This window comes from Vombatus ursinus, unplaced genomic scaffold (genome assembly GCF_900497805.2).
Source record: "Vombatus ursinus unplaced genomic scaffold, bare-nosed wombat genome assembly UNPS02014812.1, whole genome shotgun sequence".
Taxonomy (NCBI): domain Eukaryota; kingdom Metazoa; phylum Chordata; class Mammalia; order Diprotodontia; family Vombatidae; genus Vombatus; species Vombatus ursinus.
In genome coordinates, this window is record NW_020954590.1 from 1,106,679 (window position 1) to 1,178,767 (window position 72,089).

The 72,089-nt window shown below is 37.4% G+C and overlaps 2 protein-coding genes and 1 non-coding gene across 3 annotated transcripts in view; all 3 read right to left on the reverse strand.

Annotated features, from left to right (window-relative positions):
• Positions 1-37,278: 37,278 nt before the first annotated feature.
• On the reverse strand, positions 37,279-38,778 carry LOC114054051 (40S ribosomal protein S20). The gene is made up of 4 exons (XM_027877116.1): positions 38,648-38,778; positions 38,254-38,353; positions 37,845-37,918; positions 37,279-37,500 (listed from the first exon to the last, which is right to left on the reverse strand). The coding sequence occupies exons 1-4, from the start codon at positions 38,648-38,650 to the stop codon at positions 37,318-37,320; spliced, it is 360 nt and encodes a 119-aa protein (XP_027732917.1). The 5' UTR covers positions 38,651-38,778; the 3' UTR covers positions 37,279-37,317.
• Positions 38,009-38,076, reverse strand: LOC114054346. The gene has a single exon (XR_003570468.1). It is a non-coding gene; the product is annotated as a small nucleolar RNA U54 (small nucleolar RNA).
• Positions 38,779-71,174: 32,396 nt separating the features above from the next.
• Positions 71,175-72,089, reverse strand: part of LOC114053773 (proto-oncogene serine/threonine-protein kinase mos-like) — a 1,059-nt gene continuing 144 nt past the window's right edge. Inside the window, exon 1 of the mRNA XM_027876900.1 lies at positions 71,175-72,089. This exon is cut by the window's right edge and continues 144 nt beyond it. Within this exon, the coding sequence (XP_027732701.1) occupies positions 71,175-72,089 (915 nt within the window).

The following is a 72,089-nucleotide window of genomic DNA, read 5'->3' on the forward strand; positions in this document are numbered from 1 at the left end:
AAAAATGTATTAGTGCTTAATGAAAGGTTTACTTAAATGATATTTTTGTAAATCACTTTATACACAAAGAAAAAAAGCCTATTCTTTAAAGAAGTCTTTTAAAGCATCCTTCCAAGAGAATGCAACCCTCCTTGTTTAACTTTTGTGTAAATTCATTTTTGCAAATTAATGTGAAGTATAAGGGAAGGTAGAAGGGAATGATGAAGAAATAGAGATCACAGACATGAATTTATATGAAAGGCAAGGTGAGCAGAAAAGGACCAGAACATGAAAAGCAGAATACTATAATCAAAGCAGAAGGTTGAAAAGGGCGTCTTGATTAGGTATTGTAGAAGCTACACAATAGTAGAGCCACAAAGGATCTCATCAAATCCCCTTGACAGATGAGCAAACTGTGGCCTAAGGAATGATGAGCCCAAGGTCATATGACTAGTAAGTACAAAGCTGATATTAAAGTCTAGAGGTCTGACTTCTATTCCTGAGTTTTTTTGTTTGCTTGTTTTTAATTGGATTCTTTGACAAGAAGGGGGTGCTGAGTTAAGGTAGTGAGGAAATGGGAGCTAAGATGTGAGCTAGTAGATTTCAAAGGAAGAAATCCAAGCTAACAACAAAGTGAAAAAATGTTCCAAATCACTAATGATTACAGAAATGTACATTAAAACAGCACTAAGTTTCTATCTCACATACCTCAAATTGGCAAAGTTGATTATAAAAAAGGCAAGAAATGCTGGAGGGGCTGTGGGAAAACAGATACATTAATGCATTGTTGGTGAAACTTTGAACTGATTCGGACATTCTGCAAAGCAATTTAAAACTATGCCCCCGAAGCTATAGAACTATGCAAACCCTTTGACCCAGGATATTGCTACTAGGTTGGTACCTCAAAGAGTTCAAATAAAGAGGGAAAAGACTCAAATGGACTAAAATATTTATAGCAGCTCTTTTTGTTGTTAAAAAAAAAAAAAGACCTGAAAACCAAGGGAGTAGCCATCAGTCGGGGAACAGCTAAACAAATTAAGGAATATGAATGTAATACAGCACTATTGGGTCATTAGAAATAATGAAAGGATGACTTAGGTAAACTTGGGAAGATATTTATGAAGTGATGCAGAATGAAGTGAGCAGAACTAGAACAATTTATACAATTGACAACAACATTGTAAAGTCAAGTAACTTTGAAAGACTTTAGAACTCTGATCAATGGGCTACCCACCTGTAGACAAAAAGGTCATGGATTCAAGATACAGAATGAGATATACATTTTTGTACATGGATAAAATGTAAGTATTTGTTTTGCTTGACTGTGTTTTGTTTTGTTTTTGGGGGGAGGAGTGGCTCAGAATAGCCAGATTTAGGATTCTGCTGATTTTGTAAGCAGGGTCACACTATACCATTGACTGGATGAGATTTTGGAGATAAGTAAATTTTGGAAACCTGAGTTGTGCTTTTAAAATAATGAGATTAAAAACAATTCATTAAATAAATACTTATTATTCAGTATCTATTGTGCTGGGTGTTGCAGAGAAAAAGAAGTCTCTATTCTCCTCACAGATCTATCTAGAAAAGGAGGTAAAATGTGTAAGTAATGCCTAATAAGAGTTTTAAGGTTAAAATAGAGGCAATATGGTGGTGGATAGATAGAATGTCAGGGTTAGAGCCAGAAAAACTTGGATTCAAATCCTCCCCCTGACTTATTAGCTGTATCAAAACCCTGGGCATATCCTTTAAGTCTCATGTTTCAAGCAGCTTTAAATATTAACTCAAAAAAAGAGTTCCCCAACCAGGACTTCCAGGCTGATTGTTTGCATATTTGTATGCCATGAATAACATGAAAATGCAAATTTAAAAAAAGATAGGTAGAAAGCTAGACTGAGGATGGCCTTAGAAATAAATGATAAAAGAATCTGAATTTTATTCAGTAGATAATGGGGAGCCACTCAAGGAGTTATTTTGGGGGGAAGGGGATTGACGATTTATTTAACTGTGCTTTATTAGTGTGTAAAATGAATTGGAGTAGGGAGAGATTGAAGGCTGCTTTAATAGTGTAGGTGAGAGGTAATGATGCTCTGAACTACAATATGTCAGTAGAAATGGAAAAACGAAAACCGATCCAAGAGGCACCACTGAGGTAGGAATGATAGGATTTAATTAAATATATGGGAGGAGGGGATAAAAAGGAAATCGAGGAATCAAAGATTCCTACAATGGGTTGGGAGTGGGTAGGGGGAGTGTGTAGTCCAAGAAGGGAAGTCTTGTTTTAAGAGGCAACTATGTGGCACAGTAGATAGAGTTCTTGAACTTGGAGTAAGAAAAACCTGAGTCCAAATTCTGCCTCAAAGTTAATTCATATCTCTCAGCCTCAGTTCCCTGATAGGTAAAATTGGGTTAATAATAGCACCAACCTTAAATGGTCATTGTCAGAATCAAATACAAACATATGTAAAGTGCTTTACAAACCTTATAGCCCTATATTAAGTGGTAGTGATGGTGGTAGTAGTTAGTAGTTAGTAATAATAATAGCATTGGTCATTCTTTGGATATTCTAATTCTCATTGAATAAGACCCTGAAAGAGCAAGGCAAAATTCTTAAGTGCATTTCAGGGCCAGACAATGGCAGCAAAGCTTACTGAAGATTATTTATTTCTGGCAGTAAGAAGCAAGCCTTTTTGAATGCAGTTAGCTACTGAAGCTCTTGGGGAATTAAAGAAAATTTTATAAGGCGATTAATATAGCTTTCTTCCCAGAGCATGTTGAGGCATTGAATTCAGGCCTCTCTTAGACACTCAAGGACCATAATAGCAAAGTAATCTTTTAGGCCACTTAACTTCCTCTTACTCAACAATTTCACCCTCATGCCAATGCTGCCAAGAAATAACAATTTTAACTAATTTGGATTTTTCTTCTCTCAGCACACATAATGGTTGTAATAATGAGCAAGCAGAAGGATATGAAGATAGCTAAGTGATCCACAAATTGAATAATTAGTCTCTGCATAGTTAAGAGAGGACTATAATTGGGAAGAATATTTCCTTTGGATTCTGTACATTTTCTGCATTAACACACACACACTTCCAAGTAGTTTGATAGAATTTCTATAATAGAAACTATCTAGTACTGCTACTTGGCTATGACAATATTAACTTAAGAAACCACAACACAGGGGTGAGGAACCTCACCTCAAGGCCACATGTGGCTCTCTAAATCATCAGGTGAGAGGCCCTTTGACTGAATCCAGACTTCACAGAACAAATCCCCTTAATAAAAGGATTTGTCCTGTAAAACTTGGACTCAGTTAAAAAGGCTGCACCCAAGGCCCTAGACGGCCACAAGTGGCCTTGAGGTCTCAGGTTCCCCACCCTTACCGTAGCACTTTGAGAAAAAGAAGATGAAAACTTAAAAGGCAGCATTTCCTTTTGTTACTCTAGTTTAGGTAAAGGAAATGTTGTAATAAAATGTTGTAAGAAATGCCTAATAAGAGTTTTAAGATTAAAATTCAAAACTCAAAAATTAACTTTAAAGATTTTGTTGTTCTTTGTCAGTTATGCCTTGAGTGTTCACAGCACACCCAGCTGGTGCACAGAGCACATTACTGTTCTGGTACCATAGGAGATAAAACAGATTCCTGGACTAGTCTTGGTCTGTGAGATGGGAGAAATGCGTTTCTCTACTTGGCAAATAAAAAAAAAATTCAAAAACAGTATGCTGGACTTTTCTTTAGGTCTTAAAATAGAAATATATGTATTCAAAGGACTTTATTGAGAAGCAGTATGGAAGGTAGGTGGAGAGACGGCTTCAAAGTCCTACCATCTCTGACACATCCTGGCTGAGTTCCCCTAGGAAAGTCCCTTGACCTCTCAGTGTCCCAAGTCACTCTCTAAGTATATAAAGAAAAGAACATTGCCCAGATTGGCAATGGCAGAGACAATTTCCTCATTATTGCTGAAATCAGAGATATGAACCAAAACAAAAGCATATATATATATATATATTGACTTACTAAACACTTTGAAAAAAAATCAACTTTCACAATTTTGAGAAAAGATACATCTAAAAAAGAAACAATTCTTTTAGGATCAGTGATGATTGGTGTCTATAGCCCTTTTAGATTTAGGACAAGCATATATGTGGTCACACTATCTTCTCATTTATTTAGAATACTTTTTGATGAGGAACTAGCAGAAGGATAGAATTAGCTTTTAAAATGTTTATTAAATTAAGTGAGATGGGCATTTTTAAAGGAAAACCTTAACCTAATTAAAGAGCTGCCACTTGGTATAGCTGACAGAAGGGTTGATGGATTTGGAGTCAGGCTTGGGTTCAGCTGTCCCCTACAACCTATATAACTTTAGTTGTCACTTAACCTCCCCATGCCTCAGTTTCTTTTTCAGTAAAATGAGAGGGTGAGGCTAAATGTCCTCTATGGGACTATGGAACACTAAGCCTGGGGTCTGATGAGCTATGCCAATGTATACCACCCCCAAACAGACACAACAAGGTCAGGCTAAGATGAACAGGAACCAAGTCGCTATTCTGAAAATCTCACTCAGAATTCTTGTTCTGCTTTAGTGCCACAAAACACTTGCCAAGAATAAAAACAGAGTTATTAATGTTCCCAGATTCTTCTAGTTGGTCTCCAAAGGATTGTGTTTTATTACAACATTCTGATCCAGCCAAGTCACAGAGAGTCTGCATGAAATAATTCCAAAACCAAAAAAAAAAACCCAACCTATTGTAAAATTGAAAAATAGTTGGGCCTTATACAGGGTCTAAAAAATTGTTCATTCATGGCATTCCCAGAGCATATGCAGAGCAGATAGTAGAACTGCTATAAGGTTAATAATGTCAGAATTCAGTTTTATTTATAGTGCCTTTAGGGATCATATAGCAAGGAGTCAGGAGTTTGTAGCAGGCAGGCCAATAACATCACAAAAGTGTGGCCTAGCCTTCAATGGAGAAAGGGTGTGGCCACAAAACAACCACTAACCTCCTGGTCAAACCTTTTGACTCGCACAGAAAATCCTACTTCAGTGATAGGAATGGTTAACAGAAGATATATTGGTGTTTATAGAGTTTCCCTAGTATATATCTCCCCTCCTCAACAAAACCTTACATCAGGATACTCCTGATCTGCCCCAGATCCCAAATCCATAATTACTTCTAAGTAATGATAGCTGACAGTTATATAGAGCTTTCCTGTATGCAAAATACTTTACATGGATTATCTCCTTTGAGCTGTCCAATGACCCTTTGAAGTAGGTACTAAAGCTATTGTTAGCCCCATTTTCCTTATGTGTAAAGTGATGTGCCTAATCACACAACAATTAAGTTTCAGAGGTTGGATTCAGACTCACACTAACCTGACTCAGCATAGTACTCCATCCATGACTGTTCTATTGATTAGAGGAAGGGAAGGGCAGGGAAGGGCAGGGAAGGGTAGGGGAGAGGAGGAGAGGGGAGGGTAAGGGAAGGGAAAGAAAGGGAAGGGAAAGGGAGGGAAGGGGATATTCAGAAATAAAGGTGATGTTAAAAAAATGATATCAATATTTTTAAAAACATTTTAAAATACTATATAAATTTTAGTTTTTACAGCTTAGTATAGGAAAAATCTCACAGAGGTTTTCCTAGGCTATTATGCAGGCATTTTTCATTCAGCTCAGTCTCTTTCTATATCTATAGTACTTCATAATAAGAATTAGTTTTTGTAATGACAACTCTGAAATCAGTGCAAATTCTGAATCATAGAAAGATTAAAAGGTAAGCATTGTACTTTCAACTAAGGTCATTGGACTAAAATTTAACCTTCAGTTAATTCCTCCTCCCCCTTCCAAAAAACAAAAAACAAACAAACAAACAAACAAAAACTCCATTAATTAGGTCATTCCATTCTCCAAAAATTCCAGTTAATTAAAGTATTGCTGGAGGAGTCTTAATAACATTCATACCATTTCCAAACCATGCTTATTTTTGTTAAAAAGTTTTGCTAATTTTTTCATAAATGTTGCTGGTTTTCTTCTGCTCTCATTCAGATAAGCTGGGTTTTCTCTTTGGGCCAGGAATATGCCCCCTGTTCTCCAAGTTGCCCTGGGAAAGGTACTGGAGAGCAAACCTTGGTTGAGATCGCTGCTCAGCTCCTATCACAACTAGAGTCTCTGTTCTCCCCACCACCAGGATGGTGAAAAAGGCACCGTAGCATTTTTCATTTACAGTTGGGTGTCTTGATCAGGCTTACCACTGTACCGAAACTATTATAACAAAGATATTACAAACAGGCTCAAATCTATTTCTTTTACATCTATATTTTCAGTGAAGATTCAGATAGGACTACATCCCTTGACTCTCTAAGCCGAAAGTATACAAATCTCTGAGAATTTCTGCCAAATTAAAGATATTTTTAAGGGATAATGATAGCCTAAACAGATCTCTATCTGGTTTGCACTATAGACCTTATGGGGCAGAATCTACCAAGAACATCATTGACATTGTTGTTCGGTGGTTTCAGTCACGCCCTACTCTTTGTGACCCAATTTGGGGTTTTCTTGGCAAAGATATTGGAGTGTTTTGCCATTTCCTTGTCCAGCTCACTTTACAGATGAGGAAGCTGAGGCAAACAGGATGAAGTGACTTGCCCAGGACCACACAGCTAGTAAGTTTTTGAGGCCAGATTTGAACTCAGCAAGATGAGTCTTCCTGATTCCGGGCCCAGCACTCTAGCCACTGCATCACCTAGCTGCTCCATCACTGGCAATACTGTTTCAGAATTTACATTTTTATATCCATGAAAACTTGAATTTAGGAGCATAAATGTGCCAAAGGTTTGGCATGCAAAACATCTCATTAGTGAGGGAAAATATCTAAAGACTTTTCCTCCTGCCTATGAAGTTCTCATCAGATGATCAGTCAAAATGGTGGCAATTTCATGAGATTAATTCTTATAAAATTATGTAAGTATATTAGTGGTACTAAATAAATATGGACACCTAGAAATGGTAATATGTAAAGGCAAAAAAAAATCTATTCTTTTTTTATATAACACTAAGGAAATCCCAAACTTAGAAAAAAATTCTACTAAATTGTCAGAATCAGGGTAGCTGAGTGGTGCAGTAGATAGAGCACTGGCCCAGAGTCAAATCCAGCCTCAGACACTTACTAGCTGTGTGACCCTGGGCAGGTCACTTAACCCCAATTGCCTCCAAAAAAGAATTTAAAAAAAGTCAGAATCCTGAATTCAGTTTTTTCAACACTACTTTAGAGTAGACAGCCAATTTCCTTTCAAGCAGTCAATTAGTTGCCCGAGACACAGATAAAGATGACATTTAAACAGAGTAATATAAATAAAATGTGCACTAAGAATTTATTCAAGAGGGAAAAAAAACTTTACTCTGAAACTTTAAGGCTACTTGTCTTATCATCCTCATCCTCACTTAATCTCAAGAACCTGATAAAAATTCTGTTGTGGTTTCTGGAAAGGAAACAAGTTAATTTGCAGAAAACAAACACATAACTCACATTCAATTGTGTATAATACATATATAAATAATACACACACATATTGATGTGTTTATATACATATACACACAAGTACACATACATCTTTGTGTGTATGTGAGTTGAGCTTACTTGGTCCTTCTCAAGTAATTATTCTTTCAGAACCTAAACGTTAAAAGACAACATTAGGGAATATCCTGAAAAACAGATCCAATTACTCAATAGCATTGCAGGGATAAAGTTTTGAGTCAACTAGGATAACATATGTAGCTATTCCCATTTAAATAGGAAAAGCAGACCTTTGATTTGGTTGATGATTTTAGACTTCTTGTTTCCTATTTTTAGGATTTTGGAAGTTTCTCCCATGCTAGTAACAGAGATCCACTTTAAATCTACAAAAAACAATAGAACACTATCCTCAATAGAGCTTCATTTGTATGTGAAAATTTCACTTTACACAAAACATCTCAAGAGTGTTTCTTTATGTGTACCTTTAATATAACAGTTTCCTACTTGGTCCTCAGATGTCCTTAAAACCTTATTATTTTCATTTTTTTGAATGTGTGATAAAGGTAATGCATCTAGGAAGCCATTCACACTCTCATTCTGAGTTTCATCGGAAAGGAAATCCACTCTGAAAATGCCACTCTCTGAACCTGATGCTTTTCCTATTAGTATCTAGTCCCAAGAAAATAAAAAAAAGTTGCTAATTAGAAGTCAGCTAAGCTCAGGTTTTATAGAGTTAAAAAGTCAATGCCAGGGTAGACTTCTGAAAGTTCACATGATTTAACATATCCCTAAAAAGATACAGTTAGTCAAATATCTAATTTGGTTGAATAACAACTAAAATCAATTAACTGATACCTTCAGCTGGTACGGCCAAGAGCCACATCTTGGCAGTAAAGAAGGAGGCTCGATGAAACAAATACAAAACATCTGTTTCCTCACAGCCTCAGAATTTCTCAAAATATTTCAGCAAGAAGTTGAAGACATTAATAACTCTACCCACTTAAGACACAGCAACAGAGCAAGCTTAAGTATCTCAAAGAATGATGAACGTTATCGTAAGGATGTTTTTAAGAGTGAGCTCTCCAGAGACCACAATTTCCTAAAAAAAGACAATTCAAACTAATTTCTAGAATATAACTATTTTCTCTTTAAATAAAAGTATTTTTTTCACGCAATTTATTTTTAGAGTTTTGGGGGAGGTTCTTATAATTATATTTTATTTTTTTCAATCAGCAAGAATTCACATTCTCTTCCACCAGTCCAACTCCTCCTCCTCCCTCCACCCCAGTCAGGAATGAAAGAAGAACAAAGCATTTGTTATAAACATGTATGGTCAATCAAAACAAATTTCCACATTTGTCATATCTATATAGCTCTTACATATATATACACACACACATATTTATACATATACATATACTATACATCTATCTATTATCTATATAAATTCTAAACTGACTCCTTCACCTCTCTATGAGGAGGTGGGTAGCATGATTCATTATTAGTCCTCCAGAATTGTGGTTGACCATTATCCTGAAGAGATCCCCCTAATTATTTCAAAGTTGTTTGACTTTATCATATTGTTGTCATTATATAAATTGCTCTCCTGGTTCTTTTCACTTTAATCTGCATGTGTTCATACAAATCTTCCCAGGTTTTTCTGAAGCCATCCCCTTTTATCACATTTTACAACACAATTACATTTTCTATGACATTTATATATCATAAATTGTTCAGCCATTCCCCAATTTATGGGCAGCTCTGTGGATTCCCATTTTTTTGCCACCTTAAAAAGAGCTATAAATATTTTTGTACATTCTTAGAATACATTTTGCCCATTCTTAGGACTCATCTTTCTCTCCTGTTTCCTGTTGAGTGAAATATATTTCTGCACCCAACTCTGTGTATGTGTCTTCCTCCTTCCTTTAACTAGTTCAAATGAGAAAAAGGTTTAAGTTGTCAGCCTCTTCCTATACTCCCTCCTCACTTGTATAGATGCCTACTTGCAAACTCAATTATGTGAGATAATGTTCCCTAACTTTCCTTTCCTTCCCCCCACCCACCCAGGATATTCCTCTACTCCTCCCTGTTCTTCTGTTGAGATCATCTGAACACAACAGAAACATCCCTAAGCTTTGTCTAAGTAGGCTCCCTCTATGACCATTCATACCTCATGCCCAAGCTATAATTTTCTTTGGGACTTTGCTTGTAAATGTTTTGGAGTCATTCATTCATTTTGCATTTGGGTTTTGAGTGTCCCTGTCACCATAACAGCTTTTTAGGGTTTCTTTTTTGCTTATTTACTCATTCTTGCAGGCTTCTTCCCAACTCCACACTTAATGTTAAGTGTAGGCTCTGCATTCTGAAGAGAAGGTCTAGGCTGGTCCTGTCGCTGCTTTCTTAGAATACTGCGTTGTCTTATTCCATGATCTCAGGGACAGCTCAGGCTAGGCAACTGCAACCTTTCAGTGCTCCCAAAGTGAACTGATCCAGGACAAAGTCTGATTGCTATCCTCCTGGTCTGAGCTCTGCCAGTTTTTGGCCTGGATCTAGGTATGAACAATAGCAGATGCTGCGGGCCCCTTACAGCCAGCTGGGAAACTGCTGGTTCTGAGGTACAGAACTGCAGGCTCTCCCTCTGTCTGAGATTTGTGCCCCAATCATTCCTCTGCAGGCTTCATTCTGAGCTAGAAGCTGGAACTGAGACCATGCTCTGTTCTTCAGGGGTCTGCTACATAATTCCTAACTCTTCTTTGCGTACCCAGCTGAGGGTCAATGGCTGCTCCCTACTCCAGAATGCCACCTCTGGATACAGGTATTCTGCTCAGTCTGCCCTGGATTTGTGACCCATAACTGGGTAGCAGATACCATCCTAGTGCTCTGGTGTGGGTGTGGCATCTCCCTTTGCCCCAGTACATAGCTTTGCCCTTGTGCTACATTGTTCAACATGGTGGGCTCCTGGCCTAGCCCATTCCCTCACGTCTACAGACCTTTCTATTTTCTTATGCCAATCATGGTGGGAAAAAACGACTCATGAATTTTCTTGAATTTCCTGGTCAGTATTCAGTCTGACGTGCTTTCCAGATCTGTTAGAAAGTAGGTTTCTGGGGGAAAGGAGCTCACTGTGCTTGCTGCTGCTCACTTTTTATATGATTTAACTACGTCAGATATAACCTCCATGAAAGTTGTACAATTGTTTGTCAGTTTTATATTTAAACATATAGCCAAGTATTGAACAATAAGTTTCAATAGCAAAGCACTTTCCAAAAATGTGATTTACCTGATTGGTCAAAAGTGGAAGAGTTTAATTCACCCTTGACTGGATGTTATTCCATTTTCTTAAAATATAGAAGCATGTAGGCCTGTGTAACTCATTAAAGTCAAGCATAAATTGCAAAAGCACTCAAGTTTGCTAATGTCATATATCTAATTGTGTTGCCAATAATATAAAGTTGCTTTTGTTATTCTGGTCTTTTGATTTCATTGGTAAGGGTAATTCCAGGTGTAAAAACACCCTTTGCCAATGCAGACCAACAGCTTGTCTTAGAGTTACCTGGGTCCAGGGTGTTCTGAAGTCAGTTTCTACCCACATTTCAATATAAGTATTTTTGCCTCAGCAATCAGCAAACTCTACAAATCAGAGTTTGATTTGTTTTGTTGGTTTTCTATGCTTAAGAAAGTGATGGAGAAAGTGTAATTAATATAGACTAAACTTAAAAGTGTGTCAGTGTAATCAAGTTGTTTAATGTTTACAAGCAATGTTTACAAGCACATCCTTGTCTTAGGCACTGGAAGTTAAATGACTAAGCTATGATCACAACAGTAATGTATGTCAGAGGTAACGGTTGATACCAAGGTTGGCCCACTATCCAATTCCCAAAAGAGAATTAAAAGGTTACTTTGATGAGAATAACCAGCATATGGGAATTTTGCTTTGGATTTTTTAAGTCCATAAAAAATTTGAAATAATCAGTCATTTAAGGGAAAAATACATTACAATGGCCTTATTCAAAACTTTATAATTCTCTCAATATTTCTTGGCTTCTTACAAAAGCCAACACACTCTTTTGCTATCATCAACCAAGGGCAAACCCATAGTTCTGTTGCTCAGGTCAAAAAGGGCAATCCTTAGACTTCCTCCTGAATCAGACTGCTCTGGACACACAGGTAGGGAAAGTTTTCAGGACCCCACCCTGATGTGCCTTCTGAAATCCTAGAATAACATAGAATTCATTAACTTTCACTTGCCCAATTCTAATTTTTAAGGAATTGTTTTCTTCAGTTAGCTTTTGTGCCTTATTTTCCATTTAACCAATTCCACTTTTTAAGGATTTGTTTTCTTCAATGGATTTCTTTTCCATTCAGTCAATTGTTTTCTTGCTTTCTTTCCTTTTCCAAGATGTCGACTTTCTCCTGCATATCTTTCATTTCTTTTCCCAATTTTTCTTCTACCTCTCTTATTTGACTTTTAAAATCCTTCTTGAGGTCTTCCAAGAAGGTTTTTTGGGCTTGAGACCAATTCATATTCCCCTTTGAGGTTTCAGATGTAGGTATATTGACAATCTTGTCCTCTTCTGAGTTTGTGTTTTGATCTTCCCTGTCCCCGTAGAAACTATGGTCAGTGTTCATTTTTTACTTTTTGCTCATGATGTTTGCCTATTTCCTGGCTTTTAAAGTTGAGCTCTGCTTCTGGGACACAGGGGGTACTGTCCCAAGCTTCCTGTGCTGAGGGCTAGGGGCCTGGTCACTGGCTTTGTGTGCTGGAGCCTGTAGGGATTTGGCAGCTTAGCTGGTGCTGAGCTGGGTTGCTAGTGGTGGTGTCTGGCATGCGATGAGGTGCAGTAGGGTTTTTCTGCATTTCCCTGAGGCTACACTGAAACACGTGGAGGTCCAGCAGGATGCCTGCCCACCTGGGACTGCACCAGAGAACAAAGAGGTCTGGCATAGCACTCAATACCCTGAGAAAACAACAGCAGGACCCAAGAGGACACAGAACAAGACCAAGAACAGCCTGGCCATTCTCTCCAGAAATGCAGAGGGTAAAACCAGGAAGGCTGGAAGAATAAACAAGCAAAAAAAGAATACCAACATGAAATGCTATTATGGTAACAAGGACTATCAAGACACATACCCCAAAGAAGAAATTAACTCCCAAACATTTACAATGAGAGCCCCAAAGGAAAACACAGCATGGAAACAAGTTCAACTAGGATTCTGGGGAGAGACAAAACAAGAATTTTAAAGATAAATGAAAAATAATTTTATAAATGAAATAATAACACTAGAAGAAATAATTGTAAAAGAAGAGAGAGTGCTGGGGCTGGGGAGGGGGGGATGGAAATTAAATGATAGCTATGGAAGAAAGAATTAAAAAGAGAATTAACATCTTAGTGCAAGAGGTACAGAAACTTACCCAAACAACAGATTCCTTGAAAATTAGAATGCACCAAACAGAAATTAATGACTCTATGAGACAAGAAGAAAAATTAAGGCAAAAACAAAAGACTGAAAAAGATTGAAGAAAGTATAAAGTATCTCAACAAAAATAACTGACTTGGAAATTGGATCAAGGAGAGATAATCTAAGGATTATTGAACTACCTGAAAACCATTACCAAAAAAAAGAGGCTAAACTATATTCATATTAAAGAAATCACAAAAGAAAATATTTATGCTGCTTAGAATCAGAGGACAACATGGAAATAGAAAAAATCTGACAATCACCTCCTGAAAGAAATTTCAAAATGAAAACTCCCAGGAACATTATAGCCAAAATCCAGAGTTTCCAGGAAAAGTAAAGATAATGTAAGGAGTAATGTAAATTCAATTATTAAAAAGCCAAAGTCAAAATCAGGCAAGATTTAGCAATCTCACTATAAAGGAGCAAATATCTCACCATAAGGGAACAAAGAACTTGAGATATGATATGACAGAAGGCAAAAACTGTAATCTTATAACAAAAAAAACTAACAAAAGTTAGTAAAGTCATACAAGGGAAAAACAGACTTAGAATGAAATAGAGGATTTCCAAGTACTCCTGATGAAAGACCAGAGCTAAACAGAAATCTTGAAATATGAACACTAGTCAAAAGAATCACAAAAAAGTAAATAAGAGTGAGCAATAACAATGGACTAATCAAGAATGAATTGTTATATTCCAATATGAGGAGATGACACATGTAACTCCTTAGAAGCCTATCATCATCAGGGGTCCCAGGAGTCAAATAAGGCAGAGGGCCTGGTATTGTGGTTTTTTTTTTTTTAAGTTTTGATGATCTTTTGAAAAGAACGCAAGGGAAGGAAGAAATGAATACACTGAGGAGAGAGAAAGGAAAAGGAAGTTTGGGGGAAAATTGTCTTATGTAATTTGGGTTCAAACAAAGAGGGGGAGTAGGCAACCCTTGAACCTCACTTCTATCAACTGGTTAAATGAGGCCAGAACACACACATAGAGTTGGGTGCAGCAATGCATTTTGTTCAGCAAGAAGCAGGAGGGAAAGGTGAGAAGGGAATAAGAGGAATTAAGAGATGGATTAGTCCTAAACAAAACAAACTCTAAGGATTTATGAAAATATTTATAGCTCTTTTTTTTTCAGGTGGCAAAGAATGGAAATATGAGGGAATGGTCATTAATTGAGGACTGGCTGAACAGTATTCTGTTATATGGTTGTAATGGAGCATCATGTATCACAAGAAATGACAAAAAAAGATGGTTTCAGGGAAACCTGGGAAGGATCTATGAAGTGATGCATAGTGAAAGTGAGCAGAACCAGGAGAACGGCTTGTACAATAACGACACTGTAAAGACAAAAAACTTCGAAAGACTTAAGAACTCTAATCAATATGATAAGCAACCAGTATTCCAGAAGACCAGTAAAAAAGCTACTTACTTCCTGACAGAGAGATAATGGACTCAGGATGCAGAATGAAGACATACATTTTTCTATCACCGTGGGAATTTGCTTTGCTTGATTATGCACATTTCTTTTTTTATGTTCATTTATTTATTTTTAACACTCATTTTTAAAAATTTGAAGTTCCAAATTCTCTCTCCCCTCTCCCACCCATTGAGAAAGCAGGCAATATGAAATCAATTATGCATGTGAAGTCATGAAAAACATGACTATATTAGCCATGTTGAAAAAATAAGGCAAGAAAAGTAAAGTGAAAAAAGTATGATTCAATTTGCATCCAAAGTTCATCAGTTCTCCCACTGGGGGTGGACAGCATTTTTCATCACAGGTCTTTTAGAACTGTGTTGAATCTTTCTATTGAGTAGTTAAGTCTTCCATAGTTGATCGTTACAATATTACTGTTACTGTGTGCAATGTTCTCCTGGTTCTATAACTTCACTTTATATCAGTTCCTATATGTCTTCCCAGATTTGATTATGTTTCTTATAAGGACTTTATTTTGTTTTGTTTTTCACCCACTGGGGAAGGAAAGAAGTGAGGAGTGAAAATAAATGTTCCTTAATTAAAAAAAGAAAAATATTTTTAAAGAGAAAAAAAAGAATAAATTCTGGTAAGATTCCTTATTATCTTATTCCTCCCTTCCCCTTCTCAGTTATCATTCTTGTTTCTTGTTAAGTGAAATGTATTTCTACACTCATCTCTCTCTCTCTCTGTGTATTCTTCCTTCATTTAACTAGTTGATGAAAGTGAGGTTTAAGTGTTACCTGCTCAATGCTCTTGTTTGATAACCATCATCTCTGATGCTTACTAGCTATGTGACCACAGGCAAGTTACTTAACCTCATAGTGTCCTTAAGTGTCTCAGACTATAAGGTATAGAAAAGTTGCCAATATGTATTGGTGGAAAGAGTTTCCATACTGGGAATTCCCCACAGCAATGAGATGATGGGTATACTCCTACCCTCAAGAAAAAAATGTACAAAACACTATGATGATTGGTGCTGGACATCGAAGGTGAAATGAATTAATGAAGGGGAAAGAGAGGGGAAGATGAGAAATATATACAAATGATTATGATAAAAAGTAGAAGGAGCTACCTCTGTTAAGTGGAAAGGATAAGTCCAGACAAAGCCCTATGAAAATTTTGAAATAAAAATGCTGAATATGAACAATGTTGGCTTTTTAGAGGTGGAACTAAATTGGATCTTAAAATTAAGGAAGGATTTTTCACTATTGGGGATGGGGGCAGAAAGAACTTTTTTCATAACAATTGCGAGGAGTCATAAAGAGGGGAAGGTTGTGCTGGAGTGTGAATTTTTCTGGAACATAAAATATGTGCACAGAACTCTGACCAATGAGGTGATGAATCATGAGTTCAGAAATCTGATAAAGTTGACACATTTTGCCTTTTGATGTATCTTGCAACAAATGCATCTAATCCCTTTTCTCTACTCTCAGATAGCCAGGGGTGTCTTTGTTCTGTTAAGTTTGGGTTCAGTCAAAGGGCCACACGAGGATCTAGAGGGCCACACGGGGCCTTGAGGCCGCAGGTTCCCCACCCCTGGTTTAGACCCTCATTACCTCTTATCTCTAACAATGGCTTCCTAGTCTTTCCCCACTCCAGTCCATCCCTCACAAGCTATCAAAGTGATTTTCTTTAAGCACAGATCTGACCATGTCATTTCTTTATTCTAGCAGCTCTCAAAGTGTGATCTGGGAATCCCTGAGGGTCCCATGTCTTTTTCAGGGGGTCCACAAGGTAAAAAATATTCACAATAATACTAAGACATTTTAATTTCTAACACACTAAAAATCAGTAGATATAACCTACATTTTAAAAAAGCTCTTTGTGCAGTGGAGTGGGGAGGGGAGGGTCTGTGATTATATTTTAAGAGTATTAAAGGGGTCCTGAGACCACATGGTTTCAGATTCACTACTATAGTCAAATTCCGGTTGCTGCCTATTACTTCTAGGAATAAAATATAAACTCCTGTTTGGCTTTTAAAACCCTTCACAACCTGATTCCACCCTATCTTTCAGGCTTCCTACGTTACTAGCCCTTCTTAGCCCTACAAGTCCAACCAAAGGGGTTTGTGTCCTTTTTATACTCTTTCTTGTTTTTGTATCTGTATCTTTATTACTAAGTACAGTACTTGGCATAGAATAGATGGCTTGATAAATGTTTTTCATTAACTCACCTCTCTATGCATTTTTAATTTTAATTTTATTTTGAATTTAAACACTCAAATGTATTCCCACACAAAAAACAGAACACAAAGAAGATTCTGTATGAAACTTTTAATCTCATTTCATATTGCTGCTTTTAAATATATATTTAAAAGCAAAATTTGAAACATAGAATGCATATTATATAATTCAAATAATTATTATTATTATTAAATATAACTAATATAATAAGATGGTCATCTACCTGAAAGCCAGTATGGCTTCAGAAAGGGCTGAGGAATGGTTGATATGGTGTTTGTTGCCCAACAACTCTAGGAGAAATGTGAGGAGCAGAATGGAGGTCTGTATGCAACATTTGTAGATCTGACGAAGGCCTTTGATACTGTCAGTCGCGAGGGCTTATGGAAAATTATGTCAAAAGTTGTTGTCTAGAGAAGTTCGTCAGCATTGTACATCAATTTCATGTCAGCATGCTTGCCTGGTTTCTGGATAATGGACAACGCTCTAGTGCTTTCTCAGTCACCAATGGAGTGAAACAAAGCTATGTGCGTGCTCTCCTGCTTTTTAGCATAATGTTTTCAGCCCTGTTGTCAAATGCTTTCAATGAGGATGGCATCAAGATCTGCTACCATACTGATGGCAAATTATTCAACTTGAAAAGACTGTAAGCCAAAGCCAAAGTGGAGAGGGTGTTGGTGTACGGTTTTCTGTTTGCTGATGATTGTGCGTGCAAAGAAGCCTCTGAAGCTGAGATGCAACAAAGTATGGATCAATTCTCTGCTGTTTGTGCTAATTTTGGCCTAACAATTAACACCAAGAAAACACAGGTGCTCCATTAGCCACCACCACACCATCTATACGTAGAACCATCGGTTACAGCAGATGGAGACGTTTTGGATGCTGTGGATAAGTTCGCTTACCTTGGTAATGTACTTTCCAGGGATGTACACATTGATAACGAGGTTGATGCACTCATTGCCAAAGCTAGCTCAGTGTTTGGGAGGCTCCAAAGGAGCCTCCAAAAGGAAAGACGAGGTTTGAGACTGACTACCAAACTGAAGGTCTACAGAGCAGTTGTGCTGACCTCATTATTGTATGCCTGTGAAAACTGGACCATGTGCCATGCCAGGAAACTGAATCGCTTTCATTTGAATTGTCAAGATTCTGAAGATCACCTGGCAGGATAAGATACCAGATATCGAGGTCCTCTCTTGAACTAAATTGCCAAGCATTCAAATTCTGCTTCAGAGAGCACAACTCTGATGGGTTGGCTGCGTTGTTCAAATGCAAAACATATGTTTGCCAAAAAGACTATTTTTATGGAGAACTCACACAAGGCAAGAGTTCACATGGTGGTCAGAAGAAGTGATATGAGGACACTCTCAAGGTCTCTCTTAAGAACTTTGGAATTGATTGTGTACCATGAGAGAGACTGGCACAGGGCCACTCAGCATGGCATGCCCACATCAAAAAAGGTGCTGTGCTCCATGAGCAAAGCAGAATTGAAGTAGCTCAAAAGAAACGCAAGATAAGCAAACTTGGAGAATCCATCCCAAAGGTTCACAAGGACTATTTGTGCCCAACCTGTGATAGAACATTCTGAGCTCATATTGGTCTGATCAGCCACAGTCAAACACACTAAAACTTGACCCTAGCATAGGGATGTCATTTTGGTCCTCTTCGAAAAGGAAGGACAACAACCAACCAATATAGTAATTATATAATAAATTATAATGTATTCTATATATAGTAAATTCTACATTTTACTTTCAAAACTGTCCTGCTTATATGCACCTCCTTCTGAGCTTTCTTCTGTTCTATTCTGTGTATTTAAAAGGATGTTTCAATAGTTCTCTCTCATATATATAATATATATTATATATGTATATATGTGTGTGTATACATGTGTATATATACGTGTGTATATATATATACATATATATACACATATATATAAATATATAAACTATTGCTAACCTCAATCCTTCATTAAAAATTGAAAGGTAAACAAAATCCTTATAATAAATAAGCAAGATCAAACAAAGAAGATCCAAAATGAATCTACATAGTAACTACATCCAAAGAGACATCCATCTTTCTGTGCCTTGTGTCCATCACCCCTTTCAGGAGGTAGGTAACATGCTTCATCACAGTTCCTCTGGACCCATGATTGGTCATTGTGTTGATCAAAGTTTTCAAATCTTTCAAACTTGTTTTTCTTTTTTTTTAAAATGTTGCTATTCTTTAATAAATTGTTCCCTTGGTTCTACTCACATCACTCTATGTCAGCTCATACTATCCACAATTTTCTGAACTCTTTTTCTTTAGAGTATAATAATATTTCATTATATTCATGTACTACAATTTGTTCAGTCATTTCTTAATTGGTTGATCCCATCTAAGGCACTCCCTTGTATAAAAACAATCTATTATCATTATTAACAATAATAATAATCTTTGTTTTCTCTTTCCCTGCTCCCCTTCTCCCCTTTAGAATAAAGTAGTTTGTTTTGCTTGTTTCCTCTTTAATCTTATTCTCTCTCTTAATTCCATGCTCTCTATTCCTACTGTTTCACATGCTGAGTTTAGTGTATTTCTACACCAACCTGAGTGTGTATGTAGTGTTCAACCCCACTTTGTGACAGGTAAGAATGAGGTTCATATGATGCCCACTCCACCTCTCTTCCCTCATGCTTGTATATACTTCTCATACACTGTAATTATGAGAAATAGAAAGTTCTACCCCTCCTTTCCTTCTTTTGACCTAGTATATTCTTTTTGTGCATCATTTTCTTGTCCGTCTTCAAATCCTCAAAATAGAACCAACCTATCTCTTAGATATGTTTTTCTTATTAAACTTCCTCAAAATACTTTGAAGACAATAAGGTTTTAAAGAAATACTTTTTCTGCTTCCCTTATTAGAATGCTAGCACTACTTCATCAGTTGCTCAGGGAAATTTATCTTTCTAGGTTTCTCTAAACTCGTGTTCTTATTTCAAGGTTCCTATTCAACTCTGCTCCTTTCATCTGGAATAGTTGAAAATTCTTTATTCCATTAAAGATCTATTTTTACCCATAATACTCAGATCTATAGAGGCAGTTATTTTTGTTTGTAAACCTCTCTCTTTTGGTTTTAAAAAATACAATATTCTAAGATCTCTTATTTATGGTTGAAGCTGCCAGGTCTTGAGCGATCCTTGACTATGCTCCTTGGCACTAAAGCTGCTTCTATTTGGATGCTTGCAGCATTTTTCCTTTGATATGGGAACTCTAGATTTTGGCTATGACATTCCTTGGACTTCTTTTCTTTAAAGAGTTTTTTTTTTTTTCCAGGAAGAGATCAATGGAGTTTCTATCTTTACTTTGCCTCCTGTTCTAATAGATTTGTGCAGTTTTTCTTGAAACACAGGGTCCATGTACCAAACTCCCAAAAGAAGTTTATAGAGCTAGAAAAAAAATATCAAAATTCACATGAGGAACAAACAGTCAATAATATCAAGGTAATAATGAAAAAAAAGTGGAAAGAAGGTCTATCAGTACCAGATCTCAAACTATATTAGAAAGCAGTGATCATTAAAATTATTTATTACCAATTCAAAAGAGACAAAGAGTGACAGAGACAGACAGAGACAAAGGCAGAAAGGTCTTTCTGGAAGTGGAACATATTAGGTACACAATCTGGAGAAGAAGCAAACAAACACAACAACATATTATTAAAAAACAAAACAAAAACAAAGTTACTAGTCAACAGGATAAGAACTCACTATTTGACAAAAAATGCTGGGAAAAGTGACTGCAATCTGGTATAAATTGTGTTTCGAACAATCACTTCACACAATACACCAAGATAAGTTCCAAATGATTTATGACCTAGATATAAAAGATCATATCATAAACAATTAGAGGAACAAGGAAGAAATTGCCTATAGGATCTATGGATAGGGGAAGAGTTCATGGTTAAATCAATAGGATCACACAAGATAAAACAGACAATTTTGATTATACGGTTTCAAAAACTGGAAGTGAAACAGGTAACTGGAAATACATTTTTGCAACAAGTTTCTCTGATAAAAGTTTCATTTCCAAGATATGTAAGAAAGTGATTCAAATTCACAGGCTTGAGAGCCACTCCAATTGAAAAGCAGTTAAAGGATATGAACAGACAGTTTTTAAAGGAAGAAAGCTAAGCTATCAACAATCATATGAAACATGCTCTAAATCACCAATTAGAAATGCAAAGTAAATTAACTTTGAAACTCCACCTCACATATATCAGACTGGCAAAGATGACAAAAGAAGTACCTGAGGAATGTTGGAAGGGCTACAAACACAATAGTGCACTAGTGTTGATGAACTGTGAAATGGTCCGACTCTAGCCATTCTAAAAAGCAATTTGGAGCTATGCCCAGAAAGTTGCCAAACTGTGTATATCCTTTGACCCAACTATACCACGACTAGGCTCATACTGCCAACAAAATCAAAGAAAGAAGAAAAGAATCTAGACATATAAAAGTATTCATAGCAGCCCTTTTTATAGTGGCAAAGCATTGAAAACTACGGGGATGCTCTTCTATTCAGGAATGGCAAAACAAATTGTGGTATATGAATTAATGGAATATCATTGTGCCACAAAAATTATGAAATGGACTATTTCAGAGGAAACTGAGAAGACTTTTATGAACTGATGCAGACTGAAGTGAGCAGAACTAGGAGAGCTATTCACTCAGTAACATTATAGAGAAACACATTTGAGAGTTTATAACTCAGATCAATGACAAAATGACAAAACAGAAGCCAAAAGAATAATTATGAAACACACAATACCTCTGACAGTAATGAACTTAAAGTGCAAAAAGAGACATATTTTTAGATACAACCAATGTGGGAATTTGTTTTTTCTGACTTTATAGCTATATATATGGTGGGGCAAATGCAGGAAAATATCTCACAGCTTTTTTGGAAATACAAGACTATAAGTTTGAAGGAGGTTGGGGGAAGAGCTACAGATTTGGGAGCTTTCTGTATATAGGAAATTACCAGATACCCAAATAGATTATTTTTGTTGAGTTAGTAAGTGACGATAAATTGAGTGAGATTGTTAACACCTTAGAAAAAAGGTAGAAAAACCGTATAGAATGAAGTTCAATGTAGTTAAGTATAAGACTGAAAAAGGAATAGAGTGACAAGACAAGGAAGGAAGATGAAGCACAAACACAAAATTAAAAATAACTAGGGACAGGCTATAATAGGCTACCATGTAAAAAGTTAATGTCATTGAGAATACTACACAAAAGATGGAGGTAATAAACTTCTGCAGTTTGCAGTTGGCCAATCCCAATTTTCTCCTTGACATTTCAAAGGGAACATGGAAAATCTGAAGGGTATGTAGGAAAAATTGTTCTAAAACTAGAAAAAAGAAAAGAAATAGAAAACAAAAGGAATCATGGTTGTTTAGTCTAGAAAACCAAAAGCCAGAAAGTGACTTAACTGTCTTCAAGCCTAAGGATGGTTATTAAAAGAAAGCTGCTAACTAGTAATTTTCTATTTCTATAGAGGGTAGAGCATAAGGAAGAATTACTTGGCAATACTGGTGGTTTATTATTAGAAGTGACTAACTAAAAAAAAAAAAAGGTTGTAGATTATCCATTTCAGGATAAAAATCAAGCCTAAATAACTACTTGTTTGACTCATTCAGATGTTACCTTGCTGAGAGGGAAATGATGACAACAACAAAAACCTAAATAATTTGAGGTCCAATTTCAACATATTACATTAGAAATCTAAAATTTTGCCATATGATCTATTTATACTTATAGAGGTGATATGGGATATTCCTGGAATGTAATAATTATCCAAGAATCTTTAAGTAGTCATGAGCCAGAACAATAAGAACTATAAGCATAGTCTAAAATAGAGACTATCCTAAGATAATCTGGCTGCTTACTTTATAAAAAATTTATTTCCACAAATGTTTTTTTTCCCAGACTCTATTCCTCTAAATAGGGACCTCACCTCCTACTTTGAGGATGGAAGTCATCAATCATAAGCTCCCTATTCACCCCTACTCCACACATCAAAACCCCTTGGCATCTTCATCACTTGTTCTAATCTGTTTTAGTCTATAAGGAAGTAGTCCCATTCCTTGCCAAGAAAAATTCGCCATTTGGGCTCTTGATTCCTTCTTGTCTCCTCCCACAACAACGATCAATCATTTTTTCTTCTTTCCCTCATCTTCAGTCTTTTTCAAACTACTGTCTCCTTCCTGGACACTAACAATTGTAAAAAGGAGTCATCCATCCTTAAACATCTTCACTTGATCCTGGCATCCTCTCAAATTATCTATCTTTCTATAAATATGTGTGATGTGATAATAATAATAATAATAATAATATAATTTTTATATGCTGCCTACTATGAGCTATGAACGAGCAATGTGATTTTCAAATATCTCATTTGATACAACAATTCAGGAGGGTAGATACTATTGTCATCTTCATTTTACTGAGCAGGAAACTGAGGTAGACTGGAGTTAAGTGACTTGTGCAGGGTCACACAGCTCGTAAGTGTCTGAGACCACATTCAAACTCAGGTTCAGCACTCTACATATCTATCTCTTATCCTTTTTAAAGTTAAACTGCCAGAAAGAGTAATGCTCCCTCATTACCTCCATTCCTTCCATTCATGGCTCAATACTTTGAAAATTGGGTTTCCAGCCTCATAATTTGAGGGCAATTAACTAGACTCTTGGAGATTAGCAATGATTATAAATACAAAGGACTTTTCTCAGTCTTTATTCTACTTGATCTCTCTCAAACTTTTAATACTGTCAATCAACTCTGTTCCCAGTACAATACTGAAAAATTTCTCTGAGCAACCAAATTTTGACATAATTTTCCATAAGCTCTCATGACTGACAGTATCAAAGGACATGTTCAGATCTACAAACGTTGTATACAGACCTCTGTTCTGCTCCTGGAATTTCTTCTGGAGTTGTCGGACAGCAAACACCCTATTGACCATTCCTTGGCCCTTTCTGAAGCCACACTTGCTCTCAGGTAGATGACCATCTTCCAGGTGAAGGATCAACATATTAAGGAGGACTCGGACAAGAATCTTGGCAGCAATGACCCTGAGGGGCAGCTAGGTGGCGAAGTAGATAGAGCTCCAGCCTTGGAGTCAGGAGGACCTGAGTTCAAATATGACCTCAGACACATAACACTTACTAGCTGTGTGACCCTGGGCAAGTCACTTAACCCCATTGCCTGTCACATGATTGTCACAGGACAATCTATTTCCTTTACCTTCATAGAGATGGACAATGGAGGCATCCTTGAACTCCTGGGGGATAACCTCCTCTTGCCATATAACTTGGAAAATTTCATTCAGCTTTTGTATGAGCAATAGACACCCTACCTTGTAAATCTCAGCTGGAATAGAATCAGCACCAGGTGCTTTGCCACACGAAAGGGGCCTAATGGCATTCAAAATCTTTTCTTCAGTTGGAACTTCAGCTACTTTTTTTTTTTAAGGTAATTGGGGTTAAGTTACTTGCCTACGGTCACACAGCTAGTAAGTGTCAAGTCTTTGTTCTGAGGCTGGATTTGAACTCAGCTCCTCCTGACTTCAGGGTCAGCGTTCTACCCATTGCGCCACTTAGCTGCCCCTTCAGCTACTTTCTAGGGATGCACACACATTGATAATGAGGTTGATGCACACATTTCCAGAGCTAACTCAGTGTTTGGGAGGCTCCAAAGGAAAGTATGGGACAGAAAAGGTATTAGACTGATTACCAAATTGAAGGTCTACAGAGCTGTTGTGCTGATCTCATTATTGTATGCCTGTGAAACCTGGACAGTATACCAAGTGCCATGCCAGGAAACTGAATCACTTCCATTTGAATCGTCTTAGGAAGATTCTGAAGATCACTTGGCAGGATAAGATACCAGACATTGAGGTCCTTTCTCAAGCTAAACTGCCAAGTATTCAAATTCTACTACAGACAGTGCAACTCCAATGGGCTACATTGTTCAAATGCAAAATGTACACTTGCCAAAAAGACTATTTTATGGAGAACTCACACAGGGCAAGTGTTCACATGGTGGTCAGAAGAAGTGATACAAGGACAAGGTCTCTCTTAAGAACTTGGGAATTGATTGTGTGACATGGGAGACACTGGCACAGGACTGCTCAGCATGGCTTGCCCTCATCAGAGAAGGTTCTGTGCTCTATGAGCAAAGCAGAATTGAGGTAGCTCAAGAGAAATGCAAGCTAAGCAAACTTAGAGAATGCATCCCAAAGGTTCACAAGGACTGTTTGTCCATGACCTGTGGTAGAACATTCCAAGCTCATATTGGTCTGAACAGCCACAGACACCCTGAAACTTGACTCTGGCATGGTGATGTCATTTTGGTCGCTTTGAGGAACAACAACTCCTTCCCCGATATTTGTCTCCTCCCACCTAGCTGATCCTTCTTCCTCAACCTCTTTCAGTGAATCATTATCTATATCCCTCTTGCAGACTAAATCTGGGTATTTCCCAAGACATCAGACTGCTCTTTTTTCATCTCACCAGTTCCATGGGTTCAATTATTATCTCCATAGAATTGCTTCCCAAATTTAGAGAGCCCTGAGCTCTCTTCTGGACTCCAGTTAGTGAAAAGTATTTATTCAGTACTCACCAAATGCAGACACTGTGCTCAGTTGTTGGGGATATGAATAAAAAAAAAAAAGTCCCTTCACTCAAAGAGCACATCTAATGGAGGAGACATCATATAAGTAACTAGATACAAACAGGATGTAAACAGGGTAAATGGAAGGTGTCGACAGGTAATCACAACTTCATGAAATTTATGTGAAAAATTAGGTTTATTAATTTTTTTAGGCAATCAGAGTTAAGTGACTTGCCCAGGATCACACAGCCAGTAAAGTGTCTGAGGCTGGATTTTAACTCAGGTAGTCCTGATTACAGGGACAGTGTTCTATCCACTGCACCATCTAGCTGCTCCCCAAAACTAGGTTTATTATAAGAGAAATGATCATGCATGTGGAACCCTAAGCAAGTGCAAAGAGTTCACAATCCCAACAGAAGCTTGCATATTTATGAAATTGCAACAAAGAGAGGAAGAGAAACAGAAATATTCACCTAGATGGGAGTGGCAGGGGAGGAGAAATCATAAATAATAAAGATGGCAAAAGCCTCATTTTTTTCCCTTGGGAACTGCTAGACTATGAAGATATAATAGTCCATTTCTCTACAAGGGTCCCAGCAGCACAAGCAATTTCTCAGCCTAGTGCAGACTGGCTGGCCCCTGTCTTGACTTCCAAAGAGACACAGGGAGTCCATCTTGGAGTACAAACAACAAATTATGTCAGCTTGGAGGTGGGGGGCAGGGGTTGTCTTTGACATGTTCAAGGCCTTCTGCATACTCCAGATCTAGTATTTCTGGAAAATATAACAACTCAAAAAGACAAGTTCGGGGAACTGCTTAACATTCCTTAACATTGGCAATCTGAAAGGGGAAAGCATTATCAGGTTGGAGGACCGGAAAAGGTGTTCTATAGAAGGTGGGACTTAAACTGAGTCCTGAGTAAAACAGTAAAAGGCAGAGTAAAACTGAGTAAAAGGCAGAGGTGTGTGAGCAGAACATTCCAGTCATGGGAGACAGATCATGAAAAGGTTTGGAGATGGAGAGTGTCCTGCTTGAGAAACTGCAAGTACACCAGCCTAGCTGAGTCCTGTAGTGCATATAGTAAAGTATAATGTGAGAAGACTGAAAGGTAGTCAATGGCCAGCTTATGAAGAACTTTAAATACCAAACAGAGGAGTTTGTATTTGATCCCAGAAGTCACAGGAAGACAGTGGTGCCACCACTGATGTGGTCTGACCTATGCTTTAGAAAAATCATCATTTGGCAGCTGAGTAGAGAGAGAATAGAGCGGAGTGAAGACAGCCTTAGACCAGAAGATCAGTTAAAAGTCAATAGTCCAAGAGTGAAGGGATAAGAGCCCGTACTAGGGTTGTGGCTATGGTACTTGAGAGAAGGAGATGCAAAGATAGAGAATGACAAGATTTGGCAATGGGTTGTATGTGTGGGGTGAGAGAGAGACAGGCATGTCAAGAACAACAGGAAGTGAACCTATATGACCGGAAGGATAGTAGTATCCATGACAATGATTGTTTTATTGTTTTTCAGTCATGTCCTATTCTTCATGAACCCATTTGGGGTTTTCCAGGCAAAAATATTGAAGTGATTTGCCATCTCCTTCTCCAACTCATTTTACAGGTGAGGAAACTGAGCCAAACAGGGTTAAGTGACTTTCCTAGGGTCACATAGCTAGTAAGTGTCTGAGGCTAGATTTGAACTCAGGAAGATGAGTCTTCTTGACTCTAGACCTAGTTCTTTATCCACTGTGCCACCTAGCTGCCCCTTGATGATGAAAGGGAAGTTCAAAAGAGAGTAGTGTTGGGAAGGATAGTAAATTCTATTTTAAAGATGTTGAGTTGGAGATACTTAGGAGATATCTAATTTGTTGTCCAAAAGACAGGTAAAAGATAGGTAAAATCCATCCCTAAATTCCTTATCATCTTCCCACTTACCCAGGTTTGATTCTTCCATTTCCTGCCACATCCAATCAATTGCCAAGTCTTGGCATTTCCACATACACAAAATCTCTCACATCCATACTACTATCCCCACTCATATAGATATTACTTGATTTGGGTTTTTATGACTTATTTTTCAACTGGTTTATCACCAACAGCTTCCTAACTGGTCTCCTTGTTTCTAGTCACTTCTCTCTCCAAAGTATTCTTCACACAGGTGCCAGATTGATGTTACTAAAGCAAAGGAACTCCTCAAGCATGTCATTCATCTACTGAAAAACCTTCAGTGGCTCGCTATTGCTTATAGGATAAAGTACAAACTCAGCCTGTATCTAAAGCCTTCCACAATCTGGCTCCTACCTGCCTTTCTATGTTAGTCCCCTTTCAGCACTCTATTTTCCAGCTAAATTGGCCTATTTGCTGCCCCCAAACTGAAAGTACCATCATCTGTGTCTGTGACAACCTGTCCTCTGCCCATTAAAAAATGAGACTTCATTGAAATCTGTGGCTTTTGTGTTTTAAGCCCAACACCCAGTCCATGCTCTAACTATGCCTAGGATGTTTTCTTAACTCCTTAGGAATGGAATTAATAATTTTAATATTAATCACAAAATTTACTAAACTTTGTGGCTTTCCTTTTTTAATTTCTAAAACAAAGCTAACCTACCTGGAAGAAAGTGAAGTATTTATTCTCTTTCACTGCTCTTCAATGCAGAAAATTCTCTGAGTTGCAGCAGACTTACAGTCACTGAATACTATTATAATTACACAGCACTAACAGAAATATGAGAAATGTCTCTTTACATACCATAAAACAAACATGAATTAAGCATCTACTGTATACAGAGCACCATGCTGACACTAATGGAGATAGGAAATTTAGGAAAGGTACCAATCTCTAGTATGGTAAGTCATAAGTGGGAAAATACTCAAAGTACCAACTCCTCCTCTACATGTTGGTTTCTTCTTGGAGTCTCTCTCCCTCCAGGGGCCTTTTCCTGAAGAAAGAGCCTAGAACTGGGTATGTTCTCATTCCAATAGAGGAAGACAGAAAAAAAAAGCTCTCCTTTTTCCAAGTTCTAACCCCCCCATATCCCTCCCATCCCCCAACATACAAGCATGAAAGAATGAGCAATCATTTTCTCCAGGCACAAGGATAGTCATTTGCAATTGCCTAGGCTTCAGCCCCAGATTACAATACTATTACCAACAGACTATCATAATTTTATGATGCAACTCAGTAAAATTATCAGAAATAGTTTGCCATTATACAGAATTACTTAGTCACTCAATTTTGGAGATTCCTACTCTCTATTTCCCTAAGACTGTCACTATTATAATCAAATAAACCCAGGATTCAAAGAACGTACTAACAAATATTTTTAATGGGCCAATAATATAGGAAAATTGAACGATAATTGATGGGCAAACTATGTGTTCCCTTGGTATCCATATGATACCACCAAACATGAGAAAGGTTATACCATGTTGAATGGACCCTTTGGAATGGATTTATGAGAGAACATGGATAAAAGCTGCCCAAGCTGGACAGATGTGGAGAGAACGCAAACTACATTTTTTTTTAAGGCAATTGGGGTTAAGTGACTTGCCCAGGGTCACACAGCTAGTAAGTGTCAAGTGTTTGGTCTGAGGCCGAACTTGAACTCAGGTCCTCCTGACTTTAGGGCCGGTGCTCTATCCACTGTGCCACCTAGCTGCCCCTGCAAACTACATTATTGAAAGAAGATCCTTACTCAGTGAGATCACATCCACTTGAGTATTACTCAAAATTACCCCCCTTCATTCTTTCCTAGCATTTTCCCTATTCAGTTTTGTATTTGCTTATGGTTACAGAGCTTATCAAGATCTGGGAGCCAAGGGTTAAATAGATGAGAGAGAGAGGGAAAAGTGGGAAATTAAGAGTTAACAGTCATAGGACTGCAATAAGAAATTTATATGAGAATGGGCTATACAAACATGATATTGGTATTCATACACAAATATGTTTATTCTAATTTTTTACATACTGCAGGAATTTCAGCGGAGGCCAGCACTCTGATTCTTGAAGATAATAAAATTCTCATGCTATGTTGGTTCTGCCAAGCTTTCAGTGCCCAGGAGTATGTACTGAAACGATGGAGACAACTAAGTAATTCTTGAATCAGTTCTCCAGGCCCTCCCTGGTGTGAATAGTGCTGGATCCCAAAGGATTAAAGTCAAGAAAACAAATAAGTTTTAAATTCAATTGTAAAGCTCTCCCCAAAAGAAACTTTCTGTATAGGAGAGAAACTATTTGGAAGCTGCCAAAAACTAACTTGGGACTTATTATATTCCAGCTCTGTCTAGGAAAAGGGCTCTATTCTTAAGTAGACTTTCATTGGTTTAAGAGCCTGTACAATCTGAAAAAGGTAGAAAGTCAACATTTAACATGAAGTTATAAGAGGCAGTAGATATTTACATATGATGTACATATGTTTTGAAATTTCCTCTTTTGTTATAAAGATATAGGGGAAATAATAGTAGCTAACATTTATAAAGGGCTTTGAAGTTTTACAAAGAGATCTATATACATTACCTCATTTGATGCTCGTAACAATTATCAAAGCTATAGTAAATATTATCCCCACTTTACAGATCAGAAAATAGATGCAAAGAGGTTTGGTCACTTGCTTGGTGTAACAGAGCAGGAGGTAGAGTTTGAAACTAGATCCTCCTAATTCCAATTGCAGTACACCTCCTACTAAGCACATTCAGGAAATCTGTATAACTTACATATCATAGCAAACAAAGCAAGATGGCAGAAACACATAATAAGCATTCCAGCAGTGACTTACGATTGCTACCTGTCTAGTATTCACCTGAGTGTCCTGAAAGATGATATCTCTGTCTAGCAAGTACTTGATTTGGGAGTATAAGCTACTACTTTAAAGTCTCTCTTTAGAACTAGAAAAGTCTATTAGCGATCATCTGGTCCAACAACCTCATTTTGCAGATGAGAAAATGAAGGTCCAGGGAGACTAAGTGATTTTAGGTCACAGATGAAGAATGGCAGAGACAGAACTGTTTATAAACCTTTACATCCGAATATAGGGCTCTTTCTTTTTGTTTTGTTTTTTTCTCTCACATTTATTTTATTTTTAATTTATGGAATAAAACAAATATTTCCATAACATAGTAAAATAAAAAAAGATTGCATATGAAACTGTAAGTCTATTATATACAACTTGCTATTCCTTTTAAATATGTAATAAAGTTATCATGTAAATTTCTTTAATCTTCACCATCATCTTCTCTCCTCTGGATTGTTGGTCATTCAACTCCTTGAGAAAGCTGTCTCCAACTGGTGTCTTCACTTCCTTTCCTTTCACTTCTTTAAGTAGTGCCTGTAGTCTGGCTTCCAATCTCCTCTCTCCAAAGTTATTAACAATCTCTTAACTGCTAAAGCTAATCTTTTTTTCCCCTAGTCCTTATCCTTGATCTCTCTGCAGCCTCTGACCCTACTGACCACTTTCTCCTGGATAGTCTGTCTTCTCTAGGTTTTCACAGCACTGCCCTCTCCTGCTTCTCATATCTCTCAGACCATTCTTTTTCATTTTTCTTTCCTGGTTCTTCATCCCTGTCACACTCATTAACAGTGGCTACCCCCCCCCCCAAAGTTCTATTTTAGACTCTCTTCTTTTTTTACTCTAGACTACCTCACTTGGTGATTTCATCAACACCCACAGGTTCAATTATGAGAGCTTGGCAGATGATTCCCAGATCTATTCATCTAACCCTACTCTCTTTTCTGAATTCCAGTTCCACATCCCCAAAGTGGAACACTTTGAACTGGTTATCCCAAAGGCACCCTAAACTCGAAAGCCTGAACCAGAACTCATTATCTTTGCTCAAAACCCTCTCTTTATTTGAATTTCCTTATCACCCACAAGGGCATCACCATTTTCCCAGTTACCCCACCTCAGTAGAAACCTTACCTCAGTGTCCTCCTCATCTCCTTTCTCATTCACCCCACATATTCAATCCATTGCCAAATCTTGTCATTTCTAACTTCTCTCCACTCATATTGCTGACACCCCAGTGCAGGATCTCATCACCCCTCTGTTGGACTATTACAATAGCCTTCTAACTGGTATTCTGGCCTCTTACCAATCCAAATCCACCATCTACTCAGTTTCCAAGGTGATTTTTCTAAAGTATAGGTCTGACCATATCATCTACCTGCTCAATGAGCTCCAGCCACTCCCCGTTGCCACCAGAATCAAAAACAAATTCCTCTGCTAGGCAATTAAAGCTCTTTGTATCCTGGTCCCTTCCAACCTTTCTAGTTTTCTCACACTTTACTCTCCTCCAAGCACTCTATCTATTCTGGTCTATTTGCAATTCTTAGAAAACAGCGTCCCACCTCTCATACTAGTGCCTTTGTATTAGCGGCCTCCTGGCCTCTGCCTCCTAAAAGTCAGCTAGTCTCACCTTCTGCAGAAGACTTTTCCTTCTCCACACAGCTGTGGTATTTGTCGTCTCTGAGGTTACCTTCCATTGACACTAAACAAATCGAGTTATATACTAGTTATATACATGATGTTTCCTCTGGAAAGAAAGATCCCAATGGTAGGGACTTTTTTTTTTCTTGGCCTTTCTTCATATCTACAAGTACGGTCCTAAGGCATAATACTTAGCACACAGGATGCTGTTGTTGACTGACTTGACTATCAGCTTCCAAATCCATCTTGTCCCTTCCCCTGCTGGAATTCAGTAGTATTGGGCAAGCTTATGGAAGCCACGACAGAGGCAGAGAAGAGTGAGTTGGGGCACTGTGTTTGTGTCCATCTGCCTGGTGGCACCTGAACACTGCCAGGATGTGCATGCACATATTGGTTCTAGCTTTTTAGGTGGAAGTTAAGTGGAGTTTAAAACGATCTGCTGCTTTTAATCTTACGTTGAGATGGGTTGTCTCCAATAAGCCGAGATATAATTGATAATAACTACACCAGTGTGGGTCCAAGCCCAGTTCCTCCCCCTTTCTTTCCTTCATCCTTTATTCCCTCCCTCTCTCTTACTTTCCCTAACTCCACAAGGGCCGGTGAAAAAATGCTCACATAGTTATTTGAGGGGGAAGCCCCCTCCCACCAAAAAACAAAAAAACAAAAAAAAACCCAGCCTTTATCTCCCACCCTCTTCCCGAAAATACAGGCACCTGCAGATCAGGGTCTGGAAGAGCTGAGCTCGGGCTTGGACACTGGCTCTGGATGGCTGACTCCCCAGGCACCAGGGCGGAAGCCCCCAGACTTATGCACAAATCGAGGATACCGAAGGCGAGATCAGGCTTAATAAACCTGCACCTGTAGGTAGTTCAACCCTGCAACTAGGACATCGTTCGGCCAGATGGCGCTGGAGGGTAGTCCTAGGATTCTCTGTCCGTGTTAAAAACCTAGCTTCCTCCGCTGGATAGTTTCGGCGTTAGTCTGTTTGTATTTTGGTCTGCGGAGGAGGCTGGCCAACTGCATCCGATACTTAATACACCCTTCCCCCACCCCAGGAGCGGATGTTAGGCTAAGCGTGTGGGGACAAACTCTTGCCTAGAGTCAAGGTGAGCCCTGGAGTGAGTCGTGGGTGGAGGTACAGGGAGGAAGATTGAGGTGGGTGGAAAAGTTCTTTCGTTTGCTCCTACTGAGGGGAGCCACAGGCAGCCCCCGAGTCCCCGGGGAGCTCACTGCGTCCTGAATTGTGCCGCTGACAGCTGGTCAGCTCTTCAGCTTGTTTGCAAGCAGGCGAGGTGCAGCGCGAGTCATCAGTCCTTTAAAACCCAAGGCATCGATCGATCACTGCTCTTCACAGAGGGGACTCACAGTCACAACTCTGGGGGTGTCCGGGGAATCATTTATGCAAGCATTTACCGACTTCCTTCAATGGGCCTGACACTGCCGATATACAAAGACAAATCAGTGTTCTTCTGGACCTCCACACGCCATGCTACCGTGCCGGAGGTGCAATACTGTATTCATAGAGATTTATTTTGTGCAAAACCAATGGAATGTTACAGTGAAGACGTAAAACCTCTGGTCTGGATGGTAACATAAGAGGGTGGGGGTGGAGGGAGATTAAAGTTTACTTTGCCCAGGTTATACAAATTCTAGCCCTGTCCATGACACGATTCTCAGGTTATTTATACACACACACACACACACACACACACACACAATCTTGGAAACCATAGGGAAGGATGTTGTCAGAGGACATTCAAATGGAAGAGGTAATGAGTATATGACAGGGACTTAGTGAAGATTACAATGTGGTGATTGACTCAAACCTGACATACTATAGGATCTTCTTAATGATATCCACGGACCAAAAAAAAGATCAAATGAACCATGTTTATGTCCAGACTATGAAAGCCTATTAAGTTAATCATCAGCACATATCGCGGGGATAGCCACTCTAAGTGGACATAAGTAGGGACCAGAACTGAAGAAAGTGGTTTGGATTGCTTCTTATGAATTACAGAGTTCTGAACGACCTCAAAATACTGACATATAAAATTCCCTCATTTCAACACCACTTTTATTCCTATTGCAAAGTAGAGTGCTGGGCTTCAAGTCAGTTAAGACCTGCATTGGAATCCTGTATTATCTGTGAGATCAAGGTAAGGGCATTAATTTCATTTTTATCTCATGCATCTCTCTAGGGCCACTAAATCATATACAGATTGCTTTTGTGAGTGGAGGGAGATCTCACCTTCCCTGAATACTAACGAAATCTCAAGTCTGTCCCCCAAAACCAAACCCATTCTTCGCTGGGGAAATGGTCAAAAGACACAAGTAGACCACTTGGAAAGAATCACAGTTTTGGAGAAGGAATTTCAGAGGTTGTAATCAAAACCCTTCATTTGACAGATGAGGGAACTGAGATCCAGAAAAGTTAGGGGACTTTTCCAAGGACACCAATATTACAGTTAAATAAGAGGATTTAAACCTATGTCTGACTCCAAATTCAGCACACTACACATTAATAACCACTTAAATTGCTCAAGATCTCTCAGAACTGAAATGCATTTCTTACAAAATTAAGCAACTCCTAAAGATAAAAAGTCAATGTTCAGCTTTTTTGTTAAGAGCAATGTGTAAAAACTGACCTTTGACCCCACCATCCCTCCTACCAGGATTAGGTCTTAACTGTTTTTAGAAGTAGTCTATAAACTCCTTGAGCACATAAGGACTGTGTAATCTTTTCACATCTCTAGAGCCTAGTAGTCTTTGCACAGAGATGGAAAAGAATTACATATTCACTGCCTTACTTTTCATGAGAAACATAAAACGTTATTTCCAACCCCTGGAAAATGGCTGGATAAATTGTGGTATTCCATGGATTATTGCCTTGTTAAAAAAAAAACATATAAAAGTGAAGTAAAGCAAACTATGAGTAGGGAAAAAAAGTTTTTAAGTCTCGACATGTGATAGTTGATCTGGATGGAACATATCTGACTCTATATGGTGATTTTTATGTTGAGACCACAGGTGTGATGTTTGTTAAGCCTAATGTAACTGGCTCTCACTGAAGCCAATTTCAATAAAGGGTAATTGAGTCACAAATACATGTGACTTTATGATCACAAGTGTAAGTGAAAACGTTTTGGTTCTACATGTAATGCTTGGATTACTTTTAGCATATCAACTAAAAATTCAAAACCACTTGAGGAAAACAATGTTCAAATTACAACTTGATAACCCATATCCAGTTGCTTGTCACCTCAATGAGGGTGGGTGGGGAGGGAGAGAATTTGGAACCCAAAGTTTTAAAAACTAATGTTAAAAATTGTTTTCACATGCAACTGGGAAATGAGATATACAGACAATGGGGTATAGAAATCTACCCTGCCCTACAGGAAAACAAAAGAGGAAGGGGATAAGAGAAGGGGAAGGGTGGTGATGAGGGCAGATTAGGAGAATGGGTATTCAAAATGCATGCCTTCTTGGGGTGATGGGGTTGGGGGGAAGAGGCAAGATGGGGAGAAAATTTGGAACTCAAAATCTTGTGGAAATGAATGTAGAAAACTAAAAATAAAAAAATTACAACTTGAATCAATCTGAAGTGCACTAGAGAAAAATCAGTTTTAAAAAACAACTAGCAAACTGACTTAAATTTGATTAAATTTTTTATGCTAGTTTATAAGCTCTATGAGGACTTTCTGCCCTCAAAGAGTTTCTTTTAAAAACTTTTGAGAAATCAAAAGGAATTATGTTGCCAAATCACAAATATTTCACAGCCATCATTTAGGGAAGCAACAATCTTCTGTTACCCACCACCTGTCACACACAGATAAACCAGCCTAGCAAGCCTTAAAGCAGCCTCCAGCAGAAACAAGAAACAATCTGGGCCAGGAATATCAAACCACCATCACCTTTTCCCTTCAGACCCTGATGCTGACAACCCTAGACTCTGAATGCAGGAGCCTTGGAAATAGCAATGCTTCCAGGTTAAGTCCCTCACTCTAAGCCAACATCCTGAGAAGCAACTTCTGTATACATATAGCTTAGCAACAGCATTCTTACAGGTGCTACTTGCAGATGAAAAATCTTGTCTCATCTCTCCCATTAGAATGGGAGCTCCTTCAAAGCAGATAAAAAACAAACATACAAGTGATAAAAGAAATTGGAAGCCAAGAGCACCAACTATATAACACCACAAATGAAAATGACTAAGAAGACAACTGACTTTAAGAGCAAAAGTCTACCTTTCCTTCCTGGACAAGAGAACTATGATGGGTTTGTTGAGTTGTTGAGACTCTTGAAAGTACCCAAACTGGCTTTTTCAGTCTCTCGCTAGTCATATATTTTCTCCTATTTTCCAACATAAAAACGTCAATTATCTTTTGGCTTATATTCCCTCTACAAAAGCTCATTAGTTTACAAAGAAGTCATGAAAACTGACAGCTTCTGATGGCATCCAAACAGGGAAACATCATGTTTACCCAGCAAAGTACTAAGATGTCCTTAAATTAGGCAAAGTTTCAAGTTTTGAGTAGAGAACATTGCTTAAAAACATTTCACATTTTGGGAGATTTCAGAACACTAGAATTAAGTCATTTAGTAAGAAGGAAAAGCTATAGATTAATACTTTTAGTTAGCACTGAATCAATCCTTTTTGTAAAAGCAAATTGCTCAGAATTGCTATACTCAATTCTTAAAACGTTCCACTTATAACAATCATTCCCTGAAATGATCTTTTGTCCAATGCTTGAAATATCAGTTTAACAAAAGGGGAAAAACTTAGTCAACTGCTATAGGCTCAACTACAAATCCCTTTTCCAAAAAGAAACAACTCACCACATATGCATGTAATACTCATGATGGTTCATGATTTTTGTGTAGAGAATTCTCTTCCTACAAAGCAGCAGTTACAGTCCGTAACTCAAGAAGACTTAGAATGATTGTTAAGTTTTGTATTCTCTGATCAGTCAGAATAGAGTACAACTAGTGGTAGCAGCTGCTTTAAGTTTCATTCTAATAAAATTCACCAGGCTCATTTAGGACAATTAAGAACAAGTGACCGGATGTTAAGCAGTGGTTCCTACCATGTTCCATTAATAGAACTGAGCACCTCCAGTTCTGCCCAGAACCACCTAAAGAAAACATTCTATTACTCCTATGACAAATTTTAAGCACCTTCCTTTAAATATCTAAGTCAAGACAGTCCTGGTTAAATTTTTGTTTATTTTGAAAATTTGTCTATGGGAAACCAAAGTTAAAAAAAAAACCAAACATGGTCCAAATTAACACAAGACCCAGTCTATGACACACCATTTTTGGGACCTTGGACAAATCACAACAAACTCCTAAAACTAAGTTAAATTGCAGACCTGAATTATACTGAATTTACAAGTCAGGACTTTTTCCAGCATCCAAACCACCATCTCCTCCCCCCATCTCTCCAATTATGACTTTTTAGTTAAGAGAATTTCTATTGGCTAGTATTTAAATTCTCATCTCTCCTGGACAGAATTACTCAATTTTACCTACTCCAAATCTTCAATTCTACAAGGAATTACTTATGCCGACAATAATTTGATCCAAAGACATCAAACAAAATTTAATAGTTGCAATCAATTTATTAAAAGAGATGATTGGTTAGGCATCTGCAATGGTGACTTCAACTTCTACACCTGGTTCAATGCTGATAGAAGTGATCTGTTTAACAATTTCGGAAGGACTGTGCAAATCAATAAGGCGTTTGTGGATTCTCATCTGGAACCGATCCCAAGTCTTTGAACCTTCACCACAAGGAGTTTTCCTAGTTGTGATTCGAAGTGTCTAAAATGGGAGAAATGGCAAACCAAACTTATAAGTTATATTTAATTATGAATGCAATAAAATTTTGGTCACCTACCAACATTTTACATACATATCAAGTATTCTTTTCAGCAATCAACCATTCTTATTTTTTTTTGGTATATGATTGAAGACTTTAAAAAAAAAAAGGGCTCCGAGGAGCATTCTTGCTGCATTTCTCCATTAAGTTACACTGACTCTCACAAACCAACCATATTAGACTGCACTGGCAGCCTCAAATCCCTTAACCCAGCTCCTACTTTGACCTTAAGACTCTGATTCAAACACTGAACCAAACCAAGGGCTCTCACCCTGGCTTTTCATACCTTAGTGGGCATTCGAACAGGTCCCTTCACTTTCAAGTTCTTTTCTTTGGCTCCTCTAATTAGGTCAGCACACACTAAAAGGAAAAAAAAGGGGCGTTCGTTCAGTTCATTCACAGGGATCTAGAGTAACCCTAAAAGTAACTATCCAAGACAGCCCTTCTCAGAGTTAGCTCAGAATAGCGTATAAAACAATCACCGAAATTCAACTACTCAAAGTTTGTCATCATCGCCAACTTTTCCGAAAGCTCAAGTCGGCCCGTGGTCACCGACCCGCCCCTGCCCGCCCTCCTGGGACTTTTCCGGGCCCGAAGATGCTCCAGGCCTTCGCTCATTTCGGGGCGCTGACATCGCAGGCCACACCGGTGATCTCGGGGCCCCGTCCCCCCACTCTCACCCCATCCACGCTTACCTTTCTCGAGAGACTTCACGTTGCGGCTGGTGAGGGTGATCCGGATCCGGTGAATGGCCACTTCGGGCTCCACGAGGGTCTTGCCGGTGTCTTTGAATGCCTGCGAAGGAAGGAGGCCATTAAGGAGGAGCGGAGGGAGGGGGGGATGCGAAAATGCAGCCCCAAAGGACGCCAACTACAAGGAGATGCCCGACTTAACGAGGACGGAAAGGGACACATTCCCGGGAGCGCGCGTGGGCCTCTCCGCGAGGGAGCGTCACATGGGACACGCCCAGACCCACGCGGCTCTTCCCTCCGGCCTCGGCCGCGGCAGCGCCGGCCTCGCGCCACAGCCAGCTCGGGCCCGGCGCGCGCGAGACCCCGCCAGCTCCCCAGCCCTTCCCGCCGTCCTCACCATGGCAGTGGAGCGGCTTCCTGACCGACTTATTCCTCGGTGAGAGCGAACAGCGGTGAGTCAGGAGAAGAGGCAGCGACTGCCGGCTGCGCGCGGCTGCAGCGGCGATAGCTTCACCAAAGAGGAAAGGGCGGGGCTGGGGCGGCGCTTTTATAGCCATGGCAGCGTCCTGGCGCTGCGCGCGCTTTGTGCGCATGACCCGGAAGAGGAAGTTATAGGCGCCGGGAGCCAACGAGAGCTGTTGGGCTTGTGGATGGAAGGAGGGAGGTGAATGAAAAGAAGAGCGTCCTCCGCGCTGCAGTGACCCCTGTCGCTGTGGCGGAGTGGGCGCTTATCTTTCCGGGCTGTGGGCTCGGGGCGCAGAAGGTGTCGTGACCGCGATATATCGCCTCTTTTCAATTCCCTCCAACGTGTGCACTTGTAGGAAGCCAAGGGGTTGCAATAGACATTATTAGGAAGTTACAAAGGGAAAGCGAACCTCTGCTAAGCAAGACAACTTTGTAGCCGAACCACATATGCTGCCTCCGCCCGTCCCCTTCTACCCCCCACCATTCAGAAAAGCACCAGCCTTTGCTTGTTGTCAATAAGACCCCCAGAGTTCATTCAAAGCGTGGTTTGAAGAAGCTGTGGGAGGGTGGGGATAATGTGAGATGGCTAGTTTGGAGAGGGCCTTGAATGTCAAGAAAAAGGTGTTTGAACTTGACTAGGTGGCAGTAAAGAACCATTGAAAGACATTGGGCAGATGTGTATGTCAGAAAGGGTGTGCAAAGGGTGTTTTTTGTTTTGTCTTGTTTTGTTTTATGGTGGGGGGGGTGTAGGTTAGAGGTAGGAAGAACCATAAGGGGGCAAGTTCGATATGGGAGGGAGGGGGGTGATCAATAAGAGCCTATATTAAGAGGGTGGTAATAGGAATAGAGAGGAGGGGGCCAGGATCCCCCTGGAGGGGGGGATCGTGGAGGGGCAGCAATTGTAGAGAAGCAATTGGGAGTGGTGAAGATAAGGTGCTGGGCGCCTGCCTTTGACACAGGTCACAATGTTTCTGTGCCAATGTTCTCATCTGTAAAATAGGATCAAACTACCTGTGGTACCTGCATCACTGGATTGTTTAAGGCTCCCGAGATAGAAAGAAAGAAGAAAGGAAGGAAGGAAGGAAGAGGGAAAGAAAGAAAGCACACTTCTAAATTTCCAGAAACACATAATAAAAACGGTACCAAAGTTTTCGTGGTTCAAGTTTTCAAAAGTTAATGTGGTCCTGATGACAGCCATCTGCTGGTGCATTGTTGCAATGACAGTGTCATCCTATCAGTTTTGAAAGGAAATATAATAAATTTATATATACATACATATATTTGCATATATATAACATATACATATTATATATTCATATAACATGAAACATGAAAATGTGCATGTCTGTGGACAAAAGTTAAATGAAAAGTAAGTTGCAATGCATTTTTCAGGCATTTTGTTTATAAAAGATGTGGTTGATATTTGTAACTTAAAGAAAACCTAGGAAATGTTCTCTCCCAGCTAAGCAAAAAAGGTAGCCAGGGGCAAAATGAAGTGGAAAATTATCCCTATCTGGATTTGTCTAGGATATTCAGTAAAATCCTACTCTAAATGTCCATGACAAAAGAGTTCTTTAAAACAAAACTATTTTTTTTTTTTGGCTAGGCAATGGGGTTAAGTGACTTGCCCAGGGTCACACAGCTAGTAAGTGTTATATGTCTGAGGTCGGATTTCAACTCAAGTCCTCCTGAATCCAGGGCCGGTACTCTATCCACTATGCCATCTAGCTGCCCCAAAACTATTTCTTTATCAAGTGAATGGACAAAAATAAATAGTGCAAAGAGCTGGACACAGAGTCAGGAAAAAACTTGGGTTCAGATCTTAGTTCTGGCAATGTGTGACCATGGGCAAGTTTCACATCTCAGAATTGGTAAGGAACTCAAAAACCCCTTAGTTGAACAGAATAAGTCTAATCTGTCTTCCACATGAGAACCAGTTTATTTTGGCTTCTAATACTTCTCTTCTGTATGTATAGTCATCCCAAGTTCTAGCCAGTCTGCATGTCATGGTCTCAGGGCCCCTCATCATTTTGATTACTGTTTTCTGTATTTTCTAAAATGTAGCACCCAGAACCGAACACATACACCAGCAGTGGTCTGACCAAGGCATAGTATAGTCTCACAATCACCTCCTATGCTCTGGACGACTTACCTTTCAATGAAGCTGTTTTGGGTAGGATGTCACATTGTGGGCTGACCTGTAGATCTTTTTTTTTTTTTTTTGCTTTCCTATAGCACAGTGGTTCTCAAACTTTCTAGTCTCAGGACTCTTTTACGCTTAAAAATTATTGAGGACTCCCTCCCATTAGCTTTTGTTTATGTGAATTATATCTATTCATATATATCTTATTAGAAATTAAAATGTCTTAGTATTATTATAAAAAGTTTTGACCTCATGGACTCTCTGAAAGCATATAACGAATCCCTAGCAGTTCATGGACCAACTTTGAGAATTGCTAGACAACATCCCAAATAAGAGAATAGTATCATCAGTGGCGGTCCAGCCACCCAATCCAACAAACATTAAGCATGTGCTATGCTTCAGGCCTTAAGCATATAAAAAGGGGAAAAAACAGTCACTGCCCTCGGAGTTTACATTCTACAGAGGACAATATAACATGTAAAGATATATATGTGTGTGTGTATGTGTAGGTATGTATACATACATATGTAAATATATCTATGTAGATAGATATAGGTACATATATAGATATGCATGCATACAATACATACATTTATCTCTCTCTGTGTAATACTTTCAGGAGAAAGAGCACTAAGAAGGAGATTCAGGAAAAGGCACATGAACTGATCCTCAAAAGAATCTAGGGATTCTCAGAGGCAGAAGTAAGGGTAGAAAACATTCCAGGTATGAAGGAAAGCATGGTGGAAAGGTATGAAGTACCAACTTCAGAGAGCCGTGAGCAGGCCAGTATTGGCAGAAGGTAGAGTTCATGAAGGAGGTGTTTAATAAGGCTGGAAAGGTAGAATGAAACCAAATTGTCAAAGGGCTTTAAGTGCCAAGTTGAGGAGGATAAATCTGTGATTTAAAATTTGTTAATCCACAAAGAAGACTCTGTAAGTAGTCAGTTACCACTTTGAATAAATGCATACTTTAATTGCCCCAGACTTGAAAAGAATCTATTTTATCTATCTGCAAAAATATTTATTTTTATAGCCAAAACTACTCTGAGCCTCAGTTTATTTACCTGTAAAATGGAAATAATAATACCTGTAGGACCTATCTCATAGAGTTTTGAGGATCAGAGGAATGTAAATCTTAAAATACCAGAAAAATAGTGATTACTTATTGATCTGATTTGTAGGTTACAGGAAAGTGTAAACTCTTAGCCATACATCAAGATGATTCAAAACTGTTTAGAAGTTGTTACAGGGCCAAGGATTGGACTTTGATTTCATTGTCATAGGGAACTCTGCAGATCAGCTCATTCTCTGCACCTTATATTCTTGATAAATTTCTTAGGGCCCTGAGAAATTATATGATTTGCTCAAGATCAGAGAGCCAATATTTCTTAGAGGCTGGACTTGAACCCAGGCTTTCCTACTCTCCGTACCCTATCCATATTGCAACACAATGTAACTATAGAAATAATCCTATTCAATGATCCCCTTAAAATAAATATCAGAAGATTCATGAAATAGGGAGCTATATTCTGGCCAAACTTATTCACCCCTGTGATGGAGGAAGATAGTCCAGGTAGAAGGTGTAGTCCTCCAGATACTCTTGCTTTCAGATGACATAACGATCATTGTGTCAAACTCCAGAACACTATAGAGCCTCCTAGTAGAGCTATGTAATCATTGCAAAGAATTTGGCTTGGAGAGACTAAGCAGATAAAATATTTCTGTTATCCAGATTTGAACATCCATTTGGATTCGTGTTTCTCTGAATCAATCCCTTTCTGTTATTTCTAATGGCATGATACTATCTCTTTACATTCATAAATCATAATTTATTCAATCCTTCCTCAATTGAGGGGCACCCCTTTCCTTTCCAGTTCTTTTCTACGACAAAATGAGCAGCTCTAAGTGTCTTTGTACATATGAGTCTTGTCCTGGTAGTGATTCCACATCTGGAGCAATGGATCACTCAGAGCCAGAGGGTTCAGAGAAACAACCCCTTTCTTAAAAAACATTTTGTGAAAGGATTCTGGAAGATGGCAGAATAAGAAAGGACATACCAGGCTCTCCAAATTTCTCCTACAAACAGGAAAAAAAAATTGGCCTCAGCAGCAGTAATAATGAAAAATTGTAGTAAAGCAGTTATTCTTCTAAGAACCTGAGAGGACTTCAGGAAAGACTGCACCTCTAGGGGTGGAGGTTTGGCCCAAGTGAAGTACAAACACCTCCAGTCAGATATGGGGCAGCTTGGTCATTCGGCAACCTCAGCTTCAGGAACTTTCGCTTCATGGACCAGGTGGGGGTCAGACAGCTGAGTAGGAGAAAATTGAAGGACCTTTCCCTGTCTCAGTATGCCAGCCCAACTTATGCAGTCCTGGGCTAAGGCTGTGGGTGAAAAAAGAGCAAAATTATGCCTGGTAAGTGTGGTAGGAGAGCAGTGGGCGCCCTGTTGGCTGTGGGCACTTTCAGGAGAGCAAAGTCCCTGATTCTGGTTCCACAACAGAAGGGTAAGCTAAAGTTTGCAGCCATAGGAGGGACTGCAGGGAGTATGAGCATTTGCAGTAACAGCATGGCTGGTGGCCCTAGCCATGGTAGAGAGGACTACCCAAGGTTAGGCCCCCAGACATCATTTAGAAAACAACAGTATGTAAAACCTGAATCTTGAGGCATCACTTCTCACACTTTAGGACTAGAACCTTACTATAAAAATAACCCTCTCCCTAAAAATGATAAGAAAATAAATAAAAAAAGAATAAGTAAGCAAAGAAGAAAGAACTCAAACATTGATAGCTACTATGGGGCTAGAGAAGATCTGGGTTCATACTCAGAAGAAGACAATGAAGTTTTAAAAAGCTACTCCTACTTCAAAGAAAAATGTCAAATGGTCACAAGCCCAAAAAAGAGTTCTTAGAAGAACTAAAAAGGGGCTTTAAAAATCAAATAAGAAAGATTGAGGAAAAATTAGGGAGGAAAATAAGAGCAATCCAAGAAAATCAAGGAAAATATGAAAAGAAAGTCAACCAAATGGAAAAAGAGATCCAAAAACTTAAGGAAGAAAGTAATGCCTTAAAAACTAGAATTGGGCAAGGGGAAGGAAACTAACAATCTTATAAGACACCAAGAAATAATAAAACAAAATTAAAAGAATGAAAAAATAGAAGAGGATATGAAACATCTCATTAGAAAAACAATTGATCTAGAGAACAGATCAAGGAGGAACAACTTAAGATTTGTTGGACAACCTGAAATTATGATTTAAAAAAGAGTCTAAATATGATATTACAAAAAATCATTAATGAATATTGCCCTGAAGTTCTAGAATGAGAAAGTAAAATAGAAATAGAAAAAAATCCATTGATCACCACCTGAAAGAGATCTCAAGATGAAAACTCACAGGAATATCATAACCAAATTTCAAAGCTCTCAGGTTAAGGAAAAATTACTATAAGCAACAAGAAAAAAATTTAAATACTATAAAGCTACAGTCAGGGTAACACAAAACCTAGCTGCTTCTATATTAAAAAACTGAATGGCTTGGAACATTATATTTCAAAGAACAGAGGAGCAGGGTTTTCAATTAAGAATAACTTACCGAGCAAAGCTGAATATAATCCTGAATGAAAAAAAGGGTATTTAATGAATTGAAAGACTTTCAAATATTTGTGACAAAAAGAGCAGAACTCAATGGAAAATTTGACATATAAGATCCAGGAGAAACATTAGGTAAACATTAAAGACCAATCATAAGGTAATCAATAAGGTCAAACTGTTTATTTCTTATATGGGAAGATTTTATCTGTACTCTTAAGAATATCATCATTACTTGGGTAGTTTGAAAGAGCATACATAGATACGAGGTTTGGGGTTGCATTGAATATGATAGGATGACTCAGAAATAAAAGTGGGTAGGGAGAGGTGAAATGCAGCAATTATCTCATACAAACAAGGCATGAATGGAAGAACTGTTAGAGTAGAAGCAGGCAGGGGTAGTAGACTGGCAGTACTGGAATCTTGTTCTCATCAGAACTTGGTTAAAGAGGGAATACCATCTCTAGAAAGATGTACAAGTCTTCTAAATGTATAAAGAAATGGCAGGGTGAGGAAATAGGATAAGGGAGGGACTTTTAGAAGGGTGTGTAGATCAAGAAGTAGGAAGATGAGGGAGAGGATAAGGGAGGAATTCTTAAAGGGATGGGCAGATTAAGGAATAGAAGGGTAAAAGGAGAGGATAAGGGAGAGATTCTTTAAAAGGGTGTGGATTGGGGAGGTAGTGGTTAGAAGTAAATCAGATGTGTGAGAAGGGATAGGGTAAAAAAGAGAGGGTGAGAAGGATAATAGAGAGGAAAAATAGGATGAAGGGAAACTTACCCATAAAACAGAAACAGCAGAATGGATTAAAAATCAGAATCTGACAATATATTGTTTACAAAAAAAAAACACATTTAAAATGAGAAATACACACAAAGATCAAATAAAGAGCTGGAGTAGAATTTATTACACTTCAGCTGAGGTTAAAAAAAAAAGCAGAGGTAGCAGATCTCAGACAAAGTTAAAGCTAAAATAGATTTAATTAAAAGAGATAAACAGGGAAACAACATTATGATAAAAGGTACTATAGAAAATGAAGCAATATCAATACTAAATGTATATGCACCAAATGCTATATCATCTAAATTTTTAAAGGAAAAATTAAATTAATTAGAGGTGGAAATAGATAGTAATACTTTAATAGTGAAGGACTTTAACCTTTCCCTCTCATGAATTAGATAAATCTAACGAAAAAAATAGGCAAGAAGTTAAGAAGGTGAATAGAATCTTAGATAAGCTAGATATGATATATATCTGGAGAGAATTGAATGGAAATAGAAATGAATACACCTTTTTCAGCTGTACATGGTACCTTTACAAAAACTGACCACACAGTAGGGCATAAAAACTTTATAGTTAAATGAAGAAAATCAGAAATATTAAATGCATCCCTTTCAGAACACAATGCAATAAAAATTATATTCAATAAGGGACCATGGAAACAGCTTAGGAACTAATTGGACACTAAATAACCTAATTTTAAAGAATGAGTGGGTAAAAGAACAAATCATAGAAGCAATAATTTCCTTAAAGAGAATGACAATAATGAGACAACATATCAAAATGTAAGGGATGCAGCAAACGCAGTAAGCAGAGGAAATTTTGTATTTCCAAATTCTTATATTAATAAAATAAAGAACAGGCCAATGAATTGGGTATGCAATTTAAAAAATTAGAAAAAGAACAAATTAAAAATCCCCAATTAAACACAAAATTGGACATTTAAAAAATTAAAGGTAAGATTAATAAAATCAAATGTAAGAAAACCATTAAACTAATAAATAAAACTAGAAGTTAGTTTTATGGGAAAAAAAATAAAATAGATAAACCATTAGCTAATATGATTTTTAAAAAGAGAGAAGAAAACCAAATCACTAGTATTAAAAATGAAATGGGTGATATACAACTAATGAAGATGAAATCAAAGCAATTATAAGGAGTTATTTTACCCAATTATATGCCAATAAATTTAACAATTTAAGTGAAATGAAAGAATATTTACAAAAATATAAACTGCCTAGATTAACAGAAGAGGAAGTAGAATATCTAAATAAAACTATTTTAGGAAAAGAAATTGAACAGGCCAGAAATGAGCTTCCTAAGAAAGAAGCGTCAGGGCTAGATAGATTTACAAGTGAATTCGACCAAATAGCTAAAGATCAACTAATTCCAGTATTAAGTAAACTATTTGAACTATTAGGCAAAGAAGGAGCCCTACCAAACTCCTTTTAGGAAACAAATACAGTACTGATACCGAAACTAGGAAGAGCAAAAACAGAGAAAGAAAATTATAGATCAGTTTCACTAGTGGATATGGATGCAAAAATCCTAAATAAAATACTAGCTAGGAGACTACAATATATTACCAAGATTATACATTGTGGCCAAGTGAGATTTAAACCAAGAATGTAGAGATGGTTTAACATAAGGAAAACTATTAACATAATTGATTATATCGATAACAAAGAGAACAACAATCATATGACTATATCAATAGAGGCAGAAAAAGCTTTTGATAAAATACAACACTCAAGCCTATTAAAAATGCTTGAAAGCATAGGTATGAAAGGATTTTTCCTTAAAATGATAAGGAACATCTACCTAAAACCACCAGCAAGCCTTATGTGTAATGAGGGTAAGCTAGAAGACTTCCCAATGAGAACAGGTTTGAAACAAGGATGGCTGTGGTCACCAATATCATTCAATATTAAATTAGAAGTGCTAGCAATAGCAATGAGAAGAAAAAGAAATTGAAGAAATCAGAATGGTCAATGAAGTATATAATGATATATGTGGGAAATCCTAAAAATTCAACTAAAAAGTTAGTGGAAACAATAATTTTAGCACAGAAGCAGGATATAAAATAAACCCACACAAATCAGCATTTCTATATATCACTAACAAAACCCTGCAAAAAAAAGATAGTAAGAGATTACCCCATTTAAAATAACTGTAGACAATATAAAATACCTGGGAATACACCTACCAAACAAACCCAGGAACTACATGAACATAATTATAAAACACTTTTTTTATATAATAAAGTCAGATTTAAATACTTGGAGAAATCTTAATTGTTCATGGGTAGACAGGGCCAATATAACAAAAATTACAATTTTACCTAAACTAATCTATTTATTCAATGCCATCCCAATTAAATTACCAAAAAATTATTTTACTGAATTAGAAAAAATAATAACAAAATTCATTTGGAAGAAAAAAAAAGGTCAAGAATATCAAAGAAATTTATTTTAAAAAAGCCATAAAGGAAGGCAGTTTAGCAGCATCAGATCTTAAACTATACTATAAGGCAGTAATTATCAAAACTATCTGGTACTGGCTAAGAAATAGAAAGGGACATCAGTGGAACAGGGTAGACATACAATAACTATATTGTAGCAAATGATTATAGTAACCTTGTGTTTGACAAATGTAAAGATTTAAGCTTTTGAAATAAGAATCCATTAATTGGTTGGGAAAAAATTATTGGGAAAGCAGTCTGACAGAAATCGGGCATAAACCAATATTTTACACCATTTACCAAGATAAGGTTAAAATGGATACATGACTCAGAAAGGGAGATATAAGAAAATTAAAAGAACAAGAAACACATAACCTGTCAGACTTACAGATACAACAATTTATGAATCAACAAAGTTGAGAGCATTGTGAGGTGTAAAATGGATCATTTCAATTATATTAAATTAAAAAGGTTTGGTACAAATAAAACCAATGTAGCCAAGATTAAAAGGAAAATAGAAAATTGGGAGAAAAATTTTATAGACTGTTTCTCAGGTAAAGGTTTCATGTATCAAATATATAAAGAACTTTGTCAAATTTATAAGAATACAAGTCATTCCTCAGCTGATAAAAGATCAAAACATATGAACAGGAAGTTTTTCAACAAAGAAATAAAAACTACATATAGTCATGAAAAAACACTCTAAATCACTATTGATTAGAGAAATGCACATTAAAACAACTTTGAGATATAATCTTACACCTATCAGATTGACTAAAATGATAAAAAGAGAAAGTGACAAATGTTAGAGGGGATGTGGAAAAATTGGAACACTAATTTATTGTTGGTGGAACTGTGAATGAATCCAATAATTTTGGAGAGCAATCTGCAATTATGCCCAAAGAGTTATAAATTGTGTATCCCCTTTGACCCAGCAATATCACCATTAGGTCTATTTTCCAAAGTGATTAGGGAAAGAGGAAAAGAACTTGCATGTTCTAAAATATTTGTAGCGGCTCTCTTTGTGGTGGCAAAGAGCTAGAAATTGAGGGGATGTCTGTCAGTTGGGGAATGGCTGAAGAAGTTGTAGTATATGATTGCGATGGAATACTACTGTGCTGTAAGAAATGATGAGCTCAAAGATCTTAAAAAAACATGGAAAGACTTGCTTAAAATAATAAAGAGTGAAATGAACAGAACCAAGAGAATATTGTAGACAGTAACAGCAATATTATTTTAAGAACAACTTTGAGAGATTAAGTTATTTTGATTGTTATAAATACCCAAATTAACTATTAAGGGTATATAAAGAAAATACTACCTGCATCCAGAGGAAAAAACTGATAAATAGAAGAATGTATAGAATAATTTTACATATATATAATGGATGCATATATACATACCTATTTGTGCCTTATGGTGGCCATCTCTAGGGTGGGGGGAGGGAGAAGGAAAAAAAGGGAAAAAAAAGATTGAATCTCTGCATCTAGGTCCCAATCTCTAAGGATTCTTATATCTTAGGACTTCCACCAATAAATGGTATCCCTCTTACCTCAGCCATGTTGGGCAAAAATGTCAAAGTCAGCCATCACTGGCACTGATAGATTTGTCCATATTACAGGAAAATCATGAAGAAATGAAATCTGGAGCTGATTGCTAAATCGATCTCCCCCCCCCCCACTTTGGTGCCCCAAACATTGAAAGCAATGCCCACAAAGCAGACTGATATTTTTCATTATTCCATATTATTTGTTCTTTACCTGGCAGAAATATTGCCAGACAGAGAAATGGATAGAAGGTGGTCAGCAGTAAAGAGGAAAACAGTTCATAAAATTATAAAAAGAAAGAATTTGAAGGTCAGGATATAATTTATTCCACATTCCATTTTATTTTAAACAGATGAGGAAACTAAGGCAAAATAATTTCATATCCTATAATCTGCCCTGAATAATCCACTTAGTTGGGTTTATATAAAGGAACAATTTTTTTCTGATCTATTATTCTGATTCAAGTTGAAATAAAATATCAGATACATATGATTTAATTAGTGAAAGATGAGCTTAGTTAGACATTTCATGATAGTGATATGATCCATCTACACTGGACTTGTTTCATTTTGCAGAGGGGGACTTATTCAAGAAAAGGGGAAATGGGCATTTTTCTCATTTTTTATGATTTCTAATTTGTTATACAAGACTTTCTGAATTTCTTAAGAATTTGAAGTTAAAATAGAGCAAAGCTTGACAAGTATATATGTATTTGGTAGAATTGTACAATATGCTCTGATGTGGTCTCATTTGGGGAAGGAGGGAAGAAAAAAAACACATCTAGTCCCCAAAATCATTGTAATTCTGTAAATTGAAACCTCCTCAAAGGGGACACATTTTTGGCATTGCTTGCCATTCTTCTAAGTTTCCCCCCCTCTTCTTTTAAATCTCTTCTGGCCGCTCTCTATGACTACATGGACTCTTAAGTTTTTCCTTTTTGTAATATGATGCCAAGATTCAGCAGTGTGCAGGAAGCTGTCTTACTGTTAGTTCTGCTCAGCTGCTTCTCTTTTTGTTAGTTGAATCTGTGGTTTCTGCTTTGTTGTTTTATTTTGTTTTGTTTTGGTCCTGCTCTATTTTCACGTTCTCTATATGCCTTCCATTAAAATATACTTTTCCAAGTATGAATTTTGCCTATTGAACTATTTGGTTTGTGATATACTAAAAGAATCCAAAATATTTATTTCAATTTCTAAAAAGAATGTTTTCTGTACATTAAAAAGTAAACTATTTCAGTAGGTAGCATATTAGTATATATCTACTAGTATATAGATTGATATAAACTATATCAGTAGGTGCCTATTATCTGCCCAGTTCTATGCTAATGCTTTACAAATATTATCTCATTTGACCCTCACAACAACCCTGGGAGTCAGGTGCTATTATTATTCCCATTTTATAGATGAAAGGCAGACAGATATTAAAATTGTGTGGGTTGTCCAATGCCACACAGCTTAGAAATCAAGTCTTCCTAACTAGAGTGCCTCACACTCTATCTACTGTACCTAGCTGACACAAATGAGCATAATACAATGAGCATAACACATATGAGTTAGTAGCATAACACAAATGAGTTTCTGAACTTAAGATTGAAAGGCAACACATTATAGGGGAATGAGCACTGGACTTTGGAGTCAGAAGGTCTGGGTATGAATCCTGTTGCAGATATTAGCTATGTAACCATAGATAAGTCATTTAACCTCAGAACCTCAGTTTTCTCATGTGTAAAAAGGAGATAATACTTACACTATGTCATGGAGTTATTATAAGGAAAAATGCTTTAAGTATGTGTTATTATTACCATACAATCTTGAATTTTGTTTTACTTTGTGTTAGGTTTGTAAGTCTGTCTCATTTTTCTAACTAAATTCTAAAATCTGCAATCATAGGGACCAGAGTGAGTGACTGGCAGTGAAATCAACCAGAAGCCTACTGGGCAAAGGTTTTATTAAGATAGTGAGTATATTCTTGTGCTCTTACTGGTATCATTAAATAACAAGAACAAATACTCGTAAATGTTTGAATAATGCACAGGAGTCACCCCAGGTAAGATTTGAAAAACAATTCCAAAATCAGTAAAAAAAAAAATCCCAGTAAGAAGAAAAAAACAAATTGCATAGAGTTTATAACTATAAGTGTATATACACACATACATATACATGTATACACGTGTATATGTGTATATACATATACATATGCATGTATGCACACACACATATATATACTTCTCCATAAAATAAGCCACCACTTAGCTTAATTTAGCTTATAAGTCAATTTATAAAAAATATTAAAACTTTTAAAAATTAAAAATATATTTTAAAATCATGATAAGAATAGAATTCTTGTAATATTGGTATAAAATTATTGAGTAATTCTGAAAAAAAAACAAGAAGAAATTATCTCAGAAGAAGCCCCCACTTATAACATTGGGGTAGGGGAGGAGGGTAACACCAAGTTGGGCTCATGATGTAATGGGGAAGACTGAAGTTTCTAGGTTAGTGTTAATTCATCACCTGGGAGTTTAGAGATGAAACATATAAATGGTTTTTGATTGTGCCACTAACTAGAGAGAGAAGACTCTAACAATAGGCTGGGATTAGAGTCCTAGCCCTGCACCAGAAAAGGTTACCTTTTCCAGGAGGCTCCCAGATTTGTCCCATGATAGCATATGCTACAAACCAATGACAGGAAATGTGTAGACTGAGGACAATCACAAGTGTTTATGAGAAACAGTATCAGTCAAGTCAACAAACATTTATTATGCACCTTTTAAGTGGCAGGCTGTATGCTAATCATTAAGGAAACAAAGAAAGGCAAAACAAACAAAAACCAAAACACACACAAAAACCCAAAAAATCTTTTTGCCCTCAAGGAGTTCATAGTTCTAATGGTGATAACATTCAAACAATTACCTTCCAACGAGATATAGACAAGATACATTAAAGATAATCAACAGAAGGAGGAATTAATATTAAGGCATCTTGTAGAAAATAGAATTTTAGCTGGGAATTGAAGGAGACAAGGAGATAGAGATAAGCAGGGAGAGTTCTGGGCATGGGGGATAGTCAGTGAAAATGCACAGAGTTGGGAGATGGTGTTTTTGTGGGAGGAATAGTAAGGAGGCCAATGTGACTGGATTGCAGAGTAATTGTTGGGGAGTAAGATAGGAGGGGGTTAGAAAAGGCCTTGAAAGTAAAAAAGGGATTTTCTATTTGATCCTATATGTGATAAGGAGACACTGGAGTTTATTGAATTCAGAATGGTGTATAACATTGTTAGACATGTGCTTGAGGAAGATGATTTTGACAGCTCAATGGAAGATGGACTGGAGTGGAGAGAACTCCCTATTTTCCCTATTCGTCAGGGAAAACGAATAGCCAGCTGTTGCAATAGCCTGGGTATGAAGTGATGAGGGCCTGTGCTAGGGTGATGACAGTGTCAGAGGAGACAGAGGGAATATGAAAAATGTTGTGAAGATAGAAATGACAGGACTAAGCCACCGATTGGATACATGGGATTGGGGTGAGACATAGTGAGGAGTCAAGGATGACAGCTAGGTTGTGAGCCTAGGTAACTAGGAAGATGGGGGTGCCCTTGACAGCATTAGGGGAATTGGAAGAGAGGAGAGTTGGGGGTGGGGAATAATGAAGTCTATTTTTGACATGTGGAGTTTAAAGATATCTAATCAGCAGTTGGAGATGTGAGACTGGAGGTCAAGAGAGAGTTTCAGGCTGGATAAATAGATCTGAGAATCATCTTCATAGAATTGTTTGAATCCATGGGATCTGATGAGATCACTAAGAAAAATAGAGGGAGAAAAAAAGGAAAGGATGCACAAGGGTGTCCAGGACAGAGCTTAGGACATTCATGGGGTGATCTAGCAAAGGAGACTGAAAAGGAGAGGTCAGATAGATATAGAGAACCAGGAAAGAGCACTGTCACAAAAACCCAGAGGAAAGAGTATTAAAGGAGAAGACAGTGATTGACAGTATGAAAGGTTTCAGAGATGTCAAGAAAGATGAGGATTGGCATTACATCAGCCAAATACGCTCTTTACAGGAGTGATTCTTTTTATTTATTTGTTTGTTTGTTTGTTTTGTGAGGCAATCAGTGTTAAGTGATTTGCCCATGGTCACACAGCTAGTAAGTGTCAAGTGTCTAAAGCTGGGTTTGAAATCAGGTGTTCCTGACTACAGGGCTGGTGTTCTGTGCCATGTTGCTGTCCCCACCCTTTTCATCGAATTAAACTCTTTTACCGGTTTCAAAATTCCGTGACAGAATTTTGGTCAAGTTGTTTCCATTTAAAAATTACTGAATTTAAAAACTAATAACTTAAAATTGCCACAAAACAAATGGTCCACAAAAACATTCCTTTCCTTCTGAAGCTTTTCTGATGCATTATAATCACTAACCAGTCTTTTACTGTTAAACTTAAATGCCAATTGGGAAAGACAGCTCTGACGCTGTTCTTCCAGCACTGATTAAGACTGGGGTGGCAGGTGTTGTACTGAATACTCATTTAGTCTTCTATCACTAAATGATTGACTCAGCTGAAGTGATGCTGGGGAAAGGCTAAGGAATTTCAATTCCTTCACATCCCCCCCCCCCATGTATCTGATTTTTTTCTTCAGCCACCTAAGCAAGCAGGCACGATTAAAACAGAACAAAACAAAAGCCAAATACAGTCTTATGCTTAGCATCTTGCTCCTGTAGTTTTCACCTCTCTAACCTCCCTAGAGGCAGACCTTTGAGAAGGACAATTTCTGAGCTGCCAATACAAAACTGCTCTGTGGTTACCCCTCCTGTGGCTACTGTACTACTATTCCATGAAGCTGGTGAGAAGTGCCACCACATGCCTCCTCTCCTTGTTTATTCTCCAGAGATTTTTTTTGAAATTTCTGCTCCTTTAGAGGAAAACTCTCCCTTCCAGTTCCAATCTTGCAATAACTTCTTCTTTTTCTGAGCTTGGGAGAAATACAATTTCCAGGATCTTTAGGAACTTTTAGGACCCCACACAAGGCAGCAAATTCAAGCAATATTCCTTCTGTGGATAGGCTTTCATGTTTATGGAAACTTATGCTTGCCTAGGGGTATGGTTTCAATATTCCTCTCTTTCATTTGGGACTTCCAAATGGAGTTGATATCTGTTCTTCTTCCCCTCACAACTCAGCCTCCTTGAAGTGATGATATATCCCTTCTCCCTCTACAGAGATCCATAACTTCTGCCCAGATCTTTGATCCACTGCCTTAATTAATCACACTAGACAGGGATTTAGAGGCTACTGGATTTTCTTTTATATAAAGAAAGGAAACATAATCAATTGTGATGTAAAGTTAGATGTCATTGATTTGGTCAATCAATTATCCAACCCCACTTAAGTGATAAGATTCTATACCCCATTACCTTAATCAGGTGAGAACATCTCAATAGAATCAAATCCTAGAATGTTAAATAATTGTAACAATTCAGTGATACAATGATGCAGTAAAGCAATAATGTAAAGTGATTGAAGAACAAATTATGAGAAAATAGCTGTTTGAGTTTCCTAGAACGAGGAATAAGGAACAGCAAATAAGGAACAGGTCATTCCCCTGAGTTTAGCCCTCTCCCAAAGGGAGAAAAAAAAATTTCCATCATGTTCATGGAAGTCTGAACTTTGAGCTCATCTCTCTCTAACAGGCAAATGAAGAGAAAAACAATGCTCTAAAGTCTCATTAGTGTGCTCCAATCAGTTCAGTTACTGATTTCCCTCATCTATAAAAAGCTCATCAGAACATGGAAGAAGGGGCCAGTACCAAGATATCAGTCCCCAATCATCTTTTTTTGGTAAATATTCTATTCATTTTAAACTTAAATACAAAATGAAAAAAGAAAAAAAAATTCCATGTACTCAGCAGAACATGAGAGGATTCAATGTAAAACAATAAATTTCCATTTCAAAAAAAACCTATATAAGAAATACTACACATTGTTCCAAAGCCACCCAGCTTTTCTTTGCTTCCTTTCTGGGTTGTTGGTTTTTTGTTTGGTTGGTTTTTTTTTTTTTTTTGGTTCTCTGCTGTGAACTTTTTACTTTATTTTTTCTCCCTCCCCGCTTCCGTCCCTAAAGATGGCTACAATTAAACCAAAAAAAGTGTGAGTGTACATCTACATAGATATCTATAAACATACATACATATGTATATACTCACACACACATATGTAAGACCATGCTATGCATATTTCCATTTGTTATCTCTTCCTCTGGAGGTAGATAGCATCTTCCTTCATAGGTTCAAGTTTTTCCATGTTTTTCTAAATTGACCAGCTTGTCATTTCCTATAGCATAGCAGTATTCTAACACAATCACATGCTATCTGAGAGATTGCCTATGAATGATTTCCCCCAAATTTTCTGCATTTCTCTCATTCTTGGCTATATTGGTTTTATTCATACAAGAAAATTTTAATTTAAAGTAATCAAAATTGTCCATTTTACATGCTCTCACCTTAAATATAATTTAAGGTTTGGTACTGCTGAATCTCCTTCCTTTACATCTTTTCCTCCAAGTTTCTTTGTTCTTTTGTTTTTTTTGTTCTTTCAAATGAACTTTATATTATTTTTTTCTAATAGTAAAATAATATTTGGTAATTTAATTGGGATGGCTTTGAATTAATGGGATTAGTGAGGTAAATTTGTCATTCTTATTATATTGGCTTCACCTACCCATAAACAATAAATATTTCTCCAATTATTTAAATCTGACTTTATTTGTAGAAAAAAATTATTTTATGTTTAGCGTTCATATAGTTCCTGTATTTGTTTTGACAGGTATACCCTCGGGTATTTTATACTGTCTAGTTATTTTAAATGATCTAAAACAATAATGAATACTATGGGTGATACATAGTGTAGTTTCCATATTTTTTTCTTTTAATTAAATTGGTTTTAACTTTAATTTTATCTGAGGTCATGATTACTAACCCTGTTTTTTTACATGATAAATTCTACTCTAGCCCTTTATTTTATCTTTGTGTATCTCTCTCACTTTTATTGTGTTTCTTGAAAGCAATATAATGTTGAATTCAGATTTTTAATCTGCTATCTGTTTCTGTTTTATGGGTAGATTCATCCCATTCACATTCTAAGCTATAATTACTTGTTATATATTCCTTCCTTCCTATTTTTTCCTCACTATCCTTCTCACCCTATTTATTCTATCTCTTCTTCCTCATCTAATTACTTCTACCCATTATCTTGCCCTCCTATTTCTTAACCTATCCACCCCTCCAAGAGTCCCCTCCCTTATCCTCTTCCCCCACCATATCCCCTCACCCTCTTATTTCTTTCTAAATTTAGAAGACTTTTACACCCCTCTAGATACATACACACACACACACACACACACACACACACATATAGTTCCCTCTTTAACCAATTTCCAATGAGAGTAAAGTTCCAGTACTACTCACCCTCCCCCACACTTGCTTCTTCTGTATCAATCATTCCTTCATATGAGATAATTATTCCTTTTCATCTCCTTCTAAACACTTTTACTTTTTTAGAGTCACTCCATCATACACAGATCAGCCCAAGCCTTTCTTTCAAATTACCTAAATAATAATGATAGTCATAAGAGTACTGATAACATTTCCATATATAAGAAGTAAATAATTTGACCTTATTGAGTCCCTTATAATTGGTCTTTAATGTTTGCATTATATTTCTTTTGGATCTTAAATGCTGAATTTTTCATTAAGTTCTGCTGTTTTTTGTTACAAATACCTGAAAGTCTTCCAGTTCATTAAATATCCATTTTTTTCATTCAGGATTATACTTAACTTCGCTGGGTAAGTCACCCTTGTTTGTAACCCTTTTCCTCTATGAAATATGGTATTCCAAGAACTATGGTCCTTTGACATGATAGTTGCTAGGTTTTGTGTAATCTTTACTGTAGCTGCATGATATTTAAATTTTTTTCCTTGTTGCTTGCAATATTTTCTTCTTAACCTGGGAGCTTTGAAATTTGGCTATGATATTCCTGTAAGTTTTCTTCCTGGGATCTTTTTCAGGTGTTGATCAGTGGATTTTTTTTTTATTTCTGCAATGCCTTCTTGTTCTAGAACTTCAGGACAATTTTCCTTGATAATTTCTTGCAATATTGTATCAAGATTCTTTTTTTAATCATAATTTTCAGGTAGTCTGACTATTCTTATATAATTTCCCTTCAATCTGTTCTCTAGATCAGTTGTTTTTCTGAGATGTTTCATATTCTCTTCTATTTTTTTCATTATTTTGATTTTGTTCTCTCACTTCAAGGAATTATTTCTTCCTTAAGTTTTTGATTCTCTATTTCCAGTTAGTTGACTTTATTTTCATATTTTCCTTGATTTTCTTGGATTGCTCTTAATTTTTTTCTTTTTTCCTCAATCTCTATTATTTGACTTTTAAAGTCTTTTTCTAAGTTCTTCCAAGAACTCTTTTTGGACTTGGGATCATTTGATGCTTCTCATTGAAAAAAGGAGTGGCTTTTTTTTTAGCTCCACTATCTTCCTCTGAATATGAACCCAGATCTTCTCTAACCCATAGTATCTAACTATGGTTGGGTTCTTTTTCCTTTGCTTACTCATTTTTATTTTTATTTTGTTTTTAGCAGTCATTATTATAATCAAGCTCTAGTCCTAAGGTGTGGAGAATGGTGCCCCAACCCTCAAGTCCTTCTTATTACTATTTTCTGAGCCCTGTCCTGGGCCCGATCTTAGGCACTCCTCTCCACCCCTAAGCCATGGCTAGGGCCCTCAGCTACACTGTCCCACCAATGTTCTTGCTCCCTGCGGTCCCTCTGGTGGCTGCAAACTACAGCTGTCCTCTCTGTCCTGAACTGAAACCAGGGACTCTGTTCTCCTGCAAGTGCCCACAGCCAGCAAGGTCTGCTACTGCCAGGTATGTGCTAGCTCCTTCTCCCTCTGCAGCTGCAGCCCAGACACTGTCAGATCCGCCCAGCTGTGCTTGCTGTCCCTCCACAGTGGAAGGTCCTTCAATCTTCTACTCAGCTATCTGACTTTCACGATGTCCATGGCGTAAAAGTCCTGAGGCTGAGGCTGTCTCCTAATCCAGTTGCCCCCAGGGCTTGGAGTATGTTGATTCTACAGAGTTGGCCTGGAGGTGTTTGCCTCAACCCCAGGAGATTGATTCTTTCTTGGGGTCCTTCTCAAGTTGTCTTAGAAAAACAACTTACCCCAACTCCTGCTTATTTCTGCTCTACATTCATTCTGAGGCGGTGTTTTGTCTTTTTTTTTTGTGTGTGTAGGAAATTTGGAAAGCTAAAAGTTTTTTACTCCACCATCTTCCCAGAATCCTCTCTCAAACCCCAGTCATCTTGCTTGTGCTTCTCATGTAGTGGGATATGTGAATGACTGTTGATCCTGATTTCTGGCTTTGCTTTCCCAGAGGCCTCCAAAAACAGTCTCAGAAAACCAAGTCCCAAATGTATCACCAATCAGTGAGCTCTGGGATAGCATCTCCATGAGTTTCCTCCCCATTGCAACACTATTTGAACAGAGATCTCTGGAAAGGAGGAATACATAAAACTTAAACTTTCATAATTGTTTTACTATAGCATCTACATAAATATAATATGGACTAAGAGTTAAATGATATCATTTTTTATATGCAGGTAGTTAGAATAGCAATAGGTAGTTTAAAAAGCAGCATGGCTTAGTGGGGAGTGGGGTGGAGTGGGGTGGGGAAGCAATGGATTTGAAGTCAGAAAATCTGGATTTGAATCTTGCCTCTGCCATCTAATATCTGTATGACTTTGAGTAAGGTTCTTGAGCTAATTTTCTCATCTGTATATAGCAGGTCTTTTGGCCATGCCCCACAGGAGACAGTGACACTTAGGAAAAGGTACCCACTAACACTAAGAGAATATGTTGACCCTTATTCCCAAAATTGCTCCTCATGCAGAATTGGAAAAGAGACTTGTAACTCAATGTGGAAGCCAAAAGGGTGGAAGCCAGGCAAGAGCTGCAGTGGGGAGGCATGGACACCAAAGTTTGGCTCATTTCAATGACTGTAATGAGACTGATATGGAGACAGAAGTGAGCGATCAGGGACATATTCTTTTCTCACCTCCTCACTCTCCGGATGGGGAGTCAGATGTCCCTTTGGACTGCTTGCCTCCTTTAAATTCTTTGTTTCCCCCTGGATTAGGTAAAAGCTTAGCCTGTTTTTAAATAAAGATTTTTGTTTCCAAAACCAAATTGACATGTGTATGTATATATGCAGGAAGAGGGAGAGGGAGAAAGAGAGAGAGAGAGAGATAAATTAGATATACAGAGATAGATATGTATGTATGTATGTATGTTAGCCAACATATGTAAACTCTTGTACTTTACTGCTAATGTAAAGAGAGAGAAAGAGAATCAATCCCCTGTGTAGAGACAGGTGACTAATTAGCAGAAACTTATCTGGAGGCTTTCCCCCTAACTTAGAACCATTGGGGAAAGTGTGAAAGGGCACAAGGGAAGAAATTGCTGTTTTATCTTGCAAATCTGACAATTAATTTGATATTTGTAATCTAGTGAGAACAGTACTACATAACTCTTATGATTTGTGTTTGCTTTCTGTTGGGATAAATTGGATAAATTTCCTCCCTTAAAAAAGGAGGAGAAAAAAACCCATGCTGCAAAAAGAATTAAGTGGATACAAAATCCTGTGTTTGGTATTAAAGCTCTTCATAACCTAAACTGTCCGAGCTTTCCAGTCTTCTTACACCTTACTCCCCAATATTATACTCTTTGATCCAGTGACACTGGTCTCCTGGTACTGTTCCATGGTTAAAAATATCTCTTAAATCCAAGCAATTTCTCTGATTGTCCCCCATGCCAGAAATGCTCTCTCTTCATTTCTGCATACTGTCTTCTCTGGTTTCCTTTAAATCCTGACTAATCTGGCTATCTTTTATAATTTGCTTTTCTCAGTCCCCCTTAATTCTAGTACTTTCCCCCTCTCATTTCCCATTAATCCTGTATATCACTTGCTTTGTATATATTTGTTTGCGTGATTTTCTACCTCAGTAGATTGTGAGGTTCTTGAGGACAGGGATTGTCTTTTACCTCTTTTTATATCCTCAAGAAATACTTATTAAATGTTTATTGATTAATTGATTGGTATTTTCCCTCTTGCTTGTTTTCTTGATGGAGGTCATTTGCTGTAAGGACTTTGAGAAAAAAGTCATGAAAGGAGGTTGAAGGAGTTACTTAGAAAGGGAAAGCTAAGTTCCCAAAGGAGAGTGAGCATTTAGGGAATCTCTGCTTACCTGAATGTAAGGAGAACAAATTGTACAAGGATGCTTAATAGGTATGAAATGCCAACAGAAGCAGCCTCATACAATAGATAAAGGTCTGTCCTTGGAATTTAAAATATCTGGGCTCATTTCCTACCTTAGAAACATACTAGCTGTACTTACAGAGTCATTTTTCCTTCTCAATGTCACTCTAGGAATTCTATTCTAATGAAATCACAAGTCCAGAAGGACTAATTGTCAATACTCCTCTGCATCTCCTTTGGTCTTTCCATATCTCTTGCCTTCTTATTTTCATTTTTAAATTTTTTTTCTTCAGGGACCCAGTATCCTAATTCTTCTTAGACCACTCCTCACATCAAAACTTACTGATATGGCTCTGTTAAAAAATTTCCCCCAAGGAAATTAGGTTATAATATTCACATTATATTTGATGATTAAAGATTAATGTTCATTTTTTAAAAGTCTTTTCTAAACCTCCTTTTAACATTTTTTTTAATAAAGAAGGGCCCTAGCAGTGAATTCAATGAATTTCAGTTTTTAATCATACAATTTTAAATGCTATATTCTTTTTGCATTATAGTAATAGAATCATTTAAAAAATAAATAGGAAATGAAATTTTCATTCTCTTTATACATAAGTAGCACATATTTTCCTATAATTTTCAGAAGTCAGTCCTTTTTCAAATGGTTCACAAATTGCTTTTACAAATTATTTATTCTAATTTAGTTAGATTAATCTAGTCAACATGCATCCAACTCATATTAAAACACTATCTCATTCATTACTTATATTTTTATAATAGTTTTGGATGAAAAACACTTTTGAAACATTTTTTCAGTGTTTCCCATTTTTTTGCCACAAACTCTAAACCTTCACTGTGCTAAAGACAGCCCTACGAGAAACATCAACTCTATCTTTAAAATGATATTTATAAGCTTCCTACTGACTTGGATTTGATCTTTGTGAACTCCTTCTTCATTTCTGCAATTTAAATGATCAAGATTAATTTAAATGATGAGTTGGCTAAGTAAGGACTCTGGAAAGTTTTGTTTTACTTTGTTTTTTAATGGCTTTAATTTCTATTATTAAGTAATTTTTTTTTTTAAATAGTGGGGCTTGTGAATCCTCCTGGCATGTCCTCCCGAATACAAGCTTCGCTATGTCTTTTTTTATCAGGCTCCTGCATATTTAACCATTAGTGCCATCTTGTGAGCATTCAGAGCAACATGCAAAACAGAAACACATTGTCCAAGGAATGACAGCATTAAAAAAGAGACGCTTGAAGTATTAGTTCTAAAAACACAGATTGTTTTTAATGTCTACAGTGTTTATATTCTTCAAAAGAATATTGTGTCATCCCTGCTACTGCCAAAGTGTAATTAAATGTGTGAACTTGCAGAAGATTTTACCTTTTTGAAAAGGAATAAGACCTTCTCTTCCTTTTTTAAAAGCATTCCTGGACATTTTGTGATTATTTAGTTAGGGTTAGTTTTAGTTGGCACTCTTTAAAATAATTTTGTTAGGGTAAAAGGAGAAGAAAATCTGTGTCATTTATAACAAGTTGGGGCAATGGCCATCAAGGTCCCTTCCAACTCAGATTCTGTGAAACTGATAGATAAAAGCCTTATGAGTATTTGTGGTTGACCTAAAAGATGTAGTCATCGAGAGTGAATCTTTGTAATTGTGATTATGAAAATAGTTCGTCTCCACCTTTCATTCATGGATCTCAAATTACTTAGATGTGAATTTACAAGGCTTCTAAAAAGTTCAAATAAATCTATATCTACAATGACATTCCTTGAATGAATGAATGAATGAATGAATCTGTTCAGAAAACAATCTCAGACATGAATGATGCTTAGGCTAAAAATTAAAATGTCAACACATACAACGAAATCGTGGCTGTGCTAAGCAGAGGCTGGCTAGTCCATTGACTGGGATTTTATTGATCATTAAATAGGAAGTAAGTCCATTCCAATAGTGAGATTCCATGATGCTTAGCTAGGACTTTGGGTAACAGTTTGGATGATTGCTGATAGGCATTTTCGTTACATTTTTTTTTTTTTTTTACAAAATGCCCCAGTTAGAAGTTCTAAATTTTTGTAGCAGATCTGGTTTAAGTCGTAATATTTATATCCAAAAAAAAATGTATTCATCAATTTGTCATTCCCCTCCCCAGTACAGCTTGTCTATAGGCATCACTTTCTCCTACTACTTCAAAAGCAGGAGGAACTTTTTTGACTCAAATTCAGCTTCCCTGTTACTTTGTTGAAGTGCAGTGACCAATGGAGCACTTGTCCAGGGTAGTTTCCTGAATAGTCCTCTCTTGTTAGTAATAAAAAAAATTGCCATCACAGCTTAACATTTACATAATACTTTAAGGTTTGCAAAGCATTTTATATATTATGTCATTTAGTCTTTATGACGACCATGCAAGGTAAGTAATACAAGTATTTTTACTCCTATTTTACAGAAGAAGAAAATGAAGCTTAGTGTGGTTAAGTGACTTTTCTTGGTCACACAATGTCAGAGGTGGTATTAAAACTCAATCACCTTGATTTTAGGTATAATGCTCTACTAAACAATGTATAGAAATGAATTTCTAATTATATTCAAGTGAAAGCATGAATAAAATATTAAGATAGATTTCTATAAGCAACACATACAAATCATTAATAGCTTTATAGTAGATGCAGTGTGGCAGAGAACAGATCTTGGGGTCAGGAAGACTTTAGTTCAAGGCCTATCTCTGAAGCATACTTTGTGATCCTGGGCAATTCACTGAACTTCTTGGTGCCCTGGGTAATAAGCTCTCTAAGATTATAAAGTACAGGGTAGGTGCTGACCAGTGTTGGTAAGGGGAGTTTCTTCGCTGCAACTTTCCCTACAAAGAAAACCATTGGTCTGGTCCAAAAACCAAAATACTTTATTGTCACATCTTGTGCATGTATGTGTCCTTTTCTCAACATACAGAAAGGTTGTCTTCTAAAAGTTCTTAAGTCTGTTATTCAGAAGGTACTTTCCTGTGGGGAAAAAAAATTATAAATAGTGGCTAGATTCCTCTGCCAAACCGCAATAACCTATTTACCTGAGAATATAGCCAGATTACTTCACAAACGCCATACTCCAATACTTTATCATGGAATGGAAGTGACTTTAGGTATTCAAAGGTTATTTAATCAGACCATTAGCCTATCAGGACTCTATTTATGATCCTAGTGACAGGTGCTATTTGCTTAACTAAGCATGGAGAGGGATTGTCACCAGAAGGTTGGTATTTAGGTGACCAATTTTTTTGGTCATGTTAACATGAAACAGATATCAAATGCCAACAATACCAAATGGTCTGAGTGCTGTTTGGTCCCCTTCCATTTCTATAGGAATAGAGGCAGAATGGAAGAAAAAGGGGGAGAGAGTAGAGATTTCTAAGAATGATACAGTTTTTAGACAGCTAAGTGACACAGTGGATAGAGTGCCGGACCTGGAGTCAGGAAGATTCATCTTTGTGAGTTCAAATCTGGCCTCAGACATTTACCAGTTGTGTGACCCTGGGCAACTCACTTATCATGTTTGCCTCAGTTTCCTCATCTGTAAAATGAAATGCCCAACCACTCCAATATCTTTGCAAGAAAACCACATGGACAAATGTATAGGGTCATGAAGAGTTGGACACAACTAAACAACTGAATAACAACAACAACCACAATAGAGATGCTTATTTAATCATTTTTACTGAGTGCCTAACATTGTTTGAGGTTTTGAAGGAGAGTTTATCAAAGTCACAGTCCCTTCCCTCAAAGAGCATAAGACATCAATACAGAATTCTATAATACACTTTAATTATTATATGGTAATTTGAGAAATGAGAGGCAACCTTGCATAGTGGGTAGAGAGCTAGCTTCATAGTCAGGAAGATCTGCTCAGGGGTGTCCGTGGTCAGAAAAAAAAAAACAAAAAAACAACAAAAAATGGAGGAAAGAACAGCCAGGATTTAGCAGATAATTTCACACAGCAGATTAGGACTTCACAGTCAATGTCATTTCTCAAGTGACATTGAAATGAACATATTCATTGGTTACAAAAAGGCATTTGATTTGACAGAACAAAATGCAGCTTAAAGACTGTCCTCAAATAAGATATCTACCTGGTATGTTAACATAAAATTCCACAACAAATGTGACCACAGAGACCTTTAAAACAACAATAACAACCTATATATATACCACAAGAAGGTTGAAGGCAGAAACAAAAGGCCTCACATTTAATAAAATATTCACCACCTCTTTTTGGAAACAGTGACCCTAAAACAATATAAATATCTAACATTTAGGGATTGACTAAACAAATTATGGTATATCAATGAAATGAATTGTTACTGTGTCATATGAACCAATGAGAGAAATGGAGAAAGAATATGAATTTACAAAGAATGAAAGAGAACCAGGAAAACTATATAAAACCAGAAAAAATATAAACAGAACAAAACAAAAATAGACATTGTATAAAATACAATGTCCAAACCTGGCTTGGGAGAAGAGTTAAGAAAATGTACCTCTCTTCTTTCATTGAAGAAGTGAGGGTAGCAGGGTAACAGATATGGTCAGCATATTGATTGGTTTTGCTGAATATTTTTCTTTTTAAAGTTTTGTTATGAGGAAAAGTGTACTGGGTAGGTATGGATTCAGAAATGAATGTAACATAAAAACAAAAGGCATCCACTAAAAAAAAACTATACAGTGAGTGGCAACATCAAAACAGATATAAAACAAGGAGACATATGCTCAAAGTTTTTCATCAGTGTAATGGAATAAAAATTTCTATGCAAAATCTAAATAGAAGGGAAATCTCATGACTGCCAATATATGGACATGACACTGTGCTGGTTGCATTGAGCCCTAGAATACTATACAGCTTCTTCAATGTGGTCCACAGATGTTTAAGAGGTCAACCAAGCCATCCACAATGGAAAGACAAAGTGTATGTTGAGTGTATACTGCCAGAGTTATGACTTGCAGGTGGGAGGCTAGTGAGTTAGTATATCAGTACATATCACTGGGACAAGTGCTGTAGATGGACAATGAGCTGGACTCAGGATTAAATAAGAAGAGATAATGGTAATAATGCTGATATTTACACTACACTTTAATATTTGTGAGTATTTTGTATGCATTGATCTGATCTTCACAATAAACCTGTAAGATAGATTTTATAAGTGTTATTATCTTTATTTTACAGATAAAAAAAAAACCTGAGACTTAGAGAAGATAAGGGAACTGTCCATGGTCCAATAACTAGTAAATATCAGAGACAGGATTCAGAGGTAGGTTTTCCCAATTCTTCAAGTATTCTATCCACATTGCTTCTAAATCTGGAAGGCATTTAAGAAACTGTGCAGTGTTGTCAATGATCCCAAGCCACTCATATGCTGATACAGAAACTCATCTTTTTGTATACAAACATTACCTTGGTGATGCTATATGAATGTGAATTTTGGAACATCACAATCTCATAAGAGTAAAAAAAATAAGCAAAGATGTGTGATGCATATAAGTACACTGCAGCACATGACCAACAATGACTTATATTTGTGAAGTGGCATAAAAGATATCCAGGACAAATGTGACCAGACCAGATATGACCAGAAAAGGAGGGCCAGTCATGTAACAAGAATGAGGCATAATGAGTGGACAGCTTGAGTGTTTTTTTCTTTTATTATTATTAACCTATTTTTACATCACCTTCATTTCCAAATTTCTCTTCCTCCTCCCCTGCCCAGAGAGCTATCCTTTGTAACAAAGAATAAAAATGAAAGGAGGAAGGCAGGGAAGCAGCAAGCTTGGTTAGCCTAACCACCCCATCAAGTAAGAATGTCTATGAAATGTTTTGTACCCATTCCATATCCAGTCTCCCCTAATCTCTAATCCCATAGCTTTAACTACATACTGGACACCTCCACTTAAGTGTTTCAAAGGTACCTCATCTTCATCCCCTAAATCTACTCTGACTCTAAGCGTCCTTGTTTTTGTCAAGCACATCACCATCCTCCCAGTATCTCGGGTTTGTACCTCAAAGTGACTTTTCCTACTCAAAAATCTTCAGTGGCTACTTATGATCTTTAGGAGAATATAAACCCTTTAGCCTTGCATCATAGCCCCTTCACAGTCTGGCTCCAGCCTACATTTCTAGCCTTATTTCAGATTGATTCCTTTCACATTCTTTGTGTTTTAGAGAAACTGGACAACCAAATGTTCCCCGTAATCAACCTGTCACTTTTCTCTTCTATGTACATTTACATAAGCCTTCCTCTATGCTTGGGGGAGGGATGTTCCCTCCTCGTGTATTCTTTCTGATTCATTGTCTTTCTTCAAAGCTCAGGTGATACTTTCTCCATCAATAACAATTGTTCAGTCATTTCATTTGTGTCCAACTCTTCCTGAGCCTATTTGGGGCTTTCTTGGCAAAGATACTGGAGTGGTTTGCCATTTCCTTCTCTGGTTCATTTTGTAGATGAGGAAACTGAGGCAAACAGGGTTAAGTGACTTGTCCAGGGTCACAGTAAGTGTCTGAGGCTAGATTTGAACTCAGGACTTCCTGACTCCAGCCCCAGAACTCTATCTACTTCATCATCATCATCATCATCATCATCATCATCATCATTATCATCATTCTATGGTGCTTTCAGATTCTCAAAGTTCTTTACCTATGTTATCTCCCCTTAGAAGGAGGTGCTATTAGAAATGAGATTTTGAAAAAGAGGAAACAGAAGCAAAAAGAGGTTACATGACTTCCTCAAAGTCATACAGTTGGTAAATGTCAAAGGCCATATTTGAACTCAGGTCTTCCCTACTCCAAGTCTGGCTAACTCAGAACATGTAATCCATATGTCCTCAGAAGGATATATGTCCTAGTCCTTTTTGTCCTAGGTCCACTGTGGATGAGGGAAGAGGAGAAAAAAAGAGCATTAAATCCAAGATCCCTTGAGATTTCAAAGAATTTAAATATTGCCATAACTTCAAATTGTTTTATTTCTTCCATTAGAAACTGACCTAGTGTATAACAGAAGTACATAATCAAAAATGCAAATTTAAGAAGGAAAAAGGCTGTTTTCCTTCTTCCTAAATTAAAAAAGTGAAAATTGAAGTATTTTTAGATTCTTTTCACTGGTGCTATGATCAACACTTGGATCTTATTATGCGTAGAACATATTCCAGTGGTGTTTAAACCACCCCAAACTAGGCTGGACTTCAAAGAAAATATATCCTTTAACTAAATGTGGAGCTTTAAAAATATTCCTGTAAGGTAACTATATAAAGTTAAAAAAGTGAGAGATTAAATTTATTTCACTCTATTTTCTATTATATTTAATAAGTAAAAAGTAACAACTATGTCAGTATGAAAAAAACAAATACACTTTCACCAAAGACCAAATAGGAAAATGGTTGATGCTAGTGAGCTGGAAATCCTCTTAATATCTCACACATCCTTGCCAGGCTACCATATAATATCACATCCCCTCTTTTTATGAAACCCCTCAGTACCTCTGAATATTAGTAAAAGATGAACATTAGTACAAAATAGCTAAGGGTTCATTTTATCATCTTTGTGGACTGTGTATCTTGATTAGAGAAATCCTTTTGAAAATACTTTCAAGATTCACTATATTCCACTTGCATATACAATTTAAAAAAAAATAGCTTGCTACAGGTTAAAGATTGGGATATTATGACCAAATTTAAAAAATCTTGAGTTTGGGTTCTCTTAGAAATCCATACTTTTGGGTTAGAGTGCCCATATTATGGGCTCCATACCTCAGTGGGCCTATAAGCAATGCCTTGTCTTCCCATGTATTCCTCAAACCTCAACATTTGCATATAGGTGAAGTCAGTTTAAAATGAATGTCAAGGGCAATGTGGAAGGGGAAAAATCAAATTGGCAAAGATAACAAAAGACAAAAATAGTGAATGCTGGAAGGATCATAAGATCACAGATTTAGAGCTGGAAGGTGCCTTAAAAGTCACTGAGTCTTACCCTTTCATTAAACATAAGAATCTGAAATCCAGAGGTTAAAGGCCTTTCCCAGGGTCACAGATATAGTATTATAGTTGATATTTGAAACAATGTACTATCATCCCATATCCCACTGGTGATCCTCCAACTTTTTGGTCTCAGGACTGCATTCATTACACTCTTTAACATTATTAAGGACACCCAACCCAAGACCTTTTGCTTATGTTGTTTATATCTATTGATACTTACTGTATTAGAAATTAAAATGCCTTAGTATGATAAAAATAGTTTGACCTCACTGATCTCCTGAAAATTTCTCAGGACTCCAGGAGTCCCCAGAGCACACTTTGATAAACATTGCATTATATCATGTTGGAGCTGTGAATTGGTCTAACAGTTATGGAAAACAATTAGGAATTATAGGGTTTTTTTAAGTCACAAAGCTATATATTCCCTTTGAACCAGTTATACCATTGCTAGGAATATACCTCAAGGAAAATAATGAAGCCTATTCAATCAATTGTTAAACATTTATTAAGCACCTACTGTGTGCCATATACAGTGTAAGCACTGTATATGCAAAAAGAGGCAAAAAACCAGTTATTGCCCTCCAGGAGCTTACAATCTAATGGGGGGAGACATGATACAAATATATAAAACAAGCTGTATAGAGGATAAATAGGAAATAATTAAAAGAGGGAAATCACTGGAATTAAAAGGGGTTAAGGAAGGCTTCCTGCAGAAGGTGGGATTTTAGTCGGAACTTAAAGGAAGCCAGGGAAGTAGAGGAGGGAGAACATTCCAGAAATGGGGGACAGCCAGAGAATATGTCCAGAGGTCAGAGGTGGAATGTCTTGATTGTACAACAGCAGGGAGGTCAGTGTCACTGGGTGGAGGAGTACAAGTCAGGGATTAAGGTGTAAGAAAATGGGAAAGGTAAGAGGGGTGAGGTTATGAAGGGCTTTGAATGCCAAAGAGAGCATTTTGTATTTGCTTCCCGAAGCAATAGGAAGTTTCTCTCTCTAAAACTTTTTATTCAGAATATTTTCAGTGAGAACAACAAAAGAAGACTTTTGTACTATTAATAAAATTAAAAATACTTATTTCATCTCTATCTCCTTTTAGGTTTCTATTGTCATGTTTTGTAATATACAGCATATAAAGCAATGAACATATCTGCACTTTATAAATATAAATTTATTGGTATACCCTGAAGCTTTTTATTTAAATCAACAGGGGTGCATGATCAAAACCATTGCAGATCATTGGACTGCAAAATAAATCTCATTTCCCTTCATATTTTTAAAAAATGATAAATTTTCACTGATGAATAAATTTAATTTTACTGATACATTCCACCAATGTTTATAGTACAAAAAACATCCAAGTCCACTGCACTGCAGTAAGTGGCCTTACTTTCAGACATGGCTAATGGGTTGATTACTAGACTTATCTCTTATGGGGAGGGGGATCATGTGGTAGTGACAGTGATGCAAAAAGAAAAATGAGTCACTAAAAACTATTTTAAAAATAAAATGAGGAAGTCACATTGCAAACTCTGAAAAAGAATTGATGTAGATAAAGACTATTCATCAGTGAATACTCAGTAATTCATTTTTTTTTAAATATGAAGGTGAGAAAGATGGCTGTTTCCTTGCTTTGATTTTTGGCATAGCTAGGTGACACAATAATGCACAGAATATTGGGGTCTGGAGTCGGTAAGACCCTAGTTCAAATGTGACCTCAGACACTTACTAGCTGTGTAACTCCGTGCAAGTCACTTTACATCTGTTTATCTCGGTCTGCTCATCTGTAAAATGGGAATAATAGCACCTACCTCCCAGGGTTGTTGTGAGGATCAAATAGATGACAATTGTAAAGTGCTTAGCACAGTGCCTGGCACATAGTAAATCCTATGTAAAGGTTGACTGTTAGCTATTATATACTTAGATGACAAATTTCTGATAAATGTTTAAAACATGAGACTAGTAGTTAGAAATTAGGAAACAAATTCTAGTCTCAGTTTTACCGGAATGTGACTCAAGATAAGTCACTCAGCTCTGTGCCTTGGTTTTCTCAGGTCAAATAAACATTTATTGGATACCTATGTTCCAGTCTACTATGGGAAATAGTATATCTAATCAGAAAGTGACCCAGTGTGGATTTAATGGATAAGGCATAAGTGTAAAATAAATAGCTACATGAATATATGCATAGTGCATTTCTTAAAAAAAAAAAAATAGCCTGCATTTGAGTTGGCTGCTGAATATCTGCAACTGGGTTCTATTTCGCAAAAGCAAATTTTGTCAGCTTCACAAGTTGTAAGTTTGTATGTGCGCAATCCTAAAGAGCTTTGAAACTAAAGCAGCAGCAGAAAGCCAGTTCAAAATGACATAATGCTCAGAGGTTAGTTTCTAATTAGAAGTAGGTTTTAATTACAGAACTTGGAACTCTGTACTCAATCTCATTTAAATGAGACCCGGGAAAGTTCGCCGTCACTTTATTTTCTCAAAAGTTTCTCTTACAATCAAGAAATACTTATAAAACAAAAAACAAAAAAACAAACATTTCCAATTCTCCACATGGAAGCATGTGAAGAGAAAGAGAAAACAGAAATAAGCAGACACATAGAAAAGCTTTTTGTTGACTTAACTTCTAGCATTCACGTCTGCCAAGTAAGTATGCAAGGAATTAAGATCACCCAGGAGCAAGTCTGAGCTGGGTCTGACCAATGTGTCAGCAGTCCAGCAGCATCGGATAATACGTTCCAGTTTTTGGCCAGGTATGGAGTCAGTGAAGACAGAGAATGTGAGTGGTGGCCGGAGGTTATAGGCCACCACCGCATACAGTATGTATTGGTGGTCACCAGAATAAGGCACTTCCTTTGTGACCATTTGCCAGAGAGTGATGGCAAAAGAATAGATGTCTGCTTTGCCAGTCACTGTCTCTCCTTTGAGAATCTCTGGCGCCCGATGTGTGTATGTACCGCCCAAGTGGCAATGGTGGGCATTCAAGCCCAGCAGATCTTCTATCCTTTGAGAACACCCAAAGTCCCCAATTTTGCAGACCTCTTGCTCCCCGATCAAGATGTTGGCCGGCTTGAGATCTAAGTGGACTATGCCTTGAGAGTGGAGGAAAAGTAGGCCACTAACCACGTCGAGGGAATACTGGAGGCATCTTCCCAGATCCAAGGGCTCCTCGACTCTGTACTCCTGGTCGTCGGGTGCGGAGCTAGCCCCATAGATGACGTCGTGCAGGGTGGTGTGGCCCCCATACTCCATAATGATGGTCCCCAGGCTGTTGTAACCCGCAGGAGTGCAAGTGCTGGCGGCCACGACGCGCACCACATTTTTATGGCACAGTCTGGCGACGTTGAGCTCGGCCCAGAAGCTCTGTCGGGAAGCTAGCCGGTTCTTGCTGCACTTCTTCACTTGCTTTATCGCGACGGTAAGCCCTCGGTAGGTGCCCTTATAGACAGAGCCAAACCCTCCAGTCCCCACCTTCTGCAGGAAACATATCTGCTCCCAGTCAATGGAGCACCAGGCCAGCCTCTGGGGCAGTCG

Bases quoted from the DNA above. Each gene is read 5' to 3' on its own strand.
- LOC114054051 (XM_027877116.1), bottom strand. The intron at 37,919-38,253 runs GTAAGCGTGGAT...TTTTCCTTTTAG, and splicing joins CGTGAAGTCTCTCGAGAAAG to TGTGTGCTGACCTAATTAGA. The intron at 37,501-37,844 runs GTATGAAAAGCC...CTCCCATTTTAG, and splicing joins CTGTTCGAATGCCCACTAAG to ACACTTCGAATCACAACTAG.